The 72,089-nt window shown below is 39.8% G+C and overlaps 1 protein-coding gene across 2 annotated transcripts; it reads right to left on the bottom strand.

Annotated features, from left to right (window-relative positions):
* Window positions 1–21,002: 21,002 nt before the first annotated feature.
* Window positions 21,003–69,903, bottom strand: SH3GLB1 (SH3 domain containing GRB2 like, endophilin B1). 2 transcript variants are annotated; one of them, XM_020988753.2, is made up of 10 exons: window positions 69,761–69,903; window positions 48,291–48,432; window positions 46,027–46,155; window positions 41,310–41,443; window positions 39,982–40,074; window positions 33,926–34,033; window positions 27,507–27,596; window positions 27,021–27,121; window positions 21,881–22,115; window positions 21,003–21,481 (listed from the first exon to the last, which is right to left on the bottom strand). In XM_020988753.2, the coding sequence occupies exons 1-10, from the start codon at window positions 69,821–69,823 to the stop codon at window positions 21,374–21,376; spliced, it is 1,203 nt and encodes a 400-aa protein (XP_020844412.1). In that variant the 5' UTR covers window positions 69,824–69,903; the 3' UTR covers window positions 21,003–21,373. The 2 variants fall into 2 exon arrangements, with proteins under 2 accessions (XP_020844412.1, XP_078012681.1); XM_078156555.1 differs by lacking the exon at window positions 33,926–34,033 and having other exon boundaries at window positions 69,761–69,901.
* Window positions 69,904–72,089: the final 2,186 nt, after the last annotated feature.

Raw genomic sequence — 72,089 nt, 5'->3', positions numbered from 1 at the left:
CTCAACAGAAGAGGATTGCACACCACACGGCTAGTCTCTCTGTCAAGAGTAGTTTACTTCTATGTACTAAGCCCAAGCTTCTCCATTCAAAGTCGTTCTGAGTGCCTGCGCTTTGAAGGTCCCTTCTAGGCCAAAGCTACAACTGTATGGTCTATTCCCCTATTAAGTTTTCTTGTCTCCAGGCTAAACATCCCTATTCTTTCAATTATTGTTGAAAAAGAATGGATCTTCCATTTTTCAGCCTTGGCTAACTCTTTTTAACCCCATTTGGGGTTTTCTTGGCACATATACTACAGTGGTTTGCCATTTTCTTCTGCTCATTTTACAAATGAGGAAACAGGCAAACAGGGTTAAAATGACTTGTCCAGGGTCACACCACTAAGTAAGTATCTGAGGCTAGATTTGAACTCAGAATCTTCAGATTCCAGGCCTAGCAATCTATCCACTTTGCCACCTAACTGCCCTCACAGCAACCCTGGGAGGTGCTGTCATTACCCCCATTTTATAGTTGAGGAAGCTAAGGCAGAGGTTATGTGACTTGTCGAGGGTCACACTGTTAGTGTCTGAAGCTGGGTTTGATCTTAGGTCTTCCTGACTTTAGGTCCAGTACTCTCTCCATTGTAATGGAGGTACCTGAGATTAGAGGGAAGATTTCATGATTCTTGCCCTGGATGCCAAAATGGTTAGAGCTCTCCTTAGAATTATACAAAAAGTAGCTTGGCATAGGGGACAGAGCCCTGGGCTTGGAGTCTGGAAGAGCAAAGTTCAAATCCTGTCTCAGACACCTACTAGCCATGTGACCCTGGGCAAGTCAGCTCCACTCGGTCACACTCAGTTTCCTGATCTCCAAGATGGGGAATGATAAATAGCATCTAGCTCATGGGGTTATTTGTGAGGATGCAATGAGATAACGTCTGTACAGAACTTTGTAAGCTTAAAGTGTTTGACAAATGATACAAGATGAGCTCAAAGGGGCTACGGCCATAGAAAATGAAGAGGAGACATGATGGGTACCCACCCAGACAGGGTAATTCAATTTTCGGGAAAGGACTCTCTCTGGAGCAGAATTGCTAAAGACTGGAAAAAAGCAAGCTGGGTTTGGCGTGTGTGTGTGTGTGTGTGTGTGTGTGTCTGTGTGTGTGTGTGTGTGTGTGTGTGTGTTTTACACAGGGGAATTCGGAAAGGATTTCAATTTATTTTCCAGGCTTTGTTTGGAAGAGATAATGCATTTAGCATTGCTTCCTTGGTGTGGAGCGATTAGATGGCTTTCAAGGCACGTTTCATTAGGGCACCAGAGAAGGCAGAGACGCTCGCGGTCTGCCCTTAACAGGCCCAGACAGGGCTGAGAAGTGTGGCCTCAGCTGGGGCTCCTTGCTCAGAAAATCCTCAGTGACAGGCTCTGGTTACTGAACTGTACCGTCACAGACACACCATCTCCCTTAATTCAAACACCTCCAATTACCCACCTTCAGCATGCACACCAGGCATCACACGGCTGCCTTGAATTCTTAACAAGTTCATGGTCTGAGGAGCACTCAGAAGGTGGAGAATCTATACCATGGATTACATGATTCATGAGAAAATGAAAATTCCATCCCCAAATATGAGACTTCACCTTGTTTTTGGTGAAACATGTCCCTGACTGTTCTGTGCCTTGGCGCTCCTCTTTGTAGATGGTATTTCATCAGAGGCTGGCTCCCCACTATTTATGCTGCACACTGGCTTCTGTGTAACACCCAGCATTCCAAAGGAAGGAAGGGTTCTTTAAGTGCTGATAGGTGGATCATGCCCTGCCTCAGAGAAATATTGCTATGAGACAGGATGGATGTTTGCATGGCCTCATCAGAATAGGCTGACAGGCCACACCACAGAATTTCTGGGGTGCCCCATCTCAAGGCTGGCTTTGTGCATAGACACTATGATTTTAAGGATGTGGCCTAGAAGGTCCTCTGGACAGGAATATTTTGTCCATTGCCCAGGTTATGCCCTTTAGATGAAACTCCCACCATTTGAGATAGTGTCCTGGGTTAATTGCCCATGGAGTGGATGCCCCTGTAGGTATAATTGAATGCACATTCCGTATAACTATGCACATAGCGGGGACTTAACAAATGCTTGCTGAATGGTTGGATGGGCGAGCGATTCTTCGACCAGATCTGTGGTTTCATTGATGGAGGGAACTGCAAGAGAGAAAATGCCCTCTATCCATGCGATCAGCTCAAGCCCTGCATCCTACAGTCTTAGAGAACTACCTCTGAGAGATTAAGGGTCATGGCAGCCAGGGTCACACCATCCCACATGGGTCAGGCACAGGACTCGAACTCAGGTCTTCCTAACTCCAGGGAAGGTTCTCTATCCATTATATCATATTACCTCTCTGTGAACAGTTCTTTTTTGATATGCTATAGACCATCACACCATTGGCCCCCTATTGCTTTTTTTTTTAAAATAAGTTTTTATTGATGTCTTCTGTTTGTTGCATCATCATAATTATTCCACATATTCTCCTATCCCCTTCTCAGAGAGCCATTTCATATAAAAAGTAATATTTTTTGAAAGGGAAAAATAAATCAGCACAACTGACAACTATGTTGAAAAAGTCTGAAAAATATGCAATGTATAGTAACATTTGTGGATTTCCTACCTCCAGGAAGGAGTAGGTTGGGAGGTATCTGCTCATACATCTTTATTCGAGGCTTGCTTGATTTTTAAAATTTTGTTACATTTACCATTGATTTTTTGGTGCATCTTTGCTCTTGCTGTTTACAACACCGTGGTTACTGTGGCATTGTTTTCTTGGTTCTGCTTACTTCACTCTGTATCCGTTCGCATACAACTTTCCATGCTTCTCTGTATCAGTCACATTCATCGTTTCTTACAGCACAGTAACATTCCATTATATTCATGTACCACAATTTGTTTAGCTGTTCCCCACTTGATGAGCATCTATTTTGTTTTCAATTTTTTGCTATCATAAAAATTGTTGCTATAAATATTTTTGTATTTATGAGAACTTTGTTCTTATCAATGTCTTCCTTGGAGTGTGAGCCCCGTAATAGAGTTTCCGGTTCAAAGAGTATGGACATTTTAGTCACTTTATTTGCATAACGCCAAATTGCTTCCCAAAATGTTTGTACCATTCTCATAGCTCCACTGACAATGTATTACTGTGTCTATCATTCCACAGCCCCTCCAATATTAACTACTGACATTTTTTAAAAAGTCATTTTTGCCAGTTTGTAGGGTGGGGAGATACAAACTTGGGTTGTTTTGATTTGCACTTCTTGCATTATTAATGATTTGGCTTTTTCTGTATCTATTGAGATGATCATGTGGTTTGGAAGGTTTTGGTTTTTAATATGATTAATCATGTCGATTGTTTTGCCATTGTTGAATCATCCTTGCTTCCACAGTATAAATCCCACTTGATCATAATAAATGATTTTTTTTTAATATAAATTGCTGTAGTCTGGCGGGATTTTGTTTAAAAATTTGAGTCAATATTCATTAATGATATTGGCCTATAGTTTTCTTTCTGTGTTTTATCTTTCCCTGGTTTAGTTATTAGAACTGTATTTATCTCATAAAAGGATTCTTGTAGGGTGCTTTCTTTCTCAATTCTAAAGAATAATTTGTGTACTAATTGTTCTTTAAAGGTTTGATAGAATTCTCCCATGAAGCCTTCAGGACCAGGAGTTTTTTCTTTGGTAATTTCTTTAGAGCTATGTCAGTTTCCTCTTCTGAGATTTGATTTATTTAAGATCTCTATCTGGTCTTCAGATATTTCATGTATTTTATGTTTTTTAAGATATTTTTCAAATTTTTTTGTTGTGTTCTTTTGTGTTCTCAGTATTATTAGCACGCAACTGTATAATATATTCTTATTCTTTTTATTGTGATTTCACCTTGCTCATTTGCTATTTTATTGATTTTATTTTCTTTTTTAGAATCAGATTGCTAAAAATTTATCAATTTTATTCTTTTCTTTTTAAAATTTATTTATTTTTAGTTTTCAACATTCACTTCCACAAGATTTTTTAGTTCCATATTTTCTCTCCATCTCATCCCTCTCCCCATCCCAAGATAGTATGCATTCTGTATACCCCTTCCCCTAGTCTGCCCTCCCTTCTATCTCTCCCCCCTTCGCTTACCCCCTTCCCGTTCTATTTTCCTGTAGGGCAGGATAGATTTCTATACCCCATTTCCTGTATTTCCTGTAACTCAGGTTCACTGAGGCCTGGTTTCTTACGAGCCCACACTGAACTGCACTCCTCTCCCCACGTGGTGCAATATGCCTTTCCGATCAACCATCCAGGCTGTCTTGGGCTGGAAATTCGTTTCACTCTGTCTTCTTGTGGGTTCTGCTGCTTTAGAATTTGTTTAGAGCCATTTTTACAGGTATTTGGAGGGGTTTGGGGGAGAGCTCAAGCAAGTCACTGCCTCTACTCTGCCACCTTGGCTCTGCCCCAGGTCCTTATCTTATTTAACTCCTTCTATGACCTTTGATGACAGAGTTCTGTGAGGATACTTCCTATATCTTCCTAAAAAAATGAAAATACTTCACCCTCATTTAATCCCTCCCAATTGCTTGATGTTTGCTTTATGTTTGCGTAGCATTGTCCTTTTATTTCTTCCTGTTAAGATGACAAAGATAAATTTTGTTTCATGTTCACTAATATATATTAATCTTTATTATGTGTACTCCACTAGCACCGAATTGGATTTTCTACCTACCCTTTATATAATTACTTCAGTATAAAACAGTGACAAGAGTGCTTTATTTGGACTGAGGACCCGGGTTCAAATCCTGGCTATGCTGTGCACTACTTGTATACTCTTGGAAAAATGACTTCCTTAGGGGCAGCTAGGTGGCGCAGTGGATAGAGCACTGGCCCTGGAGTCAGGAGGACCTGAGTTCAAATCCAGCCTCAGATACATAACACCCACTAGCTGTGTGACTCTGGGCAAGTCACTTAACCCCAATTGCCTCACAAAAAAAAAAATGACTTCCTCCCTGTAACCTTCCACTTCTTCATCTATAAAGATTGGACTAAATGTTCTCTTTCAGCCCTAAATCTCTGACCGTATGTTTGATTGATATGAAGTGAAATGGTTTTACTTTAGAAATGTCATAAAAACAAAATTTCACGTTAAGCTTATATGTCATGCTTATTTCTAATCTCTCAACAGAGTATGGAAACTGTTACTGTTGTTTTAAGAAGACAAGATGCTAAGAGGGATACGGTTATCATTCTGTGAGGGGTTTCTCCCTTTGGAGCCAGGGAGAGTATATGGGTTTATCTTTAATCTAAGAAGAGCTATGAGATAAACTATGGAGAAGACAGAAAGAAGATGAGGAAAAACTTATTTCTTATTAGATTTATCACAACTGGTATTTTATGAAGAAACATTATAAAGGGAATTTTGTGAAGAATGAGAATGGAGAAAGATTGAGAAAATTTGAAGATATTGTTTTCTGATCACTTCTGGAAGGAGATTTGGAGCTATTGTAACTTTTATCTTATAAAGAGCATTCTTTTGATTGGACGTTGTTATCATGAATGAACTAAATGGTGTGGGAGTGTGTTCTCAGAAGTGAAGGGATGTCATCTACAGTTACAGTGAGCATTTAAGGCTGAGATCTTTCTCACAGATAACAGAAGTAACTGTCTATCTTTGTTTTATTACTGATTACATTATTAACACATTGGTTCAGTCAGTAATTTCAATTGACTCTAGAGTATTAAGGGATTTAACATAGAGAGAGGCATGAGTAATTACTATTGGAAGAAGTTTCTTCAGTTTATTGAATAAAAATATTTAATGAACTGGGATAGGGTCTCTGAGCTTAATTTATCATTGAAAAATAGGTTAAAATTATATTCATTAATGAGGAAATATACAAAATTTCCCCTGGGTTACCCTAGAGCTCAGGATAACAAGATATAGGGTCAAGTTGAATAGCAGGCTGACGGATGACCTATAAGTGGGGTTGGCAACCAGTTTAATACTGTTACATATATACAAGTATGTTCATAAACCCTTGTTACACATTTCAGACACACATATGTATATGTGTACATATGTCTGTACATGTATATGTGTGGATATAAATGCATACTTATATATTTACATGGATTATATTTATATATTCCACCCTGATTACAGCATAGACTCCTTGTTTCTTCAGGCTAAAGAAGTTTTTTCATCCTCAGGTCAATCCTGGCTCTTCTTCATTATGGTAGGAGGGGGCTGATCAGAATGTAGAAGGTTGGTAAGACTTGTTTCCTGGAGATAAAATAAAATCTGTAAAGCTGATTTAAACCCCAAAGAAGAATTAATTCAAAAAGGATAATAAAACACCTCTCTCTCTCTCAGGCTTTCCGGAAAATTAGCTAGTCAGTATGCATGGTTTGAGCATGAAGAGAGTAGCTATTGATTTACAAGGAAGTCTCTGTTAAGTCATCAAAAACACTCTTCCGCTAATGTCAACCTGGGCCCGATCAGATCTGAGGCTGAGATTGGGGTCAAGTTTGCCCATCTTTGTTTCAAGACAGAAGGGGATTCCTCCTTTCACCAGTTATCAGTGACCACTGATGACAGAGGCCACAATACTTCCTCTTGCTAGTAGCAGGATGAAATAGGGAGAGCCGGAACTGGAAAAGGTTTTGAGAGAATTTCAGGGTAGATCATAAAACACCACTGAATTCATAAAGTATGGTCCATTAGATTTATTATTAAAAATGTCAAGGAACATCTGCTTTCCCTCCTCTGCTCTTGCTCTGCTCCCCCGCCCCCAGCACATTAGAGACCATCTCAGAATAAATTACAGCCCCTGTCAGGGACTGATTATTCCAAGCCTCAGCTTCACCTCCTTTCTCCTCCTGCTGCCTGTCATTGAGCCATGCCCCTGCTTCTCAGCATTGACACTTTCTGAGCAAAGATGCAGAAAATAAGAGGAAAAAGGCAAACTAATCCCTTTGGCAGTTTGTCAGTGAAAGGTCTGGTAAGGTCTGGTGATGGCACAGGGCAGAACTCTTTACTAAAGTAAGTTTTTTGCTTTTTCTGGGAGGTTCCCAGGACATTTCAGTTGCCCATCTTAACCGGTCTTCTTTCCTGTGGATGATTGAGTGTTAGCTATGTCTCTGTCATCTGAAAAGGAACTGCATGGTATCAAAAGAAGGCAGGAGCGTGTCAATAGCTAAAGCAATGCATTTGGCATCAGTATTAGGAGACCTCCTCAGTGACTTCAGCCATGCTTGGGAATGTCACTGTTAATAATGAATATCTTCTAGCTCTTTGAAGGGGAACCCTCATTTGGTTCCAGCACTGTACAGGAGTGATCTCTACAGCCTAACCAATTGAGGAAATCGCTTTTTGTTTGTGAATGGAGCTGGTCATTTTTTTTTTTAATTAAAAATGAATCCACCCTTGAATGAATGAACAAAGACACATTTATTCAGTGTTTACTATGTTCTGAGCACTAGGGAGATACAAATAGAAAAGCAAGATGGTACCTGATGTGAAGGAGTTTACAGTCTAATTGGGGAATATATATATTCTCAAAGAGGGATATCTATTCAAGGATGGATACACACACACACATATACATATATATATATACACACATACATATATATATAGGAGGGCTTAGTAGCAGGGCAGACTGCAAGGCCCAGGGGTCTTTTGAGTGTACTGGGTTAGTAAAAGGGCAATGCCTGGGGGTCTGGAGGGTATCATAGCAGGGCAGATGGTAAAGTCCAGTGGACTGCATAGCAGTAGAGGACAAGGCTTAGTGGTCCTCCATTTTATAGGAAGGATTGAAGTTGCTGCTTATCCAAGTGATGTGGGGGTGGTGGAGGGCCCCTGCTGATGACTATTGAAAAGTGAGCTGAACAGATGAGATCTTGGCCAAGAGGGCTGAGGTGGAAGAGAAAGGAGAGAAGGAAGGCACTAACGGGAAAGTGTAACTTTGATTTAAAAGTGATTTTTTTTTGAAAAGTGATGTCATGTCCAAAGACATTCTAATCTGGCAGAGCTTGGAACAGAAGTCAGAAATACTTTCCCAAGTATATCTGGGGGAAGAACTGAGAAGCAGGTTTAAATCATAGGAAGAAGAGTAATGATGAGAAGCCTACAACATGCTGAATGGTTCTCCTACCTAACGGCTCTGTCTCTCTCTCTGTCTCTATTTTTGTATGATTGCCTACCTGTCTGCATGTCTGTTTGTCTGTCTCTCTTTGGATTTCTCTCCTGTCTCTTCTCTTTAGGAGTAGGAAACAGAAGTAGGAAACACAGCAGTGCCTACGCTTCTCTGCTGGCAGAGGTGAATAGGAAGTTATTCATCTGGCAAATGGGGGAGTAACTAGAAATATTTTCTTTTCTTTTTTCTTCCCTTTTTCTCTTTTTCTTTTAAAAGTTGGGAAGTCTAAGTGAGTTCAGGTCAAGTCAGGTGTTGCTATGCTTAGGACAGGTGTAGATTGTTAATCACTATCATCTCCTTTTCAGGAATAATTGCACGTCTTGGACTTGTAGGATTATTGTTAAGAGTTCTATTTTCAATATTTAGAAGCCACTTTTGATCAATCTGCATATTTGACTTTGCACAGCTGTGCCTCACTTAAATCCAATTCACTTGCAAATCAAGACGTCACCCTTCTGATGTCATTGCTGTTCGAGAGCAGACACTTTGAGAATGAAGGACGAACAACAATATTTGTACCAAGTTGGAAATTCCCCCAATAGTAAATGTGCTTCGGGTTCTCCTTGGTTCCTCTCTTAAACAAAATTGTTTGAGTCTTCAGGGGCTCTCATGGCCAAAGCCTAGAAGATACTTAGAATACTGACCCCCAACATATTTGGAGTACAATCAGACATGACACCATCCAAAGATCATGGGCTTGATTCCTGATTCTAGCATTACCAGCTATGGTCTGAGTTTACTCATTTGTAAAATGAGGGAACTGGATTTGTTGACCTCTGAGATCCCTTCCTGGCCAAAATCACAGAATCCTTGTACCATGAATTTAGAGCTAAAAAGAACCTTAGCGAAGCATCTAGTACAAATGCCTCATTTTAAAAGAAACAGACCCAGAAAGAACTCTTCTGACTAAAGTTTATCAACAGGGCCCATCCCTGCCCAATATCTGCCAACTAGGTTTGATTTATGTTCACCATGAGATTTGCTTCTAATTCGAATATTTTTTCTTTTTTCAATTCATCAACAATCTGTTACCCCCCACCTAAATCTCAGTTTATAATACTTGTAAACACATCTTTTTGTGATACAAGATTCCAAAGTAAAAGCTTGAGAATAAAACTTTGGCAATGAAAAATAAAAGAAGAAAATAATTCAAATACATTTTCAAGCAATCTTGGCTTTAATAATAGGCAAATAGTAGAAGCTCTTCAAAGATTAGGGCAAAATCTCTCAAAAATGGCATTCTGGAATTTTTACTCACCTCTAAAGTCAATCATACACCTGAATAACCTCTAGGGCACCATTTTCCTTTACATGAGGCACTCCCTCAACTGATCAGACCCTTGACCCAGGGCCTTCTCTTGCCCATCTATATCCTTCCTCCCATGTTGCCATAATAGTGGACCAGCTATTGAAGCCTCTACTCCATTCCTCTTTTCCCTTCCAGGTTTAGGGGAACTCAGAGGTTGGGGCTGAAGGGCCCTATGGGCACTCAAGGCTTTAGATCATTATCAATCCTATATCTGCTCCATTTACGTCAGCTCCATTATAGGTTATGGCAGCTTTTGTGGGCTGGTCTGGGAATCTAACCATTTACAAAATTGTTTTTATGGGAAAATGCCTTATGACTTCTGATTTACAAATGAACTTTTGGAACATAGCCCGTTCAAAATGGGGGATTGCCTGTAATAGACTCAGAGACATTCCATGTGGAAGGCAAAGGGTACATCCAGGTATATGAAGTTGCAGATTATTGGTGGGAAGAACTTTTTTGTTTTTGCTTTGCAAACAAGAACGGAAAATAAATTTTTTTTATCCATTAATACACAAGATAATAGTGTGGGACACATGTATAAAAGGATTAAGGGAAAAGGGGATGTCGTATTTATTCTGCCTAATCCAAATAATAAAACACTGATGAGCATTGCCTTGAAGCTGCATTTTTAAAAAAATTTATTCACTTATTTTACTGATTGGAATAAAAGAATGAAAAAAGCATTTATTAAGTGTTTACTATGTATAAGAATCCTGTTAAGCACTGAAATACAAAAACAAAATTAAGTTCCTGATTATTTTCAAATAAAGAGACTTAGAGTCAGGGAGGGGTATTTGGGTTTAGGGGAGGAGACTGGCCCATTCTTTCCAGGAGTAATAAATAGCAGTATTGATTTGATTACAGTTCCAGAGTTGCTAAGAGGTATATGAAGATGAAAGGATTAAGTTCTCAGGGAGGGAGGAAGGAAGTTTATTAAGCTCCTACTACATGCCAGGCACTTGCTAAGCCCTTTAAAGTATTATCACAATTATACATCTTTATATATCTTCTAACAGCCCTGAGAGGTAGGTGCTGTTATTATCTCCATTTTATAGTTGAGGAAACTGAGGTAAACAGGTTAAATGACTTGCCCAGGACCAACACAACTACTAAGTCTTTGAGGTCACATTTGAACTCAAGTCTTTCCTAATCCAGGCCCAGTATTCTATCCACAACACCATCTAGCTTCCTCTATGATAAATTATTCACCAAAATTCCTATAATAAACATTGTTTTTCCATAGCCAAACTATTTAAAATTTTCTTTCTCTCAATTTATTTTTCTTTAATAGCTATAATTAATATTGGTATTTTCTCCTGATACTATGCACCTTTTTATATCTGCTTTGTACTTAAGAATGTAAGCTTCTTCAAGACAGGGACTATTTCATTCTTGTCTTTTTAATCCCCACAGCTGGCACACAGTAGGTATACAGTAAATGCTTGTGGCATTTACTTGAATAATTCTACATCCTTCTAGTAGTCTGCTGCATGGACACCCCCGGGAGACCTCCACACTAGGCCTCCTCTTCTCACTGGTGATCTCCTCCTTGAGACCATCATTTTGGGAAGGATCTCAGCCATGTTTCACCTCCCTCTTGACTTGTCTGTCAAACCCCACCTCCTTCTCCTCCCTGTTACCCTGGGAAAACTCTGCTCTGGGGCTCTCTCTTCCTCCTTGGTATCTTCCTCTGTGGGCACCCCCCCCAATTTCCAGCTCCCCTCCTTATGTTTCTCTCTCTTCCTTTCCTTCTCCCTCTCCCTCCTTCCTCATAACAACTTTGGGAAGTAGATAGTTAACACATATATATTTTTTTTAATTGATTCTAGACTCCCAGTTCCAAGAGTCTTAAGGAAGAGGTCTGTGGGTTGAAGGTATTAGGTAACAAGATGGGAAATGGATAGAAGACAATGCAAGCATTCTATTGAACCTTCTGACCCAGGTCCCCAAAGTGCACTAAGAGAATTAAAAACAGGTTTATTCAAACTTAAGGCCACGTATGATAGCAAATAAAGAGCTGGCTTTAGCGTCTCCAAGATCTGGGTTCAAATCAGCTTTGGGGACATATTGGCTCTTAGGGCCCCAAGTGACTTTCTTAGACTCTTAAGTTTCAAATCTGCTTTAGTAGAGGCCATTTTCTCACTAGTAACACTACTCTGCTGAAATCACAGGCCCTGACTAATAGGTAGGTAGTTAGGTAGATAGACATCTATATCTCTATAAACACAGATCTCTCTCCGTGGGTGTGTGTGTGTGTTGTATTTTAGGGGCATCCTTAGGCCTAATATGATTTGGGGTGCAAAGATAAGGTTTTGCTTCTAAAATTCTCCCCCCCCCAAGTCTACCTGCTCAATATTTCCCAGAATTTCTTTAACTGGGGGACGATGTTTTTCATGTCATAATTAGAGAAAAGGGACTTAAAATATAATTATGTAAGAGGGTTAATAGATCAGCATGGATGAGCTTTAAGTCAAAGCATAAAAGATATTCAAGATCCTCTCCTGTGTTGTTAGGAGGAAGTTAAAAAGCAGCATGGCTCTAAACATTTTAGGTAGGAAGAATGGGACGGTATCTAGGGGGAAAAGGGAGGCTAGCGGTCTGGAAGACAAACTGATAAAATCACAATTTTGGCCTCCTGGGCCCTATTTATCTCTGTCAACAAACAGAAGCTGTATGCAAAGATGTCACATCCTGCTGAGTAGGTCATGTCCTACACGGGCTGGCTTAGCGGGAATTGTGTATAGAACTGGAAAGGGACAGTAAATGAGAACATCGTTGACCTCAGAGGTCCCCTCCCACTTCAAACTTATAAGCCTATGAACCCATAAAGTGGGGAAGTCGTGAGGAATTGTCTTGGAAAAGAGGTAAACATATATAAAGTGAGCTCCTTTGGGTTTAATCAAGGAATAAATCCCTTCAATCTTCATGCTATTTCCCATCAGACTTGGAGATTTATTGCCAGAGGTCAAAAGTATTTTTGCCTGCCCAATGTGACTCACATTATGTGACTGTTAATTGGTTAGAATGACGCTGAACACGGTCAGTTCCATCAGCATAAATTTCTGCACAATTTAATAGTTGATGGTAATTATTTTGGGACCCTTCCTTTCCCTAACTGAATTTTGTTTCCTTATGCAAATCAGCTTTAAAGTCGTGCCATCAAACCAGAGATTTAGTGACTCAACTGTATACAGTTCATATATTGTTTTCTTACCTGGAAGACAGGAGGTGGCACGTGTAAGGTGGGTCAAAATACCGCTACCACCTTGATCACCAGCTCTGCCTGGACTCCAGTGGAGATAACCCAGGATCTAGAGTCCAGGAACTGGGGAATTAGTGTCATCCCTCCACACCACTGGTTCTGCATTCAGGCTGGCTCGCACAGCCATTATCTAGGAGAACCAACCTAGTGGAGAAAAAGCCCACTATCCCCACTACCAAAACCAACTGTCAATCAATTGCTGTCAACACGTAGAGAAACCCAAGAATCTTGGGAATCACAGTGCCCTTCAGACCACTGACACTGTTACCAGCTTGGGCCCCTCAGCCACCTTCCAGGGGAGCCATCATTTTGGAAATGTGACCCGACAACGGACTCTGTGGATATCTGCCCAGCCTTAATTTCTCTTCTGGTCTTAGTCTCACATCTCCAACTGACTCATGGACATCTTGAACTGACACCTTAAACTCAATTATGTCCGAAACAACTCATTATCACTCTCTTAGACCCTCACCCAATCTGTTGCCAAACCCTGTCAATTCTACCTTCTTAACATCTTTTGTACACACCTCCCTTCTCTCTTCTGACATTGTCATCCTCAGAAGTAGTCCTTCATCACCTCACACCTGGACTGTTACAACACCTACTGGTTAGTCTCTCTGCCTCATCTCTCCCCTCAGGTAACTGATCTTACTAAAAGCACAGGTCCAAGCAGGGCACTGAGAACTTCCCTAGTCAATAAACTCCAGTGACTCTCTCTTGACTCCAGGACAAAATAACACATCCTCGATTTGGTGTCCAAAGCCCTTCTCAGCCTAGCCCTGCTCCTGTCTGTCTAGTCCTCTTACACCTTATTCACCGGCCTCCTTGCTATTCTTTTCACAAGATACTCCATCTCTACGTATTTTCACTGCCTGTCCGCCATGTCTGAAATTCTCTACCTCCTCAATTCCCCAGTTTCCTCTAAGTCTCAGCAAAAATCCCCTCTTCTGCAAGACACCTTTCCTAGGCCTTAACTTTAGCTCCTTCCTTCTGAGATTACATCTGAACTATCCTATCTTTATCTTGTTTGCTCATGGTTGTTTGCATTTTACCTCCTCCCATTAGATTGTGAATTCCTTGTGGGTAGGGACTGTCTCCCGCCTTTCCCCAGTGCTCAGCACAATGCCTGGTACATGATAGTAAATGTTTTTGATTGTTGGCACATAGTAAGCACCTTTTTTCCTTTTCTTTTGGCAATTGGGGTTAAGTGACTTGCCCAGGGTCACACAGCTAGTAAGTGTCAAGCGTTTGGTCCTCCTGACTTCAGGGCCAGTGCTCACCACTGCGCCACCTAGCTGCCCCCGCAGTAAGCACTAAATTAAACACTTGTCAACTGCTGAAGAAAAAGGAAAATGGTGCTCTCACAGAGGATGACTTCATCATGAGTAGGTCTTATCAGATTAACCTTATTTTCTCTTTAACTGATTGGTCAGGGGAATGCCAAAGACACAGTGTACACAGGGGGTGAATGGGACTGGTAACAGACAACAAAAATAAGGTAGAACTACTTGATTCTTACTTTGTGTTTTATTTATGCTAAGGGGAATGACTTATGGACTGGAAAGGGCAAAATGAAATGGATCGTAAGGCAATAATGCCCAATATAAGTAAAAAGATTTTAAGAAAGCACATAGTTACCCTTGATGCATTTACATTCCCTGGTTTCCAGACTGTATCCTTGGGTTTTGAAAGAACTGGCAGACAGACAGATGAAAAATGTCATTGATATTTGAAAAGATGGTGGAAAATGGGAAAGTTTCCACAGTACTGAAGAAGAGCAGATGCCCTGGTTTTCAGATAACAGAACAAAATAGGGAGCTGGGCTGCAAAGCCTTTCCAAACCCTTCTATAAAAGGGCCTCCAAAACAGATGCTTCTCAAGCTCACTGATGACCAAAGCTGTCCTTTCAGGCTTCACCAAGGCATGGAAACCTCTGCAGACAGTTGTACAATCTCTTTACCATGGAAGCTACCTGGTAGTCTAACAGTACTTGCAAATTGGCAGGGGGCAGCTTCTTACCATTCATGGGCTGCCTAGTTAACCATCCCTTTAAGCTTTAAATAGTTATAGCCTTTCCTCCTTATGTCGCTCACAAGGCCTGTTCTCTTAACACTCAGTCCTCTTCAGCTGAGTAATTGAAGTTACAGCCAGCAAGCCAAATGCTAATTTAAGTCTGGGAGAGTTCACCCAAATGATGATTGGTTTGTCCCTGGGGTTTTGTCCCCTATAATTGTGTAGCTGTTGATCCCAAACTCTTGTCATCTGTGAATTCTTCTTAACTCTTTGAAAAAGGGCTTTGTGTAATTTTGAGAGCTTAGGTCACGGTCAATTGTCTATAAAGGTAAAAAATCTTCTCCTGTTTCTCCTTTTAGTTTCCAGCCCTATCCATGTGTCCCCTTCCCAGCTGTCTATGCACCACCATGTTGTCTGTTCATCAGCCACCATCCTTCTTGCCTCCCGCCTGAACCCTGGACTCTACTTGTGTCCTCCAGTCCTGACAGCTGAGCTTGCTTCAGCCCAGGCCACTTCGTGACTTTGTCTTCACCATGTCTCTGTGCATGTAGGTTCTGTCTTCTTGTCTTGGTGCCAGTAACGCTTTAATGAACTCCAGTTTTGGGTTATATATCCCGCAACCATTTATCTTCTTTCCTACTTGAAAGTTGCTGTTGTGTTGTGATTGAGTTCAATACAAATTGATGTTATTGTAGAAACCTATGGGTTACAGCTCTGTTCTGCAGGGAATGGTCAGCAGTACTTCTGGTGTTCTTGTGGACCGACATACTACTCTGCTCACGTGGGCTTGCTCCTGGTTCATTTCCTTACTAATTTCACTGTGCAGTGGGTATGGGCTGAAACACTCTCATCAGCTGTCAAAATTACAAAAACTCTCTAATTGGATGAACACCCAGCCTAGAATAACTGTGAACAATCTCTCCCCATTGGCTAATTTCTCTCTAGGCTTAGAGAGAATCAATAATGGGTCACATAACTTAGGCAAATAGCAAAGAAACATAAACATTTTAAACAAGATATAGGCTTCAATAGGCCCTACTGAAATCACCACCTGTACTTTGGGAAAGCAAAGGAACAGAGCTGCTGAACAGGCTGAAATTCTTCTCACCAACTGCCACCAAGTGCTGTCAAACTTGGTCTCCACTTCTGTCACACACTTGTCTGTCTAGGCTTCTGCTTGTGTATTATTTTGTCTCTTTTGTCTGATTCCCCTAACCTTGGGTAAAAGTCTTCCTCCAAAAACACCAAATCTACAGAATAAGCTGATCTTTCTTTAGGACCTGTCAACAGATCAGCTCCCCTCAGAATGTAGCTTAGGATTCTTTTTTCCTCAGAATATCTATTAACTGTCTTATTGGTTTTTTGGATTCTCTCTCCTCCAAGAAACAGAGATCCCCTTAAAAATTCTAGGATCTCCTTAAAATTAGCATCCAGTCTCTGATCCCAGGTCTTGGCAAACCACCCTCACAATTGTACAATTCTTTTTTTCTCCCTAATGGACTCTATCACACTCTCCAAGGTGACTTCCAAACCTCTTCTCTCTTAAGAGGTTTTCTACATTCCCTCTTCCCCATCAACAGAGGTCCTTAGCTTCTATTTTACTGAAGCCACATGTTCCAAGCTCCCTCTTCTCACTCCACACCTTCAATCCTCTCTGCATCATCCTCCATTCTTTTTTTTTTTTTCCAATCTCAGATGAAGAGATGGGCTTTGTCCTGGCAAAGGCCAATCCCTCCACTTGTGCACTTAATCCCATAAAAAATCAATAAACATTTATTAAGCACCTACTACGTGCTAGGCACTAGGGATACAAATGATGAAACAATTTTTACTCTTTACTTTCTAACTGGATCTTACATCCTTATACCCCGCCCTCTCTAGGCTCCTCGGAAAGCTCATTTCTCTTAATTATTCCCTCTTCCTCCTAGCTCCAGTTTCTCTTTCCATGCCACCTATAAATATGATCAGGTCTCCCCATACTTTAAATACTTTCACTTCCATTTCTCAAGCAACGACTTAGGCCTTCTTTTCACACATTCCTAAAAAGGGTTATCTACATTTTGTTGTTATTTTCAGTCATGTCCAAAATTTTGTGACCCCCCACTTTGAGATTTTCATGACAAAGATCCTGGATTGGTTTACCATTTCCTTCTCCAGTTCATTTTACAGAAGAGAAATTGTCCAGGGTCACACAGCTAGTTAAGTGCCTGGGGGTGGATTTGAACTCAGGTCTTTCTGACTTCAGGACTGATATGCTATTCACTTTGCCACCTTGCTGCCCCCACTATCTACCTGTCTACACTGGCCCCCTTCATTTCCTCACTTCCCACCCCTCAGTTTTGTAATCTGGCTACTAATACCATTACTAGACGACTGCTCTCTTCAAGGTTATTAAAAATCTTTTTGCTGTTGAGTCTATTGGCCACATCTCAAGCCTTGTTATACTTGATGTCTCTATGGCTTTTGCCACTGCGAACACCCCCTTCCTCCTCAGCTTCTATGATACCGCTCCTCATTTCCCATTTGCTAGGCTATTATCCATGTCCCATCCACTAAGTGTAGGTGTACCCCATGGCTCCGTATTGTGCTATTTTCCTTTTATCCTTCCTGGGGAATCTAATCAACTACAATGGGTTTAATTATCATCTCTATGCAAAAGTATCATACCTTGCTATCCTGAGTTCTAGTCCCAGCATAAAACCATCTGCCAACTGGACTTCTCTACCTGAATGTGCCATAGGCAGGCCAAACTCAACATATTTAAATAGAACCCATCCCCCCCCCCCAAACTCCTCTTCCTAACCACTATTTCTGTCAAGGCACAACCACCCAAGTTCACAACTCAGTCACCCTCAACTTTTCCCTTTCCCCTCATCCAATCAGCTTCCAAGTCTTGCTGATTCTAATGCCAAAACAACTTTCATCCTTCCCTTTCTCACCACTCACATGGACACCATTCTAATTCAGTCTGTCATCACCTCACCTGGACTATTTCAATAACCACCTAATAACAGCCACCCTTCCTCCAATCTCTCTCTTCTCCAATCCATCTTTCCACCTAGTTGCCAAAACAGTCTTATTCAAGCCACTGCTTATGCAGTTTGCCCCTATGAAAAACTATAAACTCCTTTCTTTGGCATTCAAACCCATTCACGTCCTGGCATCAGCCTTTTTGTCTACTTGTTTCTCACATGTTCTAGTTCCCCTTCCCCAGACTTTGCACAGGCTGACCCCCTGTGCCTGGAAGTCTTTCCCTCCTTACTGCTGCCTCTTGAAATTCCCAGCTCCTTTCCCAAGGTTCTTATGTGGAAAAGGGATCAGAGTATTTGTTCTGTTTGACCCCAGATGGTGGAAATGGGAGCAGCAGGGTGTGCAATGGGAAAAACGCAGAAAGGTAAATGTACGCCTGGGGTCAGCAAGAACTCCATTATGATGAGAGACGTAGAATGGACTACCACAAGAAGCAGCCGACTCCTCAATGGAGGTTTTTAAGCAGAGGCTGCCCTCTTGCAGGGTGTGCTAGGGCGGCTTCCTTTCCCACACGCTGCAGAAGTCCCATCTATCTTTCCAATTCTACGATTCTGTGAAGGCTCTATCCAAGCATCACCTACACCAGGCCTTTCTTGATATCCCTCCCCTAGTTACCAGCATTCTGTTCTCCCACCCAGAAGATGCTTTGTCCACATTTGGTCTTTATTCATCTGAGCACAGCTCGTTTCCTCCCTAATGAATGTGAACTTCTGGGGGGCACCGCTTGTTCTGTCCCCCACCCCTTGTATCTCCAGTGTGCAGTAGGTCCTTAATACATATTTGTTGAATTGCACTCTCAAGACTCAAGGGTTTTAGGGGCAGCTAGGTGGCACAGTGGATAGAGCACTGGCCCTGAAGTCAGGAGGACCTGAGTTCAAATCCAGCCTCAGACCAAACACTTGACAGTTACTAGCTGTGTGACCTTGAGCAAGTCACTTAACCCCAATTACCCAATTAAAAAAAAAGGCTCAAGGGTTTTAAATTTTATAAGAGCTCCCAATGGGGGACCAATGTGTTGTTGCATGGAGGATAGGATGTTCTGTTTGAACATAAATTCTCAACCTAGTCTAGGTGAACAATCTTGATATGACAACAAGAAGGCTGTGATGTAGACACACCCTGGAAGACACATACCTTGTGAGGTTAGCTAAACACCAGTATAAAAAAAAAATTGGCCAGTCTTGAGTCACAGTTAAGAGTGAACTATAACCCTAACACCTATGTATTTGCTGTAATGGCTTATAATCACCAGGAAAATTTCATCTGGCAATGATGGGTATTTGAGAATGGCTAACACTACCACGATAATACTCATCTGAAAACACTTTACCAGGTGTTACGTTTATTTCTGCCCCATTCCCTCTCCCATAAACAATTTGTGCTAATAATGACATCAGTCTGTGGAAGTCCATAATTCCTGTGACTGAGGAAGCAGTCACTCTTATAAAGATGGAAACAAGAATGCCATTTCAGCAGGAGTCAGAAAAAAGAGCACGTGCTTATGGAAGCCGGAGAGGTAGTGGCAAGAAGTCATTAAGAATGCCCCCACTGTACCAACACATAAGAAATGGGCCACTGAAGGAAGTGAGCTCAGGAGACAAATGTACTGACAACTTGTTAGAACTGCTTTTCTAGGACAAAGTCTGTAAAAATCAAGTTTGGAAAAAGCAGCTAGGCTACTGGATACTGATTTTGGTCCTTGTCAGCAGCATCTAATCTGAATGCCCTCCCTTTCTCTCCTTCCCTCCCCATACCCCACACCAGGAAGGGAGCCTGAAGCCAAAAAGTGAAGCTAGAGAGAAGCAGGGACCGGCTGAAGGAGTCATCTTCCCCTTCATGGATCAGGCAGGGGTGGCTTGTGATGGCTTGAGAACTCCTCCACCCTCCACCTAGGGCCTCTGGCTTCTCTCCTCACTCTGGGGAGTACCCTTTCTGCATTTTGCTGCTTTCATTCCCCCCCTGGGAATCCTCCAGAATTCAAAAGAAGGGCTGAGGAAGCAGTCTGGAGGGCACCTCTTCTACCATCATTTCGGTTTGTCTAAGGTACAGGAGTACGTCCCAGCAACATGCCCCTCATGGTTCAGACACCATATATTGAGCTACTTGTGTCAGCTCCAGCAGCACGAGTACTAAGAGAGACAGGTCTGGGATACGCTGGGAGAGCATATCAAAGAAATGTCTATGGAAACGGCTTCACAGGGGACCAGCCCTACTTGAAGTTGCTCTTCATTTAGGAAATGGGGTCCAAGAAGAAGGGGAGCCCTACTTGGCTCAATGTCCTTGAAGAATCCATCAGAGTAGAGCAGAGAAGAGTTTCTACCACTAGCTCCCCACCCCCACCCCTGGACCTGTCAAAAACACTTCTTGTTCCCATACTTTATGTGATGCCCTGATGGGACAGGGATCTGGAGTGTGAGTGTGAGAGTGTGTGTGTGTGTGTGCGCGCGCGTGCGCATGCACACATGCAAACACAGTGGAGGCTTTTGACAAGCCAGCCTTGAGGTGCTAGGGCTGGGAGGACTAAAGCCCACGTCTTTTTCTACACTGTGTCACCAGTCTTGTAGCATGCCATATATAAATAATGAACAAACTGCCATAAGCTCTTATACCACTACCAAGACTTCTGTTCAGTAAAAGAAAATCTCATTACTCACATTATAGTGATATCTAAGTGACACTAACCAGGCACATCTATTGAATAAAAGGTATCTCAAACAAATCTGGCTAGTTAGTGTACAATCAGGAAATGTGGGTGTGAAACAGTATACACAAAACATAAAAAAAACTTATTCCTATCAAGTTACAAGGGCCTATGCTGACGAAGTTATAGATTCCCATCTGTCAAAAAAAAGAGTAATAACGCTGCAAAGGAGTTGGAAGTTTTCTGTAATTTGAGAGAAGCCAGTGTCCCCAAATGACTTTGTATACACTGTTAGATACACTGTGCTATTTTTAATTGAAACTTAAAATGTTTTTTAGGCTTCTACTGGCTTACTCTGATAATGACAATAAAAATGTGGATTTCTGATCTTTATGGATACTTTTAAATTTGCTTGTACTCTCAGTCAAAAACTATATATCCTTGTAGTTTTTGCTAATAAAAAAATTCTAGCCAGGAAGTTAAACCAATTTTAGGGTTCCTACCAGTATGTAATAATAATAAAAAAAGAGTAAACCTGACATGAATTCACAATAAATTTATTTTACATAAAGGAAGAAGCTTGCCGTTAGTGAAAAATTAAGTAGAAAACAGATCTCCTGCTTTCGATCTAGTTTACTCAAAAGTAGAATCCCCTTGTTAGTGAAAACTTCAGTAGAAACAGAGAATCCTGTAAGAAAACATCCTTGGCATGAAGTAAAAAGCTCTTAACACCAAATCTGAGCAATGAAAAATTTACCATGCAACATTATTGGCAGAAAAGCCTAGTTCTGATGGCTGGTAGTTTCTGAGTCTCTTTAAGACATTAACATGGAAGACACTTAAACCTGCTTTACATAGTTAATCATTTATAAATATCATGTCATAACTGGTAGTCTGGATAGGGGCCTCCACTTAGTTGAGCAGTTCTAAGTAAGTAATTGGCACTTTGCCCTTTTGATTTCCCCTTTCACCCATCAGCCAGTCTGAATCCATACCAACGATACTGTATACTGTGATCACCTAGAATAAAAAAAGTTTGTAGTTATTCATTTTATTAATAAAATACAACAGTGATCATAACTGCTCTTGTGAATCATGTTCTATACAAAAAATAAGAAACACTTCTTCAAAACCTACCTCCAACTAGCTCAAACTCTCAGTTTTTCAAGGGGTTAAACAGTATTACCAAATCTTGTCAAAAGATGCAATGTCTCATAGGGCTACTTTTCCAAATACAGACAAAGCACCATCTTTACCAACTTTCTGACATCTTATTCTGTTATACAAGATTTTAAGTCAAGAAAAGACAGACAATAATATAAACCATCAGAAATCTATGGAGCCATGTCTGTCCCCGAGGGAACATCCCTAAGGTGGTGACCTTAGGACCTTTATACAACAGTAGTTAGTATCCCTTACCTCATCTGCGAGAAGTGATAATTCACTACTGTTTGCAGCATCATAATCATAAAGAACCCTGGCTCTCCTACTTCCACTGGATTCTTTCAAGTCACTGAGGATGGGAGAGACAATTGTGCTACTTGCTGAAGGCAACATAGAGGAGGTAACTGGGGCTGATGAGGAAGCTGAGACAATGTTGGACATGGAAGTTGTGGGAGCCTGATTGTTGTTAGATACGAAGGCAGATGGAAAACTGTTGAAAACAAAAGGACCAAGGGATTATTTCTCTATTTCTTACTTTATTTAAAAAATTAATATACAAATTAGTCGCAAAAGTGTTTACATTTCGGCTCACAACAATGAGCTTCTTTTTAGTTAAAATGAGGGATTCAAATACTCCTCAGAGCAGATAATCACATTTGCAGGACTACTGGTTAAACTCTGAAGGAAAGAATTTTCTCTGAGAAATCAGTCAATAAATATTTTAAGAAGTTTCAGTTGTGAAACAGTCAGCACCATCGGGCCACCACTTGGTGGCACTATTCACTTTCTTATCAGCTTTCATTTTGGGAAAAAAGTTAATGACAAGATCTGCTGTGGCATATCCCCCAGCTCCCATTCACTTCTAAGTCCGCAGAACAATGATGCTGGATAAAGTTCATAAAGCTCCAGGGAGAAATAACTAGAAGTGTGTTACAAAAGCTTTCTCCTAAAAGATCTCTGGAACAAAACACTGCTTTTCACAAAACGTTTCTTCTGTATGAAAGAATTTTCCAGAAAAGTAGAAATTTACATTTGACCTTAAAAATGTTATATGAAGGGGGGAAAGGGGCAGGCAGAGAATGGAGCATTTATTTAAATAGTAATGAAAGAGAAAAATTCCCAGAATTCCCCCTTTAAAAATTCAGATACAGAAATGAAAACTCTTGTCATGGACAGATGGGCACCATTATAATCAGTATTAATCAGTTACCTTTACCTTATAAAAATCCATATTTCAATTTAAATGGTATAACATAAAAGTGGGTTTCTAATTTTACATTCTAGAATTATACTCCCCATTGTTTGGTCATTTTTCAGTTGTACCTAATCCTTCATAACCCCAAATGGGGTTCTCTTGGCAAAGATACTGGAGTGGTTTGCCTTTTCCTTCTCCAGCCCATTTTACAGATGAGGAAACAGAGGTATACAGGATTTGTCAGAGGCCAGATTTGAACTGAGGAACATGAGTGTTACTGACTCCAGACCTGGTGGTCTATCCACTGCACCACCTAGCTGTCCCACATTCTCCATATCCAATAATATTAGATAGTATTTATGTAGAGCTTTAAGGTTTGCAAAATGCTTTACAAATATTCTTTCATCTGATCCTCACAACAACCCTTTGATGTAGGTGCTATTATTACCCTCATTTTACAGATGAGAAAACTGAGGCTGAAAGGTTAAGTGATTTGCCCAGGTTCACACAGATAGGAAATGTCTAAGGCTCAATACTCAATTCTTCTAGACTACAAGTCCAGCACTTTCTCCACTGTGCCATCTAGCTGTCCCCCCAATCTCTCACTTCTAACATCTCTTATATAAGCCCACCACCCTGGGGCAGGCAAGCCCTTTATCACCTCATGGCTGGTCACCCTGCCACCAGTCTCTCCCCTCAGCTGTAAAAGTGGGCTTCCTACAGGGCAGCTCTGGCCATATTCAGTAAACTCTCATTGCCCCCATTACCTCTAGGAGCAAATACAAAATCCTCAATTTGCCTTTTAAAAATTTTTACAACTTGGCCCCTTCCTATTCCCCTCAACGTGCTCCACGATCCAGGGACACTGGTCTCCTTGCTGTTCCTCAAACAAAACGCTTTATGTGCCAGCTCTGGGCATTTTCACTGGCTGCTGCTCTCTATGCCCGGAATTCTTCCCCTCCCTCCTCACTGTTGCCTGCTGACACCCCTGGCTCCTTCAAGTCTCTACTAAAATTCTAAACTCTGTAAGAAGCCTTTCCTGAATCCCCCCTTTAATGCTAGTGCTTTTCCTCTGAGATGACTTTCCATCTATCCTGTCCTATCTTGGGAGTACACAGTTGTTTGCATGTTGTCTCCTCCATTAGACTGTGAGCTCCTGGGGGAGGGGAATGTTTTTGCCCTTCTTTATATGCTTATTACTTAGTATAGTGCCCAGCACAGGGTACTAGCTTAATAAAAGCCTGATGACTTGACAAACAAAATTTTGCAAAGAGGAATTCTCACTAATCTGCTATTCTGGGAAATATCCTGGGGCTATGCTCCCAGCTTTCTTCTAAACACTGCAAGCTACAGCAAAGTTTAATAGAATTTATATTTACCAGAGAACAATGTTTATAAATACTTTAATTTAATGCTATTCTTAACACAGCTGTCCAAATGACAATTTTTTCTATTACTTTCATTGCAATTTTATGCAGTTTCATCTATGCCTCCTAATATTTAGAGAAAAAATAAGGAAGTACTCTTCAAAGTCATTAAAGCTGTGTGCTGAATGAACATTATTAGATTCATGAAAAGAAATTAAAGCCAAATCAGGATTTTTGATTTATAGAATGGCTGCTAATCATATTACATCATATTAAAGAGAAATTAAGTTCAATTCTGGCCTCAGACACTTACTAGCTGTGAGACTTTGGGCAAGTCACTTAACCCTGTTTGCCTCAGTTTCCTCATCTATAAAATGAGCTGGAGAAGGAAATGGCAAACCACTCCAGTATCTTTGCCAAGAAAACCCCAAATGGGGTCACAAAGTCTGAAACTACTGAACAGCAACATAGCCTTTGTTCACTCGAACTTAACTTTTTCCAATTAGGATAAAACAGACATTCTGACATAATGAGCCAAGAGAGCCTGGTCCCCATTCCCTCAACACCCCCTCTTCCCCCAAAAGAGGGAAAAAACAGTCTATACAACCCTATTTAAATTTTGTTAAATACTTTGGTTCAGAACACTGAAAAACAAAGCTCATTTGGTAGAAAAGGGGGTGGGGGTGGGGAAGGTTGCTTCAAAAATACAACTTTGTTTCAAAAGGGAAGTTAAAATAAAAAGCAAATACTTCTGTTAGGTGGTTATGATCAAAACAAATACTACAACTACCAAATTTAGGTTCCACCCTTCAAAAGGTCAATAGTGTTTTCGAAGTATCTCTATCCCACAAAACCCTAATGTACATTTCTTCAGTGATAATTCAGTGTTCCTCCCAAAAGATCGAAGGAGGTAGGAAAGCTCTTATTTCTCTCAGCTCTGTGTTCTTGTCTCAGGCACATAGCACCTATCTGCTTCTCTGCCTGGCTGTCCTACTATTTGGTGTTTCAAGTTGCACCTGACAGAAGTCTTGAAAAGGTAGGGTAGTCTTATGGAAAATTAAGAAGAAAAAAGATGGTTTTTTTTTCCTATTTGAAACTTATGCCCAAACATGCCATTTTAAAAATCAGTATAACTTCTTATACTACCATGCAAATGCCAACTAGGATTCATACAACATAGATTTGTTAAGATTATTGATGTAATATTTTAGAATCCAATTTGATGTTCAAGAATTAAATATTATTTTAAATTCCAATGCCTCAGTTAACTTTATACCCTTCTTAGTGCTATTATTAAAATAGAAGTCTTGAGTAGAAATAAATGTAGGTTTAGAAAAGAAACAAATGAGGTTACCTAAAACCACCCTTTTGCTGGTAACCTGTTTTTTGAGTACAAAAATACCCTATAGGCCCTCAACCAGAGCACAGGAGGTGAAGACCAGTAGAGTGATTCTAGACTAGGACAAATCTTTTGAACTTTAACTCTAATTTCTGATCCTGTTCTCTTAATACCAGATTATTCTAGTGGCTCCATCCAAATTGATGGAACCAGGTCTGTCTCCTCTGCTTTAAGAAGAACAGAGCAAACCCTCCACGGAGACTCCTGTCCTTTGCCTCCCAAAGGCCTTTCTAGACAGCTTCAGCCTTCCCAGAGCTCAGCAAAGTTGGTGAGTCAGGCTGATTCCTTGTCAGGTTCCCTGGCCCTGCCCTGCTTCATATGTGCATGACCCTATCTCCCTGCAGACATGTGCAGATGGCAGACTCAGGATGACTGATGATGACAAGTTCCCAGCCAGTTCAGTGAGACGGCTGCTGGACACTGCCTGTGTGATTCTAGGCAGCAGCTTAACCTCTCTGAGCCAGACCTTTTCTGCAGAACAGGGATAATAATGCCTGCAGCACTGACCTCTCTGGGTTATTAAGAGCATCAAAGGAGAACATGTAAAGAAAACATCCTGCAAAACTCCAAGTACAATATAAACTGTAGCTGTTATGATTCTCTTAAAACCCAGGATGCTTTTACAGATCACTCAGATATTTTAAGGTCTAATGTGGAAGCAAAAATACCTCCAGGAGATAGCTAACTGTACATTTCAACTGGATTCCAAGAAAGAAGTTGTTATGAAACATGGGTTGGGAGGCAGCATGTACAGTTGGGAAGAAAGCTGACTTTGTAAGACTGGGGACTAGGTTCAAACTCTGGCTTTGCTGCTTCCTTGTTTGACCTCGAACTCGTTTGTTGCCCTCTCTGGGCCTCTGTTTCCTGATCTACGAAATGAGGTGGCAGGAGCTCCGTGAGCATGAGATCTATGACCCTGTGATGTCCTTCAGACACGACTGACCCTTCACCTAACTGGTCCACTTAGACAAAGGACTCTCTTCTTTGGGTCTCAATTTCTTCATGGAAAACAAGGTAAGTGGACTGGGCTGCATTGATTTTATGAGGCCCAAGTTATTCCTTTTTTTTTTCCCCCACAGTTCCTTTTGACTCTCTCAACAGGGCTCTTACCTACATACTGAATGTTCAGATACCTAAATGTTTGCAAACAGTAGCAAGCACTTTAATGTATGCAGAGAACAGTAAGAACCAAATTACCATTCTTTTTTTTTTTCTTGTTTGTTTTTTGCTTTTTGGTGAAGCAATCAGTTAAGTGACTTGCCCAGGGTCACACAGCTAGTAAGTGTCCAAATTATCATTCTTAAAAATAAACTGATACTAAATGTTACAGAAACCTTTAACATCTCTCATCTTCATTCCTGTGATCAGTTCACAGGGAAAGCCTCACTCCTGGCTGATCCACAGCTCCAGCTCAGAAAAGACACTCATTCCTACCTCCCAAGTTGTTTCTGCAGGTCCAGCATGTACTGGTAGCACTGAGCATAGTAAGTCATCTGGGCTTCCACAAAGTCGTTCAGGCAGCGAAGATGGTGGGCCTAGGAAAGAAAGTGAAATAGCAGGACCAAGAACTGATGAAGAACGATAAAAATCCACAATTAACTTAGTATGCCACTGCACTACTGAAGGGAGATAATATGAAGGCTGTTTCACTAACGTGATCACATCACAGTATGTGTGTATGGAGGGGGCCATGTGAAAATAAGAGAAGTGGGCCTGAAAATCTGCATGGCCCTACTGGACAAAGTGAGTCAAGGGACAAATTTGTATTTTTCCCACTTGTCATGACATATTCCATACAATTTATACCCCTGTTCGCATCTCCTGGTAAGCACTTTTAATATTTTCATCCCTCTGGAATATACCATCTATACTTATTGCTTGAGTGTTCAATAGTCAAAATGAACTATTTTGAATACTCACATGTGTACTGCTGATCCCTTCCAGAAGGAGTCTGGTAATCTCTGCTTGACGGTCAAATTCACTCTGAATTATTCTTAATTCCTGTTCACACTTAAGACAAAAAAAACCCACATCTATATGCATGTGTATATATGTATACACATATACATACATGCACATACACATATATTTAGAATTCACTGAAAAGAAAAATGTGTTAATTCAGCATTTAGGCTAGTCCTTCAATTATTTTTTCTAAAAATGCTTTTACTTGACAATTAGCTAATTTTAAGTCTTACCATATCACTTATCTACAAGGGAATTCACCGATGCTTGACTAGTATATGTATGAGGGGAATTGCCATACAAAAGAAAGGTAAATATACACAAAATACTGGGGAAAAATGCAAGGAAAGAACACAAGACATTTTAAACAATATTTAGGACTAATTATTTCAGTATCGCAACTATTTTCTTCTTCCATTTCATGAGGTTTGCTTGAAATATACATGTGTTCACACATATTTACATAAGTAAATTCTAAGCATTACTTTCAAAACTGTCTTTCTTGTTTTTGCTTCCTTTTGAGCTTCACTCTGTTCTCTTCTGTGCATTTAAAAAATGTCACAATGGCCCTTTTATTGGCATCACTATTGATAACCCCTGACATCTCCTTCCTCCCCCTAAAAAAACTACGGGAAAAAAAATCTTTGCAACAAATAAGCATCGTCAAGCAAAACAATCAACAATTTTCCAAAGAAGCTGTTCCTTTCCAAGTTACCGCTGATATGTGAAATATCAAATCTGATGATGATCTTTTCTTCCTCTAGGCTTCCTCTTTCTCCTTGGTTCTAGCCCTTAGTTACCAAATGCTGATGAAACCTCTTCACCTTGGATGTCCCAAGACAAAACTCATCTTCGCCCTCCCCTTCCCCATCCTTAACCTGCTTCTGCTGAGGCATCGCCATTCTTCTAGGCACTCAGGGTCACCTCTGCCCTCACTTCCAACATCACCAGGTGCCAAGTGATGTCAATTCTATCTTTCTTCTATACTCACACAGCCGCCATTTAGTCCAGGCCTCCACTTTTCTCTGACCTAGGCTACTGAAGTAGCCTCCTGACGGGCCTGTCTGCAGTCTCTTTCCCCTCTGGTCCATCTTGCACACAGCTGACGAACACAGACTGACAATAACGTGCCTCTGACCAAAATTTCTAGTGGCCCTTGATTAGTCAGGATTTACAGTCTGTCAAGTCTTCCAGGCTTATTTCGCATTATTTCCCCTGATACACTGAACGCTCCAGCCAGACTGGCCTAGCCGCTGTGCCCCTCACTCCAGTGACTCTGTGTGAGTTTCTTCAACGTCTGGGATACACGGCCTTCCTCATCCATACATCTTAAAAACTCTAGCTTCACTGAAAACTCAGATCAAGTGCCGCCTCTCCCTCCCCAGCAGAATGCAAGCTCCTTGGGGGCAGAACACGTTCTATTTCTTTGTCTTTGTATCTCTAGTACCTAATTCATAGTGGCAGGCATTTAACAAAAGGAAGGGAGGTAAAGGAGACATTATGTTAGGTTTCTGAAAATGCAATTTTCAGTAAGTTTCAAGACAGTATTTTAATGATCTTCAATTGTTCCTCTGGGTTTTTACTTCAAATTTAAAAAAAATCTCAAATCAAATAAACAAATCTTGGGGATAAAGCTCTGAGATCCTGCCCTGTTGTACCAGTTACTGCAATGAGGCTGCACAATTTTAAGGCTTCTTGGTAAAAGGACTCCTTTCTCTTAGATTGGGACCTTTCTCCTCTGAGGTGCTCAAAACTAGCAAGTGATAGCTGACGTTTTTTTCCCTCTCCAGCTCCTCAGGGCATCTTTTGCAAAAGGAAAAGCCATCAGCTTTTCTGTGACATTGTGAAGTTACATATTTCTCAAAGTTACAGCCAACCCTGAACTACCCACTGCAAACTGGAGTCGAGACAAAAAAGTTCACTGAAATTCACGATTCACAAGTAATTTTTGCCAATAATTACTGACTTCACCTCAAGTCTTTGCCCAGAATTGCTTGAACAGTCTTGCTAATAAATATCCAAAGAATAACTGCTCAACTCATCCAAACTGACTAGCTCAGTAGAGGTACATCAATGGAAATGGAAACAGGATCATCAACATCTTTTCCGCTCACCACATTCGAGTTGCTTTAAGTCCCATGCAACCAGGCAAGCACAAAGACTGTCTGGGCAGACGCTTTTCTCTTTCTCTCAACCCTTTTCACCCTCTAGGTTAAGGCATCTGAATTAGTGATGAATAGATAAAAAAATCAGGAAAAGGGAAGCATCAGTAAAGCTACTCATAATATAACTGGACAAGCAATTGCCACCTCACTTACCTAAAGGGGAGAAGTAGGTTCACTACCAGGGTCGAGCCTTTGGCAATACATCTGCATTGCTTAACAAATCATGTGATGAAGTCATAAAAATTATTTTTGGTCTCAACCACACGGTACCCTGTGCTTTAGCAGTATGTTCAAGAATATTCACTTAGATGCTAAAAATACAAACCAGATCAAGAAAAGTAAACAAAGATTGTCAAGAAAACCAATAAATTCAAGGTTACTTTTGAATCATGTGCATCTACAGCTGACTGGACAACTGTCAAGGCTTAGGGGAAAAGAACAGAAGAGAGGCAAATTAACATTACAATAAAACTCTGATACAACATGGATACTGTGGCAAATCCAGAAGGGTTAACAAGGGAAGAGAAGAGGAAGGAAGTAACCCTATTTATATAAGGCCTACTATGTGCTAGGCATTTGGGCTAAATGCTTTTATAAATATCTCTTCAGAATCATTCAGTTAAGAGGTCTTAGAGGCCAGCCACACTTGCGCCTTCAGTTGTAAAAACACAACACAATCTGAAGGGTCTGTGATGACAAAATCAGAGACATCCATAAGACAGTAATTTTCCACATTTAGATTAATTTATATGATTTAGCAGAGAACACAGGCCTTGGGAGTCAGGAACATCTTGGTTCAAATATAAAGTCACTTACTCTAGTTTCTTCATCTGTAAAACAGTGATAGTATTTGTAATGCCTTCCCCCTCACAGGGGTATTGTAAAAATCAAGTGAGTATCTTGGCCATAAGGAGCCACAGAAATTTCAACTGGAGTGATTACGGATGTTTAAGTAAAAGAATGCTGCTAAATTTCAAAGGACACCAAAGATAACTTTACTGGCAGCCTGATTTAATATTTAATTCTGTAGGAAAAAATATGTACTTTATCATTTTAGTTCAGTATATGTTGGGAACACAGAAGACTTTGGAGACTGGATTGAATTCCTGCCACTAGGACACAGACCTAACACTTTCTGAAGAAAACAAGAAAAGTTTAAGTTATATTTTATGTATTAAGGCATGTAACATATTTTAGAATGGGTGCTTCAAGAGTTAACCTTCAGCTATACAGAAAAATCACACTACCCCAGCATGCCATATAACTGAGGTACGGTATATGGTAGGAGAAAAAAAGCCTTTTCCTGCCTGCTCTTCTAACTGCTCTAAGGTATAACTTGGAAAAAAGGTACAAGGATGCAAGAGAAGCAAAAGACCAATTCCTCACCAGCTTGCTCAGCCCCAAATACGAATCCAAGAGGACTTGACCCCTCCTGCCCCAGCACCTGGCTGTTCTGATAGGTGGCTGCCTCCCCTGCTTTCTCCTCGGCAGCTAGCTGGCCACCCTTCTTGCCAGTTCAACTCTGCCATTGCCCCCTGAAGAGTGGGTGTCAACCACGGCCTCCAGGGCCTCATTCACCATTCTTGGCCATTCTTCTCCTCTAGGCGCTCCCTTAGAGCTTCTTGAGGACACAGACTGCCTTTTGCCTCTTGTGCCCCCTTGCACTCTGCCTGGCATGTAGCAGGTGCCTAATCAATGTTTACTGACTGACTTAATAAGTGCTCATTCATTCATTCATTCATTCCCACACTAGGGTTGAACATCTTTAGCCTGAAAACAAGTCTCCCGACAACCTGGCAGTAGTGGTCAGACTTCTGGAAAATCCAGCTGTGTGGCTAAATGCATGTGACCTAGCTACATCTTACAATATTCTGACAAGATCTTAAAGATGCTTAGGTAAACAGGTTTCTATCATGTTTATGAAATAGATATCTTTAGGGCAGCTGGTAAAAAAAAAAAAGCCCAAGCCCAAACCCAAGCCCGATCACTGCAGAAAAGAGAGTTTGCTCAGACAATTACCACAGGCCCTTCCCCTACTATAAACTACAAGAACTAACAAAACATGTTTGAGCCAAGATGACAAGTATACTTGAAGGGATGGCTGTTCTATAGTTTTGGGGTCCTATTGTGCTAAAGAGCTGATTATGATGAGGCCCTTAAAATATAACCAACTAATGCCACTGCCAGGTAGAGGCCCATTCATGACTTAGACTAGATTAGGGATTAAATTGGGTTCTGTGAAGTCTTAAAAAATAATTATAACTATATTTTAATATAATTGGTTTCCTTTGTAATCATATGCATTTTATGTATTCAAAAACATTATTTTGAGAGGGGATCCATAGGCTCTGAGTATATGATTATAAATTTTGGCAACACAAAGGGGCCCATGACACACAAAAGGTTAAGAACCCCTGGACTATATAGACAGATTCCTATAATTTTTAACACTAAACTGTGAGAGCCAGCTCCTTTGTGAAACTGATTAAACCCAATTACAACTGTTCCTAAATGCCACATGACCAGTTTGAGTTCATAGAAGCCAATACCTGAAACTATAACTCTTAAAAAGAGTAGTTCAAGATACTCCACACAATTTATATGGCAAGCAAAACTGATCCCAAGTAAATACACACCGTCTTTTCTACTACATGGCAATGATAAACATCTATTTACTATTTTCTCTTAAAATGCCTTTTTGAAAATTATCTTTTCAATAATAAGAAATGTGCAACTCAACATTGCACAAGCAAAATTTAGCAGTTTATTAACCAAAGTTTTTTCCATAATTTTCAGATTTGATCAGTAAACGATTTTAGATTTCAGTAATCAAATCCTTTCTTTCATAAATTCTTGTTTAAAGACTTACTTACTTTTGTCACTTCCTCTGCCCAAATCTAGCCAGCATTAAAAATTAGAGAAAAATCATTGAAGACCATAAAAGAAAATTGTGATTAAACATTTTCTATATCATTGGGTAGACAAATTAAAATACTATTGCAGCACTGTTACTAGGACTATCTTTTTTTTTCTTCCAGTTATTGAAATTTTAGGAGATTTAAACATTTCAACAATTTATTCAGTCTAATTTAGAAAACAATATTAAGTGACAGGTTTATTCAAATAAAAACGATCACTTAAGTAGCTCAATTATAGAAATTACAGCTTATAGAAATCAATTACTATATAGAAAGTAATGAGAATCAGAACTTCATTTTGGGCCAATTTTAAAATATTTCTAGGTCTAAGTTTCCTCATCTATCAGCATGACAAGCAAGATGATTGTCAAAATCCCTTCTGGCTCAAATTATGGATTTATAATTAAATGAGATTAACACTGAGATGGGCTATAAATGGATACTTTACCTTGGTACTATGAATTTTAGAAGAGTAAACCCAAGATTTAACAATAACTTTCTTGTTAAAAAAGTTGGGGTATAGATGTTGGAAACATAATCTGCAGCAAATTCTATAACAATTTTTCAAAAGCCTCTATAGACAGTTTGGAAAGGTTTTTTTTTCTTCTTTTTAACCTAAGGTCTTCAGCTAGATGATCTGACTTTCCTTTTGGCTCTAACATTCTATGAATACTAAAATTTACATACAAATTTTAGTATTATGACAAACATTTTCATACATTCAAATTATCTACTAGATAGGACAATGAAAATTAAGTAAATGTATTCTCTTGCTATTTGAAAAATATGGTGAATTCTTAAGAAGGGCCTCAATAACTGAGGTAGTAGAAGACAGTGAAAATCATCACAAACTGTATACATTTAGTATGTAAATTACAAGCCTGAGTATTATGTGCAGTTTCCTTGCTTCTGGCAAAGCATTGATTTTTTAAAACCGTCATGCCAAAAGTGGTCCTGATGCTACTAGCGACTCTCTACTATTCCCGCTGGAGTAACACATGCCCAGGCCACTGATATCCAATAGTCATGACTGCTCAATAAGTACTTGTTGACTGATGTTGGAACTTTGGGCTGCTTTCAGTTTTTAATACTGTAAGTTGAAATAATTTTCAATAAATATTTTTTAAAAAGTTGTTTCCTCGGTGTCTCAAAAGACTACATAAAATTCTAAGAAGTTAACTTTAAGGTTTAAAAATTTTTTTACCCCCAACTGGGGTCAACATATATACTACAGCAGAAATATGAGCTGTGAAGAAAATAGCAGAAAAAAACAAACTTCTCAACAACTCACTTCTGGCTCCTTTGAAGACCCGCAAGAGAGGAGCTGGGGGTGGGTAGGAGATGGGCAGCTGCTGGCTGAGTGCCTCCTTGTTGAGAGGCAGTGACAATACCCCAAATACTAGGATGGGAGAGAGAATGTTCTTATAACTAAGAAAAGATCAAATTCTGATCAAATATATCAAGGAAAGCAATTTGACCAGTACAGGGTAAAGGTCTAAATTTGTCTTCTTAAAATCCTTTCCCAAAATTTACAATACAATAATTCAAACAAAACAATGTCTTAATTTGTATAAGAAAAAAGGACAGAAAAAAGCCTCTTTTAGTATATGATTATAGATTCTGACAAAAGCTGGCCTATTATAAGCATACTGTTTAAAAGAAGAGTTACTTTGATGACAATTTGTCATAGTTCATTTTTGCATTAATATACAATTCTGAATGTCTAACTTCAGACTTCAAAAAAGGAAGAGATGTTGAATAGCAAGAGAAGACAGTTCACTGAAGATGTAGAAAACATGGTAGGCCAACAAACCTTCAGCCATTTTACATGCAGCAAGTTGAGCATGTAAGATAAATTTACCATAACGTTATCTCCTTCAGGTTGAGTTGAATTTAGTTGCTTAAGTGCACAGATAAAAGACAAAGAGCATATTATAACAATGAACACGGTGAAAGAATTCTCTCTTTTTACAAGCAACATTAACCAAGATGTACAGATAAAATGTCTTTTAGAAAGAGAATAGTCATACTGTGATGCAGTTTGTGCTATTCATAGAATTTTTATTTAGGAGACAAATTTTAAAATCACACCACTGTCTAATGGAGATCTAATACAAATCAGGATAATGTAGAAGAGTCTTGATTACAATCATCACAAGACAGGCAAAAAGGTAGGTTTGGAAATGCAAAACTTACAACAATCAACTTCTAAGTCTGTTCTGCCTGGTCAAAGGTTTTCTATTCAAAGATAATTTTTCCATTATGAATAAATAAAGTACAATGTTATCTTTTAACCAGTTTCAGGCAGTTCTTAACATTCCCTAAAATAATATGAAATGCATGCATACCCTTTCATTTTTATTAAATTAAAATTTTATTAAATGTACTCATGACAGTCTGTGGGAATAGAAGCAGACAGTCTAAACGTTCATTCTATATCTGCCAACTGCATAACAACATAAAGTGCTCAGTTTAGAAATTACAAAATCAGCCCACTTTTTAAAAAAATACAGAAAACAGGATTACAGCTTACTATTAAAGTTGAAGACATTCTTTTCCACATTCATAACTTAGAAACCCAGAAACAATGATGAGCAGCACTGAAACATAACTCAACTAAGAGGGTAAAAAGTTCTAAATTGGAGATACATCCCCCATTAGTTAATGAAGTACAGCAAAGTGGACTCATATGTAAGTGGTAAAGTAAAAAGGTATAATAATTAGTCTTGCCTCTATCATATAATTTTTATCACATAAACCCTCTCCTCCCCAAATTTAGAAAATTGCAATTTGGGACACTTTTAAATTATTATTATTGTTAAATTATTTTCAGAAGTTAGGCTTCTCCTTACTCTTTCTGACCAGTTAACCTTTTAGAAATGACTTAGAAGCTGCCATTTGGGGTAACTTCAATTCCTGAATAAAAGAAGTTGCTGTCACATGAGAGGTCCAACATGTCAATGTTTCTAATAGGTAGAATCAGACATCTAAAACCATATCCTAATAAAGCTTACAAAAATACTTATGCTGTGATATGCTATAAAAAGTAATATGATATCCCCGGGAAGAAATATATTTTAGCTAAAATAGCAGTATTTAATTCATTTTTGGATGGTATTCCAATAAACACAGTTTCTGCTAGGTAATTAAGACACGAAATACATTTTTGGGTCTTTGTGCCAATTGATATTATGAGACGGAGAGAATAGGCCCTTAATAAAACAAGCGGTGTCTGGGTGCCACGCCAAAGTAAAATACATTCTTTATCTTAAAAGATCTAAACTATGGCAACAAAAGGCCCAGCGTTGCTACTTTGATATAAGACTGGTCACTTGGGCTAAAGACTCCATAAATAAGCCTAGTATGTTTATTCAAGGGCATATATGGCTCAGAATATTAATATCTTAGAGCAGCTAGGTGGTGCAGTGGATAGAGCCCTGGCCTTAGAGTCAAGAGGATGTGAGTTCAAATGTGACCTCAGACACTTCATACTTACTAGCTACGTGACCCTGGGCAAGTCACTTAACCCTGACTGCCTCACCAAAAAAAATAAAATTAATCTTTTATTATTTCAATCAAACAACTAATGAGAATGCATAATTGCATAATAGCCTGTTATATATCCTTATATACAGGAACAAGACTGTAGGTACTCAGGCTTATTATAGATTTTGAACTAGGAAGAAACTCAGAGATATAATCCCATCTCTTCATTTAACATATGTGAAAACTGAGGCCCAGAAAGGTAGAAAGTCATTATTCAGTCTTTCAAGGCAGGTAATGACTGGTACAAGTATCAAAGTCATAACAACATCTTAGGACTATCAAAGATGTAGCTACATATGACAACCTGTTACTTTAGGGTCTAAGGTTAGAGAGCTCCAGAGTTACTCATCTGAAAAGGTTCAGAACACAAAGGAGTTCTTGGTTCTTAGGGGGTTTTTTTCCTTCCCTCATTAAAAACTCAGGGACTTGTAGAAGCCCCACTGGTGGCTACCCTCCACCAGAGAGCAGCTGCACTGAAGGCTGCCACTCCGGGCCTTCAGCAGCACCTGGGTTCAGCTCTGGGTTGCTGCTGCTGTGTAACCTCAGGCCAGTTTCTCCCTTCTCCCTCCATTCTCTTGTCTGTAAAATGAAGGCGCTGGGTCTGATCTCTGAAACCCTTTCTAGCCCTAAATTTAGGATCCTAAGAAAGAGGAAAATGCAAAATCCAGGAGAGCTGAGGAGCTCCCATGAGACCCAATCATAGCTCAGGTAGTCTGCCTGTTCTCTCGCTCCATGTAACTCTCTCTAAGGCAGTAGAATGCAGGCCTGCGTTGGGAGAGGCAGTTCCCTCGTTGAGCCGTTCCCTATATTGACAAAAACATAGGTCCAGTCCTTATTCCACAGGGATATATGTCTAGCAAATATCTACTAAATTATTGGCTAAAAACATTAAGGCCTTTGGAGATGTGGGTTCAAGTGTTGGTTCTATCATCAAATAACTTAACCACGGGCAAGCCACTTAATGTCAGCCTCAATTTTCTCAAGCTGAAAATGAGAAGTTGGATTAAATAATCTCTATTCCAACCAATAATTTTTAAAAATCAAATTCTAAAAGGCTGAAATCTCAATATCTCAGATGGCATTTTAAACATTCTGCTGAGATTTCATCAAATACATGGTTTGCACTGTGATCCAAGATTAAAATTGCAGTCAACTTGGATTGCTAGCAACACTGAATTTCCCTACTAGTAAACTTGTTCTGAAAACAGATAGCTATTCTGAAGATCTACAGTTCCATGACACTGTAGAAATCCAAGCACTTGGAGTCAAGATTACATACTTAGAAGTACATAAGGAAAAAAAAATCTTTACTCAGACTGCACTCATGTTTATAATACTGTACCTAAATCTGCACCATGCCACCAGTTCCTAGATTTTGTCTTTCCTGGGGTATCTGTAGAATGAGAATGCTTTTTGGCTTTCCTAGGGTATTTGTAGAATGAGAATGCTTGTAGTAAAAACTTCCTCACAGTCAATTAATTCAAAAACTGACTTTTCAATCTGTGTCTATTTTTCCACAAGTAGTCTGTCCCTTTCCTCTTTTATTAAGTTACAACCTTAAGAGAATGAACTTCCACTTTCTGCTTCCTTTGCAGAATTAGCAAGCTCTGAGCTGTCCAATGTTTTTCAAAGGTGCAAAGTTTCATTTGTTAAGAAAATGCCTGAAGTCATGTGAATATGGAAGAAAAATTGTATTTTGTAGTAAAGTGACAGAAGAAATAAAATACCAAGAATTTTTGTAGTAGGTGTAAATATTAACGAAATTACACAATAATAAGATTAGTCCTAAACAGACCAAAAAAATTTTTTTTAACACCTTTAAAATAGCCACCATTCTATATGGAATCTAGAGAGAGAGAAAACTGTCAAAAAGCCTAGATGCAATAAACTTTTTTGCAAACAAACCCAGAAATGCTCAGTTAGACTTTGTCTCAAGTCTGTAGCTCTGCAGTTGGTAGCTCCTTCTAACAGAGCGCTTCCAAAGGAAGGGAAAACATGAAACATTACAAGAAACTTCTTTTGCTCTCCCTAGAGTGGTATTCTTATGAGTTCTCATCAGAGAGTAATAAATACCATAGTTGAAAATCTTGGTCTACAAGCTCTGCTAGCCAGTCTCAATATTTATAATGATGTAGTAACAACATCTATTCTTCATTGAAAAGTAATATTTGATTGGTTCATCAATTTGTTTAAAAAATGCAGATTTTTAGAAGCTATAAAGTAAGTAATTTAATTTTATTCCCTTAGTTTAGTATTAGTATTCTCAACTATAAAAATGTAAAAAGCCTAAAAATCCTGCTGAGGTAGGTACACGAATTCCTTTGTGAATAGTTAATGTGTACAATCCTTGAATTACTGCATTAATAAACAATTATAACCTAACCCGAATGAAATCTTTTACAAAAAATTTAACATAACTTATAACCTTTAATGAAGTATGTTCTTCAAAATGGGGTCACTTTGGATGAAGTATCATAATAGCTTCCTTACGACACTGCCACTGATCAAAACATTTTGGGGATTCCTTGCTCGGCATTCAAGTTCAATGTGAGTCAGCGCTGTGATATGTCAGACAAAAATGCTAAAGCAATGTTAGGCTACACTAGGAATGGCATCAGGATCACTCAGGCCTAGGACAGTGACAGTTCTGCTCTTTTCTGCCCCAGTCAAACACCTGGAATACTGGGTTCGTTTTGGGGTACTGCACAGGTAAGCTAATGAACATCCACAGAATATAAACAGGGCCGTGAAAGGACTTGGGGCTGTGTCATATAAGAACTTAAGGACCCAGAGAAGAGAAAACCTCAAAGGGACATTAAAGCTGTATTCAAATATTTGAAGGGCTGATATGTGAAAGAGAGACTAAAGTCTTTTCTCAACCCCAGAGAGACGAATTAAGAGTGTGGGCAGAAGCAACTGACAGACACAATTTTAGCTTCATATAAAGAAAAAAGTACCACGACAGCTACCTACAAGTGGATTGGGATGCCTCGGTACCAGTAGGTTTCCCCTTACTCAGGGTTTCTAGATATGGCCAAGATTATATTTGGTTGGACCAGAGGACCTCTGAGGACCCTTCCAACCTTTGGTTCTATGACCTGCCTTTAGAAGGAGCTAATGAACCATGTAAAGAAAAACTTAAGAATGAGCTAATAACCATGTAAGGAAAAACTTAAATGGACTCAGAAGACCCTGGAATGAATTCTGTCTCTGGCCCTTCCTAAATGTTTGACCCTAGGTAAGTCGCTCATTAACTGTTATGGGTTTCAGTTTCTTCACTGATAAAAGGTGAATACAATACCTGTAGTATCTTATGAGGTTGTAGTGAGGATCAAATGAGATGGACAAGAGTTTAAACATACGTAGAGAGAGCTTTGCAAACTTTTAAGCATTACCTACATGTCAGTTATGACGACGTTTCTTTTATACTCTCCCTTGTACTAGTTCTGCATACATTTGTCTTGTCTCTCCTCCTAAGTGGCACACTTCTAAGAAGACAAGGGCTATGTCTTAGTCATATTCCATCTAGCAGGGACATGATATTAAACTGAACGTGATGAGGGCTCCAAAGGCAATGCCAATAATTATCTCCAGAAAGACCAGCGTAACTGGAATACACAGATAGCCTCACTATTTTGAAGAGAACAACAATAATTTGGTGTATAAAATATGGGTGAGTTTGATTTCAAAATCAAAAATAACTTGCTTACAGTCATACTTCATTTGATATATCAGTAACAATTCTGACTCTTTGAGGATAATGGTTTTTTAGCTTAATAAGGAGTCTAAAACACTACTTACTGTGACCTTAGCATCTAAATTTCTTGCCTTCCTCAGTCTGGTCTTTGCTGCATCCAAATCAAGTCTCTTATTTTGCAGTAGTTTCTTTTCTTTCTGTAAATATACAAAAGGGCCCTTCAATGAGCTGAGAATTCAGCATGCAGAAAAAACAGATGATAAATTTTATCTAGGCACTTAGGTGGTGCAACAGCTACAGTATAAGACCGAGAGTGAGGAGACAATGATTAGTAATGTGACCCTGGCCAAATCCCTTGACTTCTCTAAGTCTCAGTTTCCTCATACATAAAATGGGGATCTAGGAATAAAACAGAATAAATACTGTTATGAAGTCTCAGATTGATCCTGGAAAACAGATGAAAAATGGAGCTTCCTCCCATCTTCATAGAGGTTGGGCCCTATGGGCAGGGAATACAGAATATTCTGAGCTGATATGTTGGTTAGTTTTGATGGACTTTTAAAGATAAAGATATCAATAACATTTTTAAAAGGAAAAAACTGACTCAAGCTAAAAAGCTATAGGAAAATCAAATGCTACCAACATTTAATTTTCACACCAACAAACATTTTCTAAAAACAATGTGTTTCCAAAATGTTTTAGAATAAGGGATTTGCAAATTTAGCCAAAAGGAGTCAATACTTGGAATCAAGATGAGAGCTTTTTCCTGCTTGCATTCCAGGGCATATATAAGAGGCTTTAGCCTAGAAGAACACAATGGAGTGGGTCTGCAGGGGGAACAGCAGGAAAGAGAATATTGGGAAGAATTTACTTCTTCCATAAGGCAAGGTTCCACCACACCTCTAAGGAAATTAAGAGGAAATGATGAATAATTTCTGGAAGTCTACATGCTCACTGATTAGGTCCCCCTAAGGCAAATAGGTGGGTGTTTGGGACTCACATCAGCCTCAAGAATCTCCACATACAGCATGACAACTACATGCACAGTGTATTTTTGAAAACTGTCCTATGACTTAAGTGCTACTTGAATGACAGCTCTTTCCCTTTCCTTGAATTTCCAGGAATTGTACTACAGATCTATCCACTGACAGAGAGACAAAGAGTTGTTTAATACTAATACCACTGTCTTAACCACTAAATAAGATTCACACTAGTTCTCTACTTTGGCCCAGCTTTTAACTCCCACTCCAATGGTATGCTGAACAGGGAGCATATCTGGAGAGATTTTAAAAAATGATTTCTGTGCCTGTTACATCCCTATAATTAAGACTTTTAAATCAGTCAATAAGGTGAATATACTTGCCAACACTTATTACAGTGTAAGTACATAAAGATAAACTATTTGACAAAAAAAAAAAGTCTTCCAACTCACAGCAATTGTTTTATAATCTCCTTCTATAAAGTTTCTTAAAGGAGTAAGAAAGTTTATTGCAGATGTATGAATCAGTTCTCTGTCTGCTGTTCCAATTCGTTTTTGTGTTTCTCCACATTTCATGAGGGCATTACCTGTAAAAGAAAATTTTATTTACAATCTTCTGGTAATGCATATAATTACTAAGCTCCTACAATGAGAAGATAAAGCAGCAACCTGCCTATTCAAAAATCAAATAGTTCTTATGAAACTAACAGCTAAAATTACATAACCTCAAAAAGACTCTAGTCCTGGAGTTAGAGGGCCTGGGTTCAAATCCTACTTCTGATGCCTACTTATCTGTGGAAACTTGAGCAAGTCCCCACCTCCCAGGGCCTCAGTTTCTTCATCTACAAGATGAGGGAGCTTGACTAGACGGTCTCTGAAGTCTCTGCCAACTATGTAGCTCTGATCTGATGACTTGAAGTTAGGCTAATTTTTTTTTTTTGATGAGGCAACTGGGGTTATTGCCCAGGGTCACACAGCTAGTAAGTGTTAAGTGTTTGGTCTGAGGCCGTATTTGAACTCAGGTCCTCCTGACTCCAGGGCCAGTGCTCTATCCACTGCACCACCTAGCTGCCCCTAGATTAATTTTTAAATTAAGAAATATTTAAAGTTACAAATATATAATTGCTAGATAGCTTCCTATTAAATAAATGTTAATTGTAATTAATAACAATCTGGCAATTTTTAAGTCATAAAATTAAGTTGACATTAAAATATGTGTGGTGTTAGATTACAGAAAACTTTATAAGATGTGAATGCTCGCAAAATGTTTTATAAAGTATCTATGGAGGGGCAGCTAGATGGCCCAGTGGATAGAGCACTGGCCCTGAAGTCAGGAGGACCTGAGTTCAAATCCGGCCTCAGACCAAACACTTGACATGTACTAGCTGTGTGACCTTGGGCAAGTCACTTAACCCCGACTGCCTCACTAAAAAAAACCCCAAAAAAATAAAATAAAATAAGGTATCTATGGATAACAGGATTGTCTACAGCTGAAAGGTGCCATTCATTCAGTAACAGTACCTACTATGTGCAAAATGCTGTATAAGGTGCCAGGGAGTTGAATATCAAAAATGACAGTCCCTATTCCCAAGAAGTCTACAATCTAAAAGTTGTATTTTTTTGTTGTTCAATCATTTCAGCTGTGTCTGACCCTTCATGACCCCATTTATGGTTTTCTTTGCAAAGATAGTGGTTTTGCCATTTCCTTCTCCAGCTCATTTTACAGATGAGGAAACTGAGGCAAACAGGGTGAAGTGACTTGCCCAGGGTCACACAGTCAGTAAGTATCTGAGGTCAGATTTCAATCTCCAGGCAAGGCGCTCTATCCACTGTGTCACCAAGCTTACGCAAAAGTTGCATTAAGAAGTGCATAATAATGACTAACACAAGTTAGAATGAGGAAGGTCAGAGCTGCATGTGAGATTTGAGAGAGAGAAATCTCTATTAGTTGTAGTGAAGGGAAGATAAGGGAAGGTCTCCTAGCAGAAAGAGAGAGCACCTGAGCAAAACCTCAAGAGAAAATTTGCCCTGGATTACGGATTTAGAGCTGGGAGGGATCTAAGATGCCATTTAGCTCAACTATCTCATTTTATAGATGAAGAAATCACAGCCAGGGGATTAAGCAGAGTAAGCTGTTAAATGTTTAACAACCATATCTTCAAACAACATGCTTTTCAGTTTACTCTGCATTCTAACTCTCTTCTCCAATCCACTTGCCACCCTCCTCTGAACATGTTCCAGTTTGCCTGTGCCAGTAATGTCCACATCTGGTCTGATAGAATGGGACTGCTAATTCCATAGCTGTGGACATGATGTCTCATGCTGCTTCAGATCATGTTAGCTTAGGGGAGAAGGGAGACACTGAATATACCAAGGATAAGGAATGTGTATTTTATCCTAAGGGGAGCCAGCAAAATAATAGCTAGCATTTATATAGCACTTTCAAGTTTTAAACAATGCTTTACATATACTTGTTTGATTCTCACAAGAACCCTGTGAGGTAGGTGCTATTATGATGTCACTTTACAGATAAGGAAACTGAGGAAGGCATCGGTTAAATGACTTGCCCAGGCTCACAGCGCTAGTAAATGCCTGAGGCAAGATCTGAACACAGCCCTTTCTGAGTCCAGGCCCAGCACCTAACAGTTTTTAAGCAGGGGAGTGACACAGATCTGTGAATGAGAAAGATTGTTTTGGCTGTGGTGTAAAGAAAGGAGAAAAGAGAGACTGAAGGCCAAGAGGTCAACTATGAGGGGATAATAGCAGCTCAGGTGAGAGGCAGAGAGCATATGAAAATGAGAGGACGGAGACAGGACACTGCAGAAGTAGAAATGACAGGAAATATGACTCTTGACTGGAATAGGATGCATGAGTACACTTCATATAAAAAGAAACTGATTAAATGAACAGCAATGAGTAGCACAGCAGAGTAAGAACATATACTCATGTGAGGAAATTCATAAACTGAAAGGAAATAAATATTACAATTTTCCAAACAGAAAGAGAATGAACTCTAGGCCAATGAGCTTAATTTCTATTCCTGGAACAAGTTCTAGGATACATTACTAAAGGGATATTTTGTGAGCATTTAGTCAACAAAGCAACAAGTATTTATTACATGCCTATGATGTACCCAGAAACCGTGCTAAGGAGGTCAGTGTCACTGGACTGTAAAATAGTGAAGGTGGGAGGGTGCCAGGTTATGAAAGGCTTTGAATGCCAAACAGTTAATTTTAAATTTGATCCTGGAGGTGACAGGGAACCACTAGAATTAACTAAACAGAAAGATAACATAGTCAGACCTAAACTTTAGGAAGATCAGTTTGACAACCGATGCAGATACTGGAGAACTGACTGGAGTGGTGAGATTACTGAATCAGGGAGACCAACCAGCAGGTTACTACAGTAGTCTAGATAGGAGGTGATATGATCAGGGCCTACATCAGTGACTTGGATAAGGTATACATGGTCTACTTATCAAATCTGCAAGTATCATAAAGGCTGGGTCAGCTTACAAGCTAGATGTCTTAGAATTCATAATAAGGTTAAATGAGAAGTCCTACACTTAGATTCAAAAGCATCAATTATGCAAGAACAGAATGGAGGAGGTATGTCTAGAGAACAAATGGTGTGAAAAATATCTAGAGGTTTTAGAAGACATGAGCCCAAATTTTAATCAGTGTGATACAACAGCTCCCTTAAAGCTAACATGATCTTAAGCAGCATAAACTGAGACATCGCCTCCACAACCAGGAAAGTAACAGTCCCACTGTCTTCTGCTTTGATCAGACCAGATCTGGGCATTGTATACGATGCAGTCCCTGGCAAGGTAGAACATGGCAGTAAGCAGCCTGGAGACTATGTTTTCCAATACAAAACTGAAGGAACTTGGGATGTTTGGTTTGGAAAAGTACATGACACTAGTCCTAAAATGTTTTAGGGGGACTGAACTTATTCTAGTTGGCCCCCAAGGGCAAAACTAGGAACAATGGGTGGGAGTTGCAAATGCAGAGATTGTGATCAAGAGAAGGCAAACTTCCTGGCAATTCAGGCTGTCCCAAAGCTGGCTGGCCTGCCTCAGGAGGCACCGATCATCTTCCACCTCTAGTCTGCAGGTACAGGTTAAAGGATTATTTGTGGGGCTTGTGGAGAGGATGTTCCTGCTTAGGTCTGTTACAGCTTATATTCTCTGACAGGCTTGGCAACTGACTTGGCCACTGGGCGGTGGTGAAAGGGACTGAGAATAATCAAAGCAAGACTGAGGTTTCAAGTCTGGATGATTAGAAGAATAGTGGTACAGACAAGGTACACAGGAAATTTAGAAGAAAGAGTAGTAGGGGCTGAGGAACAAGGCAATAGATAAGTTTAATTTTTAAAATATTAAGTTTGAGGTGTTAGTTGGACATCTATGTGAAGATGTCCGGTGGGCAGTTGAAAATTAAGCAATAAGAACTCTTGGGAGATGCCAGGTCCAGAATCATAGATACAGGAGTTATCCAAATAGAAATGGCGACTAAAGCAGACAGAATATTGTGTGAAGAAAACACAAGGATAGAGACATGAGGTATACTCAAAACCATGGGCGGTAGAAGGGGAAAAAAAGGAAGCCAAAAAGAAAAATCAGTCATAGAAGCCAAAGGAGGAGAAAATAGTAGAAGATTGGGATGGTCAGTATCACATGGTTTCAGAAAAGTCAAGGAAAACAAAGATGGACAAAACGATGTTGATGAACATATATCAGAATCAATGACAACTCTACTAAGAAGTGAAGCAGGAACATCAAGAGATGATAGAAAGTCCATCGGGCATAGAAGAAAAAAGGTCAGCATGCTGGGCCAAACTCTGACACTAACTAGTATGATCTTGAGCAAATCAGTTCAGTTACCAGAGGCTGATTCTTCTTATCTGTAAAATGAAGGAGTTGAATTAGATCATCTTCAAGGTGCCTTTCAAATCTAAAATTTTAGATTTTTTTAGATTTAGATTTTAGGGCAGAGCTTTTACAGAGTTCCATGGATACTGCTGATTTTTTTTTTATTAACTTGTCTTTGCTTCAAGTAACAACTGAACACCCCAAATTTGAAGCTAAAGTGACTTCAAAAAAGATATCTCTAATGAAGATTTAATCCTACTATAAAGCATTTCTTAGCAAATCTTGGCTTTCACTTACCGTAAGCAGTTCCTGGGCCAAACTCATTCCCTGCATCAATCATGAATTGTCCCAAGAGTTCTTGGTGGTTTATACGAGTTGGAGCTTTTCTATCCAACTTCTCATAAACAAACTCTTCTATTCTAGCATCTGGGGAAAAGTTAAGATTACAAAATTAATTTAAAATACTATTTTTAGTTTAGTAAACTACTTTTTGAAACATTTTATTATGAACTATGCCCTCTCTTCAAACAAGTATGAAGGTACCACCACATATTAAAATACAGATCTTACTGATTATGAAAAATAGCAAAACTATCTTATTTGACTATCAAAATACTAATAGACCAATATTCTTCTTCTTTAGGAGTTTATTTACAGGGGCTTTTTTTTTAAATCAGGAATTAAACTTATTAAAATAACTGGACACTAAAATTATTTTAAAAGGTAAAACTTTTCCTAGGTTTATATGAGAGTCCTATGGGATTTCAAGTTCTTAAAAAGTCTGGTAGAAACAGTTACTTTCAAGTATAAAACTCCTTTTTTGCATTTAGATTTTTCTTTCAAATCTACTAAATGTTTGCCTGTATCCTGGATATAGAAAACATAAATACAAGCTATTTCTAAGTTTAGAGGGGATACACTATTAGAAAATGAGAATAACATACAAGTCTCTTCTACCTTAAGCTAAATCTCTGCTAGGCCTAGCTGAAAGTCTCCAGGAGACTTTAATAAAGATTAAATATAGACGTGAGAGTCCATAAATGAGCCAGTTCAGACTGAAGTGACAGTGATCTGATGCTAGCAATATACTGTCATTATGATATACAGCTGTCTGTAAGTTTAATTTGGTTAAGATGAAGAAAATAATTTCACACATCATATCTGCCAGCAAAAACTTTCTTCTGCTGTATGTTAATACTAGAGCAATGATGATTTCTATGGTAGATTTTACTACACAGCAGAAAATGTTTCAGAGATATTTGTAATCTGAGAGAATGGAGAGGTATTTACATTTCAAGTACTGAATTTAGGACTAGTATATTCTTTAAGTTAAATCTGATTAATAGGCTACTGCGGCATATTAATAAAAATTAATTTTAAAATAGTAAGTTAATTGTTACTTGGTTTTACATACAAATAAATGACTATACGATTTTCTTGCTGCGGATTACTAATATATATTAGAAGAAATTCTGTTATCATAAGGGAAGGTACTGAAATAAAAATGTCTGTTCTTTCTTTCCTTCCTTCCAAACTATGGGCTAAGACCCTTAGAGGCCTTAAATGCGTCCCCTTACATGATAGATGAACTACATAAGCATGAAAGACTAAACATTTTTCCAGACAAACTATTCCTCATTTAAAGAAATGTCTGTTAAGAAAAAAAACCAAAAAACCAAAAAACTTTGTAAGCTAAGTAAGAAAAAAATCTAGAACCATCAGTAGTTATTTCTTATAGCTTTTGAACTTGATGTCCACATGGTAGTAATAAATTCTAAGTCTAAAATTTTAAAATCCAGATAAAATATCTAATAATAATTTCATGACATTTTACAGTGCTGTCAATATGTCATGGTGGAAGAGAGGGGGAGAATTATGCAAGAAAAAAATTCACATGGCTCATTCCCATCAACCATTTGTCACTTGTCCTCTTTTTCCTCCCCCAAAAAATGATATGGTGGATTGAGTACTTGATTGGGTGTGAAAAGCCCTGAGTCTTAATTCTGGTTCCACTGCCAATAAACTGAGCAACACTGGACAAGTCTAACCTTTCTGAGACTCAATTTCTTTAACTGTAAAATAGAGATAAAATTACCTGTTCTAAAATTCCATGTTTGGAAAAATATGAAGCAACTCTAATGTATTATATTTTATCTGGAATAATTCAGAAATATTCCTTTCTCTATGCAAACAGAAGGATTTGTTTATCTTTGTAGCCTTTCCAATCATATGTTTTTTGAAATTCATTTAGATCACAGCCTGAGAAGTAATGGAGCTTGATTTTTTTTTACATTTTAGGGTACTGAGCTTAACTTGTATTTTATTCTGATTGTACTCAGTGAAACAAGATTCCAGAAAGTCTTCAAATATTATCATTATATATGAAGGTCTTGTACTACAGAAAAATGTAGAATAATCTATTTCAATCAAAAACAAAAGACAAAAAAATTCCAACTGTTAAAAGACTCATTAAAGCTAATTAGAGGGGGAAAAAAGCCCAACATGTAGCAGCACAAGTAGTAATTGCCGAATAAGACCAAGTAGAAAAGAGGATTCCTTACTAGGATTTGGCTGCAATAGCACCTCAGTTTGCCTCAAAATTTTTTCTGTCCAGTATTTGGTGCAGTCAGCTTTGCTAAGAAGGTTCTCTAAGTGAGTATCCAATTCAGTCTTCTCTGCCTGACCAAGCTTTTCTTCTGTGAACTGTTTTCGATAAAGAAAAGAATAAAGTAATTATCCCTCAAATTGAGTTTAAAAAAATGAGTAATTGCAATACAGGCAGTCCCCAACTCATGAATAAGATGTATTCCAAAAGACTGATCATCTGTAAACTGTTTGAAAATCAGGGTGTATAACACAGAACAATCCCTAATGGCCAGACATCCTGACAACTTAACAGACTGACATTATCACTGAAGGGGGAAGCTAAGTAGAGAGGGAAATTATCAGTGTGGGAAAGAATACTAGGAAAGTAGAGGGCAAAGGTCCTAAATGGGCCTGGCCTATAAGTATTTCACCAGGTCAAAGAAGTATTATATAACACTCTGATGAGCTTTCTTGACCTACTACTCTGTTGCTTTCTAGGCTTCCCTCTGTGTGGAACAAGTGAAAGTTTCTCATATGAAACGGAAGCTATGCCCCAAAATTTAGTTAAGGCTTTAGCATTAGCTGGGCCTATGTTTCGTTTTCCTGTAAATCATGTGATCGGGTCATACATCTGTTGCCCACCCCCTCCCCTGTTCTCTAACCACCACCCCAGCCTCATCTTTGCCAAATAAGGCAATCTTCTAGCTCCCAAGCTTGTTTTGGGTAAAATGTATCTCTTAGTTTCTGGGTAGCATGTAAGGTCTCTTACCTCAACCAATGAGGATAAAGAGATTGAGGCAAACAATTGGGGGGGCGGTTCTTAGAGTTGTTTCTCTAAGGGTATATAACTGCTTTCTTGCTGCTTGTATTCTGACTCCCTACTCCAGTCTGCCCTAGATAGGGGATGCCCAACTCTCACACGAGACTTGCTAGAATAAAACTTCTGTTTTCTACCTGGAGAAACCTCTGAGTTTTTATTTGGGTAAGTGGTCTCTATCCCACTCAATTGGGGAATCGTCAGGAATTTTCTTTGATTAGGGAGGGGGCTTCCCTGCCAAGGTCAAGGCCAAGCGCGCATCTGAGAATCCTCGGAGGTCTTGAGCCCTGGAGGGAAGTTACTGCCCAGTCACTGAAACAATCCCAAAGAGAGGGACTCGGAGAAACAGAAGGTTTGTTAGGGCTCCGATGACTAAAATGACACTAAGAAATTCTGCCAGCTGGTGAGTGAGAGCAGTCACTTAAGTTGTACTCGTGCAAACCAGAGGTAAGCACTCAGGGGTCTGGAGGTAATTGGCATAGGGTGAGGGCCCTTTAGGGGCGGACTCTAGTTTAGACGGAGTCCGGGCCTAGTCAAATTGTGGAATAGATACCTCATCAAAAGGACGCCACTGAGAAAGCTTCATGGGTGCCTGGTGAGGAGTGGACGAGCCTCCTCAGTGATTCGGCTGAGTCTTTAGACTCGGGGAGTTCGGTGACGACTCCCATAAATTCCCTAGGTGAGGGCCTAGGAATGGGAAAGGAACAATCTAAATTTGTGCAGTCGGAGCGCAAAAATGTGAGGTACCTATAGACAGTCCTTTGGGCAACTGATTGCAAAACTGGAATGAACTACCAAAATATAGAGGAAAGGACAGGAAGAAAATGATTAAATATGATTTGATGATTTGAGGATTCTACAGGGCGGAGGGTTATTGTATGTCTATTTTTTTGTGTGTGTGTTTGTATCTGTGCGTGGTATGAGTGAGTGTCAGTGTGGATCTTTTGTAGCCAGACAGCAAAAGGCTGCAGCTGGCCTCCAAAAGTCTCTTTCTTTCTCTCCCCCTCTTCCTCCCTGGTAACAGCAGCCTCAGAGGAACAGGTGGATGGGAGAGGGAAAGAGAGAAAAATACTTTATTATTTAAGTTATATGATTGGTAAAAAGCAAGTTGAGAAGGATTTTTGAAGTGTCAGGTCAGAATTAGAAAGACATAAGATATGTGCAGTTTTAAAGGGACTTTAATCAAAGTCCATTAGAAAGAAAGGCAAGAAAGTTTAAGCATGTAGGAGAGAGGAGTATGTATAGAAAGCTTAAGGAAGGTATAGTTTATTTGCACAGTGTGAACAGAGGTTTTGAAAGTAAGAAGGTTTTGAAACTTTCGGAAAAAAATAATTTCTCTCTCTCTCTCTGCATTCTAATTCTGGCCAAATTTGAGTATGGAGACAAAGAGAGAAAAAGGGAACCTTTTCCCCTCAGATCAAAAAGAGAGGTAGCACTTAAATCTTTTCTGCCTCTCATAAAAAAGTTTTTGTGTACCAGAACATAAACACTAGGTAATTTATGGGCAGTGGGGGGCTGTGCTGAGGGCTGCAGCTTGTTGGGGATGACTGGGTTTGACTGTTGCCAAGACCAAGATGTTTCCCCACAAGTCCCAACTCATTCAGATTGGTAAAAATGTGATGTTTTTAATTTCAGAACTTGTTACAGTGTTTGGCACTAAAGTAAATTGAAAGAAACTAAAGAACAGTGGAAAAATAGTGTAAGACGAGTGAATTGTTTAGAGTGCATAGTAAAGTTGTAAAAGCAGTTTGGGAAGAGAGAGAGGGAGAGCTCTATTCAATTATCTCCCTTCAGAAATGCAAAAAGAAAGCTGTGTAGTAATCTTGGTGAGCGTAATTTGGGTGGGTGGGTGGGGTCTTAAGTTCCCCATGCTGGGAAGATGCCATATTGGTTATTGTGAGTTATGATTATTACTGTTCAATTAATTATTAAGCTCCAGAGGTGCCTACCTGGAGGGAAAGGAAAGAGTGGTTAGAATACCGGCCCAGTACATTTTAAACTGACCTGATTACAATAGGTGATTCCAAACTGTAATATGGACATGAATGGGGAACTGAAATATTAAAGAAATATATGAATTTGTGGATAATATATCCCTTTGTAAAGGGCCAAGGGTATTGAACTTAGAAATGTGTACTTGTATAATTTTAAGAGCACATATTGTTATTTGGCATTAAGAAATTTATTAACTATGTGGCCCCAGGAGACTGTTGAATCTGGTGAAGGGGTCTAGAAAGAAAGATTTTTTATTGAGTCTGTTTTCAATTGTATTAGTTATGTTGCTGGAAGGGCAATTTCTTTTATCTTCTGGAATGTTAAATTAATTGTGTCTTCAGAGAAAAAAGAAAAAGGAATGAATTTGGCTGTTGGGGCATTCTGTGTGATCCTGTTTTGTAACATTTCCTTCCAAGTATTGTAATTTAAGAAAGCATAGAATTTCCAAATTTTGTCTGTATTTAAAGGGAATTTCAGTTAAAATTGTTTTGCTATCATTTATGAAATTCGTGAAATTGTTAATGTTAAAACCCAAAAAGGGTCAATTGACTACTATATCTGTGTGGGCAAGGTCATCTGCCCTGAGAAAAGAACTTGTTAGGATTATGCAGTTCCTAGACAATGATCTTAGCTTACTGAGAATTTGCAAGTGTATAGAAATGATTTCTAATGATTGGCTTTTACACCAGGACAAGTTTAAATTTGAGAAGGAAAGATGTAAAGTGAGATTTCTTATTATGAGTCCTGGTAAATCTGTATTGCTTATTGCAACTCCATAAGAGTAAAATTAACTGTATCTGGCTTTAAGCTGTGATTAGTGAGACTTGCTGTTTGAGGTAAAAGGCTCTTAGGACTATAACAAATTTTGTTTTGAGTTTGAATCTAGGTATAGTTGTCTGCATTAAATCAGTATCTGAAAGAAATGCCACAAGAACAGGTGGAGGTCTACTTAGAGGAAACGTAATTCATTTGGGAAAGCTGAGGGGACAATCTTAGTCTCAATGTAGGATGGGATCCTCCTGGCTCAGTTTTCCCATTATGTTCCTTTGGAAAGGAATATTCGTTCCCCACTTAACTATTCCTGAGTTTGGCTAGGAGGAGAAACAGATACTGCATGATGGGAGAACTGCAACTCTATCTGAATTTAAACAAAGCTAAGGATGTTTTATCCTGTCACGTTTGATACGTCACCTGTCCCTGCTTTTTCCTTCTATGGTAAGTTTCTATGATCAGAGCAAGTAGTCAGCATGAGACGTAAAAAAAGGATTAGATTATAGTCATATCTTAAACTGATTGTTGGAACTTGCTGGGACTAATGACTGACTGTTTCTTAGTCTAACTCCAAGTGTCCTTAACTGAAACCTGGAGGGCTTTAAGTCTGGCTCAATGCAGTTTACAGTTCAACATAACACTCTCTCTGGAGTTGACAGGAAGTTGAGGGAAATACTGTTCCCTTATTCTAATCTCTTAATGGCTAGTTTCTTTAATCAGAAGGTTTTATAAGTAAACACATTTACCAAAATAATTGATTATGGAACATCTTAGGTTATTATAGAACTGGGACTGTGTTCCAGTATGAGTTAGGGTCTTTTTAATTCTTGGTAATGGTATGGAGATAATCAAGAGCTTGTGGGAATGTTATTTTGTTATTTGGATAATATCATATTTGTCTAAAGTTTTGTTACCATTGATTAATAAAGCTAAAAGAAGAATGGCTTGTGGTTTATGTTGTAAATGCCATCAAAGAAACAAGGCATGACTAAAATTTTGTACTGTGTTAAAAATTGATATGTATGTACTGGAGCCTGTGATTAATTCCATAGTGAAGTCTCATCCCCCTGGTGAGGAAATTAATAATGGATTAATGTAAAGTATAAGACACTGGGTTCTGATATGAATTTCTTAAACACGACAATTGGCCATGATTTTAATTTTAAGTTTGTAAAAATGATCAGGGTTATAAGGACTAGAAATAGTGATTTAAAATTGTGCTAAGATCACTTCTGTAGGAGAATGGACAGAAGGCTGGTTCCTAAAAGAAGAAAAAGAAGAAGAGGAAGATGCTGAGATGCTGTGCTGGAGATGACAGGAGCAAATACCAAGGACAAGAGGAATTCACTGATGATGTTCCATGCCAGACAGCTGTATAAGAAAAGAATTATTTGTGATTCTTAAAGGGACAACTGCATTATTGTTTTCTTTTGGGTCTCGGTATCTACATTTATGAAGGGGCTGCCCCTTTGATTTGTCAATGCTTAGATTAATCCTTCCCATATTTACTTAAAGGGGTGGTCCTGGTTTGGGAGAACTGGGTGGAAGCAGGTTTTATGGTTCTTATTGATAGCAGTGAGTGGAGTCATACTACTCCCAGTGTGTGTCCCTTGCATGACTACTACTGTACAGGGGACACTCTCTAGGATGATTACATTAAAAGAGCCTGTTAGTGACTCCATAAGATTAATGATATCAGGGAATCAAGGGTGGATGCCAGTCAGTCAGGAAGAAGAGGAAAGGCCAAACCCTGATGAAACAGCAAACAGGGGGGGCTGCTTGGCGTGAGAAACTTTCAACTATGAAATGAGAGGGTGGACTGTGTGGGACAAGTGAAAGTTTCTCATATGAAATGGAAGCTATGCCCCAAAATTTAGTTAAGGCTTTAGCATTAGCAGGGCCTATGTTTTGTTTTCCTGTAAATCATGTGATCGGGTCATACATCTGTTGCCCACCCCCTCCCTTGTTTTGTAACCACCACCCCAGCCTTATCTTTGCCAAATAAGGCAATCTTCTAGCTCCCAAGCTTGTTTTGGGTAAAATGTATCTCTTAGTTTCTGGGTAGAATGTAAGGTCTCTTACCTCAACTAATGAGGATAAAGAGATTGAGGTAAACAAATGTGTGTGTGTGGGGTTTTCCTACAGTTGTTTGTCTAAGGGTATATAACTGCTTTCTTGCTGCTTGTATCCTGCCTCCCTACTCCAGTCCGCCCTGGGTAGGTGATGCCCAATTCTCACACGAGACTTGCTAGAATAAAACTTGTTTTCTACCTGGAGAAACCTCTGAGTTTTTATTTGGGTAAGTGGTCTCTATCCCACTCACCTCAATAGGAACCCACAACTTACACCCCTGAGTGGTTTTATAAACAGTTTATAATTTATAAACAGCTACAAGCTGTTTAGCCCATAAGCATTAAGCTGCACTTTGTACAGTGTCCCAAAGGTGTGAAGACTAAGTCACCTGGGACACCCTATAAGAGGGTGCTATACTGGAAAGCAGCAGCCAGGAAACCTGCTGTATTGGGGGGCTAAGTGCTATTTACTGATTCATAACAACAAAATCACACATATTTAGTGCTTCACAGTTTATAAGTATTCACAGCCACCATGCAGGTAGGTAGTATACTTACTGTCATGCCCACTGCACAGTGAGGAAAAATTTAATCACAATCACATAACCCCAAGCACACATGGCTCATTTCATCAGTGAGTGTGGGTGCATCCAGAAATTTTATTTTATCTTTATGGCAAACAATGATCACAAAAGACACTTTTATTCAAACAAACTAAAGAAAGCAGAACTTAAATACTTTTTAAATAAATAAACTTTATTTAAAACGAGAAAATACTATTTTTGGAGACATTTGGATATAGCGAGGCTCAAAACCACTATCCTGGGCGCCATTAAGGGTATGCCTTACACCTTGTATGCAATCCTTTGCACCTATCTACTGTCAGAGCTTAGAATCTTCTAACTCTGTATTTGGTGTATTTTCCATTATACCATGTTGGGACCCTTCTTGATTCCTGCTACCATCTAAGTCATGGAAAGGATTAGGGCAAAGTGGGGTGACCTTTCCCCCAGAGTAGGCACAATCCTGGACCACTGGCCAGTGCTGGCAACTTAAGACTACTGCAGCTCCCTCCCACTTCTAGGATTAACCTGAAAGGTTATATTCTTTTAGAAATTATATTAAGCTTAATAACTAAATTCCTGGTTATTAGGGTTTGGTACAGAAATAGTGATATTTGCTTAACTAGAAATGACCACTAATAGTTTTTATTTTAAATTATCCTTAAATTCAAAAGCCATTGGATTCATAAGTCAAGGTTAAGTTTTCTTTGTGAAAATACTTTAAAGCCCAAGAAATTTGAGAATTCAATATTTAAGGAAGTAATTTTTTTTTCTCACTTCATGAACTTTGTCAACATGGATAGGGAAATTAACTTACCTAATTACTCTACACTTGATTTTCAAGAAGGCACTGAGTTTTCCTTCATTATATGCTTAATCACTTAGTGGGGGAAAAGAATATATGAGGAGAAAAAGATTACATCCGCCTGGATTAAAGGAGGTTAGCTGATTCCAATACTGGACTTCACACAGATCCTCTACAAGTCAGAAGACTTGGGTCAGGTTCCTGTTCTGACACTACTTTACTTGCATGACCTTGTTCATGTAATTTAATCCCCTTTCAGTTTTAGTTTCCTCACTGGTAAAACAAGAATAACATACCTACTCAGACAATAAAAATACTATGAAGATTAAATGAAACAATTCACATGAAAGCACTGTGTAAATAGAAAAGAGCTATATGAGTTATTATTACTATTATTAGACTGAGAATCTAAGAGAGAAAACCTAAAAAGCAAATAAAACAAAAACAGAAACTGATTGGATTTATACTCTCCTGCGTAATTTCCCTCTAAACAAGAAAGCACCACAAAAAGTCACAATAAGAACCTAGACAGCAAACAGGCATTTAAGAAAAGAATAATTAATTGAAACATTATGGGATTGAATCTGCCAATGATATTTACCCCAATTTTTATAACTGCTAGTGGTAATTTCCTACAAGATATTCTACTCTGTGACTTTAGGAGTTGTGTAGTCAAAAGTAAAACAAGATTCCCATGAGGACAAAAAAAAGGGGGAGCTACTTTAAAAGACAGATGGATGGATCCATCCTAAGTGGATGGACAAAGATCTCACTGATTAACTACTTAGCTTTGTAGGAGGAAAAATGCCCACACATAAGATAGAAATAAGGAAAGGTAATAAAAATGAATTTCATTCCAAAGACCAAAAGCTACAAGAAAGCCAAGGCTGATAAGAGACCTGGGGCTAGGGCAACTGGGCTTGAATCATGGAGTAGTTCTGGGTGTCACTTAATCTTTCAATTTCCTCATCTGTTAAAAAAAAAAAGAGAGGGAGGGAAGTGCAGTTGAAGGAAAAATCACTTAGAGAATCAAGGATCAGAAAAGGGGGTGAGTTGTACAGTGAAAGAGAGGGGTGACAGGTGACAGGTCATCAGCCTGAGAGCCTCACTGACCTCATTTGGGTTTAAAAAAATCCTTGAACACTCAAGGATTTGTGGGAGAATGTGGATGAGAATGTGTGGAAGGACTGCAATCTGATAAAGGGGAATCGACATCAAGGAGATCACATATTCATCAAGTAGAGATAGTACACGCCCTCTCTCCTCTGACACTGCTACCACGTTGGTGCAGACCCTCATCATCCCACACCTAGACTACTGCAAAAGCTGCTGGGGAGTCTGTCTTCCTCAAGCCTCTCTCCAGTCCACTCCATCTTCCATTCAGCTGCCAAAGTGATTTCTCTAAAGCACAGGTCTTACCATGTCACTCCCTACTCAATAGATTCCAGTGGCTCCCTACTATCTCCAGGATAAACAGAAAATCCTCTGTTTGTATTTAAAGTCCTGCATAACTTAGCCCCCACCTCCACTCCAGTCTTCTTACATCTCCCTGCCATGTACTTTTCCATCCAGTGATGCGGGCCTCTTGGCTGTCTCACAAACAAGACAGTCCCATCTCTCTGGCTGTCCTCCATTCCCATAATGATCTCCTTCCTCATTTTAACCTCCTGGCTTCCCTGTTTTTCTTTAAGTAAGTTCCAACTAAAATCCCACCTTTTATAGGAAGCCTTTTCCAGCCCCTCTAACTTCTAGCTAGGTGGTGCCATCAGATAGAGTGCCAGGCCTGGAGTCAGGAAAACCTGAGTTTAAAACGAGCCTCAATCACTTACTAGCTGTGTGACCCTGGGCAAGTCACTTAACCTCCTTTGCCTCAGTTTCCTCATCTGTTAAATAGGGATAATAACAGCACTTACCTCCCAGGGTTGTGGTGAGGACCAAATAAGATAATAATTATAAACTGCTTAGCACAGTGCTTGGCTAAGTGCTATATACATATTAGCTATTATTATTTTAGTGTCTTTTCTCATTAATTCTTTCTTATTTATCCTGTATAGGGCTTGTCTGTACATATGTGTTTACCTGTTGTCCCTCCATCAGATTTTGAGTTCTTTGAGGACAGGGACTGTCTTTTGCCTCTCTTTGTATGCCTGGAACATAGTAAAGCTGCTTAGTAAATGTTTATTGCCTGACAAGTCACTGGTCACATGAGTCATTGGTCATATATATCTTGCTATATCCCAAAATATACCCACATGCTTTCCTATTTCCACATTTTTGCTTATGTTATCCCCTCTGTTGTTTAGTCGTTTCAGGTGAGCCCGACTCTCTGCGACCCCTTTTGGGTTTTTCTTGGCAAAGACACTGCAGCGGTTTGCCATTTCCTTCTGTAGCTTATTTGACAGATGAGGAAACTGAAACAAATAAGTGACTTGCTCAAGGTCACACAGCTAGTGTCTGAGGCCAAATTCCAACTCAAGAAAATAAGCCTTCCTGACTCCAGGCCAGGCGCTCCATTCACCTTGGGGCCCTCTACCTGGAATATAAACATACATCACCCTCTCTCTCTTATCCCCACCATCTTCAGTTGTCAAAATTATAGCCATTTTTTAAGTCACAGCTTCAACATCCCTTATCCACAAAACCCAATCTAATACCACATTGCCAAGAATCTGTTGGAAGTCCTTAACTTTTCCCAAAATGGGCTTATCTTAACTGTCTGATATTCTCTTCCTCCCAACTTCCCTATTTCTGTTTAGGGAATTCCTATCCAAATAACCCTGTCTTAAAACATCGGAGTGATCTTAGATTCTTCCTGTCTCTAACTAATTGCCAAGTCTCATTAGTTCTGTCCCTATAGTACCACCTGCATCCCTCTAGCCTCATGGCTCTCCTTGCTATTGCCCAGGCCATTCAGGCTTAGGTTTCTGCAGTAAAGTTCTCCATAGTCTTCCTACCTTCAGCTCTCTCTTCTACAACCTATTCTTCACGTAGCTACCAAAACAATGGTCCTTTTATACAAGAACTGATGGTGAGGTTCACTCCAAGGGTAAGAGAGAACGCATGGTGGTCGTGGCAAGGCTTTGACCCATCACAAAGAAATGAGAGGAAGCAGAGGAGAAAGGAGGTCCAAGTTACTTCTCATTAGGAAATATCAGATGATCACATGGTGGAGCAGAGGATAAGCAGTGGCCCATTCAAGCTCCCCTGGGAGCCTTGCAACGTCAAGAAAATTTGAGGAAGGCATTCAGCATGTCGGATGGACATCCAATGCTGACATTATAGGGAGGAGGGCAAAGATGAGCGCCATAGTGTTGGCAGGCACGGACAAGTTATAATCAGTATTACTGGAGGCAATATCCACATGAATAAAAAAATCCAATGGAGTACTAGACTGGAGCACACAGGTCTGATCATGCAGCCTGCTCTTCAAAAGCTTTTAGTGGAATGGAATAGAACAGAAAGGAAAAGCATTATTAAGCATTTAGTACTGTCAAACACTTGGGATACAAATAAAAGAATGAGACTTTTAAGGAGCTCACCTTCTAGTTGAGAGAGGACATTAGGGAATGGCTCCTCAATGACTTGAGACTAAAATACAAACTTATCTCTGTATTTCAAGGCCCTCTACAATATCTCCAATCTACCTTACCAGTTGTATTTGCGCCTTTTTTTTCCCCCATCTGATCAAAATGTTCATTGGTTGCTCCGCAGACTCATTTTTTACAAAAATTAATTGGTAGGAAAACAGGCTTTGATAAAGAAACTACTGTAGTCATGATTTATATTGTTTTCCTGGTTCTACATCAGTTTATACAAGTCTTCTCACATGCCTCTAAATCCCTCATATTTGTTATCTTACAGCACACTAACATTCCATTATTCATATATCCTATGTATTCATCCACAGGGAGGTAATGTGGTACAGTGGAAAGAGGGGGTGGATTTGAAGTCAGGATTCTGGTCTGCATTCTTGTTTTGACCTGTGGTACCTGAGTGATATTGGGAAAATTGTTAATCCTCTCTGGGTTACAGAGGTGGACTAGATGACCTCTAAGGTCCCTTCCATCTCTAAACCTGTGATTGTGTCATCCACTCCCAATTTATGGGCATCCACCTCTTTTCCCCTACCACAAAAGTGTTGCTATGAATATTTTCTTATATATGGGACTACATCCAAATCTTTTAAATTTGTATATGTAAAAATCATTTTAGAAATAAACATTTTGAAATCAAAACAACTCATCTTTATTATGATGTATACAATCTCTTCTATAGACTGTATGTGTTTAGGAAATGAAAGTATCCTGTTAAGTCAAAAAATATGTGGTTGATTTTAAATGGTTATATTCAGGAAGGGCTAACAGTTTAACCCAGCAATCTCATTTTCTTGAACTGAATAGGAAACTGAACTAGATGACCTTTAAGGTGCCTTTCTAGCTGGGAGAATCTATGATTTTAAATTGTTTTCTTTTTTTAAATAAACTGAAGCCTATTTTAAATGTCCTGGGGGAGGTCACTACTTAAAAGGATTCCATGGTGACCCCTTCTGTAAAGTAATCACCTGCCCTCCTATCTCTGCCAATTTATCTTTTGTGTTCAACTAAATTCATATATCATGTCTGTCTAGCATTCTTGTTTTAATATACAATGATACTAAATTAAATCAAGGTCATAAAAAAACCAATCCAACATTCTCTAAATGGCAAACTTTGACAAAAACAAAACAAAAACCTCTTGCTTTAACAACTGTTTTGGGCCACAGAAAACAAGAGGATTTTCCATTAATCAGTTCAATTTTTTTCCCCAAGTCATTAAACCTCCTTTTAATGACTGCAGAAAATACAAGATCCCGCTATTTGGCTATCAAAAAGTATTTGATTTAGTAGAGCAAAATACAGTCTTATAGCTCTTTTCCAACAAGGTATTTTCTACACGTACTATAAAATCATAAAGGATTCCTTAACAGATACAGAGATAATACTGTGGAGTGATTCATCAATTACTTGTATCATATGGGGCATAAAACAAGTGAGATATTTATCTAAGGTGCTTGTCACTGCCAGGAAGGCTTTCCAATGCAGAGCCCATAAGAGGCATTCCTTATAGAAAGTAAAGTCCTCCAGATGCTTGTTTATAAATATTTCATTGACTGCAAGTTCTGAAACAGTCCAGAGCCTCCTAAATGACATTTAGAATCACTAAGAAGTGGCCTAACTATCCAAACAGTACATACCTAGTGGATGATAAAGTCTCTTGCCCAGAATATGATATTTAACTGCATGAACAGCCCACAGAGGTTGTCTATCAATTGTTTTGTCATTCATTTTTGTACAGGGCCAGTGATCACAGGGTGATGTCTTGACTTGTGCCTGAAATAGACTTAAGCGAGGCAGAGTTGCACAAACTTGTCAGCCTCACTCTCTCTTCCAGTCATAAAAGAAAATGGCAAGACAAAAGTCAAGAGGACGAATGATGACCCAGGATGCAATGGATGACCTTGGTAACCTCAATGTCCCAACAAATTCTAAGCACCCCACAGCCCCTGCTTCAGCCACCTGCATGGCCCCTGGAACAAACTGTTCTCATTTACCCATTCCACCACATCTTCACATAGATATCCCCCTAACTCACTGATGGGTTTGAGGCTGGTCAATTACCCTAAACCTGGTTTAACCATCTGCCAAAATGGTTTACTGGGTGTGGCTGCTGTGCATATTAAAGCTTCTTGGATCCACAGGTGAGAGCTGAGTGCCAAGTACACACAGGGATGAGCAGCTCTGAAAAGTGCTCGGCAAGTCCATGTACTAGAGGTGCTAGTCTGTCAGTACATGTTACCTTGAATAAAGATGGACTATAAGTTGGGTCCAATGAACTGGGCCCAGAATTGAGTACAAATAAGAAAATGACTTCAACTGCAGCACTGTCAATGATTCCAAGCTTCTTCCCGAAACAAACTCCCATTTTTTTCAAACCAATTTTTTGGTACAGTTATATGGCTATGAATCAGGGAGATTACATTATTCAAAGGTTCACATAATTATGATCACTGAAAGGGCAATGGAAAGTGACACTGTAGCCATAAATAGACTATTGAGTACTCTAAAACAGGAACAATACACCTATGCAGTCTAAGTCAAAGAAAAGGAGGCAGTCTGGTCATGGAATGAGAAGCAACAGGTGTACACCCCACACAAACTGCAATTAAGTTAAAACGTCCCAGCACATTGGGTACCTGAAGACTTGGACATGAGCAGCACAGGATGAAGACAAGTAGAAGTACTACAATTTACTGTTTGCAGGGAGCAAGTAGCCCACATGGTGAGATCAAAGAACTAATGAAGTGAAAAAGAAAGTTGAACTTTTGTTCAATCAGTGTGGGTTTGTGGAAAACATTACAAACTCTGCAGTCAGAAGTGTTGTATTGTGAAAAGTGATCCTGGGGTGGGGCTCTGGTTCTGCCACTTCCTGGATGGCTCTGGGCAACTACTTCACCTCCTTGGTTCTGTTTCCTCCTCTATAAAGTCAATAAGTAGACTAGATAAACCCCACCATCTCTTCCGTATCTAAAACAGTCTCATCTTATTTCAATTCAATTACAGACTCAGCTTTTGGTGTATATTTAGTGCCTGATATCTAAACTAAATGTAAGTAACACAAGATTTATTCAACACGCCACCTGCCTTAGCTGCATTTCACCCTAATCTACTCATTCTGAAAAAAAAAACCCACTCTTCTGATTACTTAAAGATTTTCTTCCTGTGAGGCTATAAAGCAAAGATATATGAAATCTCTTAAGAATTAAAAGTTATGGGGACCCAAAGGCAATGGAAAGACACAGAGCTGGCCCAAGGAGATTGCAGCACATTACCAACTACGACTTGCATTACCAATAATGACCAGAAGTGACATTCAAGGCATCAACAACAGGTATGAAGAGAAAAGGAGGTAACTTGGTCATGTCGTTCTCTTCACACAACAAAAATGAGAGGTGGACAGCCCAACTGCTACAATGTGAGCCCAGAAACATCCCAGGAGCCAGGTAAAGGCCCTCAGAGAGTTAGGTGGATTATCTATAAAATAATGTGAAAGACACAGGTGAAAGAATGGCATTAAAGCAAACAGAAAGCACTTAATGAATGTTTACTGACTGACTGCACTGGTGGAATGAACTACCACACTTACAAAAACATGAATATAAAAGTACCAAGAATTAAACTGAAATTTATGTTTCCTGTTGTTATTTCACGACTATAGTGAAAGAGGATAAAGTGATTAGGTAAAAGCAGCATTCTGATTTATTCCTCCACACAAACTGTTCTAAATGAAATGTTGCTTTAGCAGTATACCAACTACAATGGCTAGAAAGAGTAGAAAAAGAAGGAAAAGGGAATGAAGAGACTTTTTCAGAGCACAGGAAAAGTCAGATAGAGATGTTCTTTTTAAAATTTAAACACATCATAAAGATAAAAAGCACCTAAAATTTTTTGGTCCTGGCCAACCATATATAGTGTGTGGCCCACTAGATAGACCATGAGACTGAATACACTTATCCTACTCCCTGCTTCACACAGGGCCATGAGAAAATAAAATATATAACTTCAGCGAGAAATACAGTTAATGAAGGAGGGAACACTAACTACCCATTCCATGAGGGAAAAGCAATCTTTTGAAAGAATTCAAGTTTGTTAGAGGATGGGTACTATGAAAATTCTGATATCACTTACTATTAGAGAATCAGAAAGATTTCTAATCTCATAATTAGGCAGGTATTAAACATATATGATTCTCTATGTTACTTTTCTTTTAGCCCAGGCCTGCACAACCTGCAGCCCACCAAAGGATTTCAGGTAGCCTGCAAAAAACAGAGGATGTTTTCCTCTACATTTTTCATGGACTGCCCAAAATCTTTTGGCATGTCACAAGCGAGCCACAGGCCGCAGGTTGTATAGGCCGGTTATAGCCCATCTTGGCAACCCAGGTCTTTATCTTCATATTATCTAGATTTCTGTTTTCCTATTCAAATAACTTGATACATTAATTTTTAAACTAACAAATCAGTGTTTAAGCAACATATAAATAGTTGAACTGGAATGGAAGTTTCATAATTTCCAGCACATTTTTTATTGTGGATACAGTATAAAGTAGTATTTAAAATGACAATTAGAAATTTGTTTATTTCATGTGGTGTTTAGGCCACACTCACTTCACTTCAGCTCCAGGGCTCCTCTCCTCACCCTCTCTATATCTCAACTTCCTATCCAGTAGCTCCTTTTCACAGGCCCATCCAACCACTCCCAGGTAGACCATAAACTCCTTCAGGGTGGGAACTGCCTTGTTTGATTAGCACGTTGTACCCTAGCACACAGCATAAGCATTTAATAAATCCTCTATTCCTGTCACCACTTTAAAGCACATTAAGGGATGGCTTAATGAATAAAGATGGGCCTGCACATGGAAGACTTACAGGAAGAACTAGATACAAGTTCTCACTGATACGTACTAATTTGATAATAATACTGGGCAAATCATTTAACCTGCCAGTGCCCCAGGGAACTCGGTAAAATTAGAAAATGAAGATCTGCACCAGTAGAGGGCTTTCCCTATTCTTCCCCATTCCCTATTCAGTAGATTGGAAATTCCCTATTCTAAGGAAAGTACAGTTGCAGAACAAAAATTGGGTAAGAAATTTTCTCTCTGGACTTTTTCTAATTACTTTGGTATAAAATATCAAGATTAAGCATAATAAAAAAAACCATGAGGCTTTCAGAAGGCAAATGTAAGAAGCAAGATTCTTATACACGTTAATTCTGGTCCTTTTAAGAAATTAGCAGAAAATTAAGTATCTTGTGTTAATTAAGGAACAACCACATACAAAACTGGAAGCATATAGTATGATATTGAGCCTATATGACTTTGCCCAATCAGTAATTAACTCCAGATATCCCAACACAAAAATATGTGAAACACTAAACAGGTTAAGTGTTATTTATACCGTATGTATTTTATCCATGATGTGCTTTATATATAAGAATGGGAAGGGAATGGAAAAGTTGCTAATATTATAATCTCTAAAAGAAGGGTCCTCAAGGAGGCTTGAAAGAGGAAAGGGAAAGTACTTGGCAAAAGGAGAGAAGAAATAAAGTCATTCTAAACAGACCAACAGAGAATCAAAACTCACATTAAATACCAAGATCATGCTTCTTAAATTCTTGATCATGGAAAGCCCTATTTCTTTCAAAGGGAATTTGTACATAAAGTTGTTTGACTCCAGAATGTAGTGTGTAGTAGAGATCTAACAAATATTTTTAATTAATTAATTAATTTTTAGTTTTCACCATTCACTTCCACAAGCTTTTGAGCTTTAAATTTTCTCCTCCTCCTTCCCCAAGACAGCATGCAATCTGATATAGGCTCTACATATACATTCCTATTAAATATAATTTCACATTAGTCATATTGTAAAAAGAATTAGAACCAATAAGAGGAATCACAAGAATGACAAAACAAAACAAAAACAGAAGAAAAAAAAGAGCAAATAGTATGCTTCAATCTGCTTTCAGACTCCATAGTTCTTTCTCTGGATGTGGGCAGCATTTTCCATTATGAGACTTTTGGAAATGTCTTAGATCCTTGCATTGCTGAGAAGAGTTAAGTCTTTCAAAGTTAGTCACTGCACAATGTGGCTGTTACTGTGTACAATGTTCTCCTGGTTCTGCTCCCTTCACAGAGCATCAGTCCATACAAGTCTTTCCAGGTTTTTCTGAAGTCTGCCTGCTCATCATTTCTTATGGGACAGTAGTATTCCATTACATTCATATACCACAACTTGTTCAGCCATTCCCCAATTGATGGGCATCCCCTCAATTTCCAATTCTTTGCCACCACAGAAAAAGCTGCTATAAATATTTTTGCATATGTGGGTCCTTTTCCAATTTTTATGATCTTTTGGTACACAGTCCTAGAAGTGCTAGTACAGGGTTAAAGGGTAAACACATTTTTATAACCTTTTGGGCATAGTTCCAAATTGCTCTCCAAAACGGTTGGATCAGTTCACAATGCACAACAATTTTTTTTCTGAAATACTGCACACAAGTAAATCAATCAACATTAACTGCCTACCGTATATCAAGCCCTAGGAATAAAGACAAAAATGAAATGATACCCATCCTCAAGGAGCTTACATTCTAATGAGGGAGACAAGATGTACATAGAAGTATATAAAGAATATATAAAAATGAATGCAAAGTGTTTTCTTTTGCAACATAGTTAATATACGAAATGTTCTGTACGATTACACATGTACAATCTATATAAAATTGTTTGCTCGCTCAAGGAACAGAGGGAGAATTTGGAAATCAAAATAAAAAAAGAATGTTAAAAAATTTTGTTTATATGTAATTGAGAGAAAATAAAATAAAAATCAAATTTAAAAAATGAATACAAGGTAGTTTGAGGAGAGAGGGCACTGACGAGCAGGGGAGAGAAAGAGGAAAATCAGGAAAGGGTTCATATAGAAGGTGGTATGAGTGAAATCTTGAAGGCAATCAGTCCAAGAAATGAGGGTGCAGAACACAGATCCTTTTGCTATCCTGCCTTTTTTGTGGTGGTGGGAAGGTTGGGAAACTAGGTTTTCTAATCTTGCCCAGACTGGAAGCAGAGGAGCCTTCTCACTGCTGATAAGCACACAAGCTTTGACCTGCTTGTTTTCTTGTCCAGGCTGCCTAGTGCTGACACCTGATCAGTTTAATCCTACTACAACTCAGACCCCCAATCTTAAGTGATCCCCTCGCCTCAGCCTTCCCAGTAGCATGAGCCACCACATCTGGCCTCCTGATATAGTTTTAAAATGAAAATTCTGACAACGAATGACTATTACAAGGCATTCTTCTCAGTATTATAGCAGAAACAAAGAAAGACAAGACCCATTTTTGATATTAATCTTATAAGAGCTTTAACTGATAGTTCAAGATGACAGAAAAGATTTCAAGTTTGCATCAATAAACTGATGATATGAATAATAATGTTCACAGGAAGGATAGAGTACTTCGGCCTAGTGTGGTCAGGAACAAATTTATGGAAGAGATGGTACTTTTCGTTTTTGTGAGGCAATTGGGGTTGAGTGACTTGCCCTGAGTCACATAGCTAGTCAGCGTTGAACTCGGGTCCTCCTGATTCCAAGCCCAGTGTTCTATCCACTGTGCCACCTAGCTGCCAGATTTTTTTTCTAGGACTTAAAAACACATACCAGATAGTGGGAGAAATAAGGAATTTGGGCTCCTTACAAATTCTGGTTTGTTGCTTATTCTTACCAATACTAAGAGATATTATTTGACTTTAATGGAAAATTCTTAATATTTAGATAGATGGAGATTTGTTTTCCTTACTACTGTTTTTATAATTTATCTAGCCTGATACAGTTTTCAAGCTTTAATTGCAACTCATTAGACTTTGTACATCATTACAGGCTAGATGAACTCTAAGGTCCAATACGACTCCAAATCTATGATTCTATGACTTGCTGTGATTATTGATGTCAATAAAGTGTAGAATGAGATCTCAGTTACTAAGCGCTGTAACTGAAATAAGCTTCACAAAGCACTGTTTTGTCTAAACAATCAAGCACAGTATTCTCAGTCTTACATGAGGTATGGTCCCAAGATCTTTTAACTCCGGAAAGTGCTAAGTTTTATTCTTAAAAGAATGGATCCAGTTATATTAAAAGTTTTTGAACTCTTTATATTGATGTAGTATAATACTTTAAAAATTATTCCTAAAAACGTAAATCCAAGTTATTGTTATAGAATGGTATCAGTGACAGGTAAAATAAACTTGAGTATATATAAATAAAGCTTACAAAAGCTCTTTTCCTACTTTCTTTAGAATCACTACTTCTTTAAAGGCATTCTGTCAAAATTTCTAGACTTTTTACTAAGTCTGTCTTCTGAAGTTAGGATATTAAATTCCAGTTGTGTCTCCTTAGGCTAGCACTCTATGCAAACATATCAAACCAAGTCACTCCAACTGGAACTGAGTATATGGAGAAAGACACTGTTAAATATAGACAGAGATCAAAACTGCATTTGGCAGTTAGAGGTTTGGCCAATGTACAAATTGACCTAGTGGGCACTTGGAATTCTGGTTTATTGAAGAAAGCTTCCAGTTAGTCAAACCTTTTTAATACCTAAAATACAGCCTGAAACTCTCCTTGATTCTTGCCTGCCTGTGGAAAAGTATTCCTTTTCTTCTCTAATTTTCTTGCATGTTGAGGCCATGTATTCTTACAAGGAAAAGTGTCAGAAGACTTAGGTCTTTGCCAGTTACTTCCTTTATGTCTTTGGGCAAGGCATTTAACCTCTGCTGGGCTCCTTTCTGATCTGTAAAATAAGGAGGTAGGACCACATATCCAACTGTCTATTCTAGCTCCACTCTTCCATCCCAAGATCTGGTTCCTTACCCGACTTTATCTATAATCATTATGTACGCACCAGTCACATCTTTCAAACCAGTAGAATATAAAGTTTCTTGAGGATAAAACCTGTCTTTTTTACCCTTTATATCTCCAGTGACTACCACATAATCAATGCTTAATTAACATTTGCTGATTTGAATGAAGAATAAATTTGACTAGTCACTGACCTATTATCAGGTAAACTTCCAAGAAACAATGAGTAAAATTCCAACTGAAATTTGATGGGTCAGAAGAAGTCTCCTGCTTTTAACAGACGTACAGTTATTATAGGCAACATTTTAGTGGCCTAAATAGAAAATGTGAATTTCTCAGTTAAATTATAAGGTTCTAATCCCAGAAAGACTAATTAAATAACTCAAATCAGACAACATAAACAAATGTATAAATAATTCTATTGGCATCCTGTTTTAGGAACATAAGAATACACGTTGGAAGAACTAGACTATTATCAAGTATCCTCTAAAGAAGGGGAATTATAGCTATTACACAAGATCAAAACAAAACATGATCAAGGAAATCAGTTCACTGGTTCATAAAATGGCCAGCACTAAGAAGAATTAAGAGAAAATGATCAAGCACCATAAATTTAAATTTATTTACTCCAAGTCCTCAATCACTTCTGGTTGTAAACATGAACACAGAAAATTTACGCAACCAAAAAAACTCAATCTCAAATTGTGACCTGTTAAACTGTGGCTAATTTTTAAAAAGAAGCTACTGTCACTAAAACTCAAGGTGATATGGTTTTAAAATATTGTCAAGAATCACAACATAAATCTGATGGCAATAAAAAAATTTTTTTAAGGTATTTAAGGGAGCAATTATGGCAGCTGCCCCGGTAGGCTTTGGAACCTAGAGTGTACTCATTTTTTAAGTGTAATTTTTTCACACAGTGGTAGATCTTTAAAACTTTGGTGTTACATGGTTTCCAAGAACGTTCCAGCTCGACACTTCTTCAACAGCACAGTATAAGAGAAAGAGCAAAGGTTTTCTAAGTGAATCCCGACTCCGCGGCTAATACCAGCTGTGAGACCTGGTCGGTTTCCCCGTCGGCAAAACGAGGGCGTTGGCCTGGATGGCCTCTAGGGCCCCCTCCAGCTCTAAGTCTAGGATCCGGATAAAGAAGTTAGCTCACTCCTCCTGCTTGTGACACCTCTCCCGCTGGCTAGCCCACTTCACCTATTCCCTGTTTAAAAAAAACGTTCCGGCGAAAAACTTTGAAACAGGGCTGGGGTCTTTTAGTCGTGGACCCCTCTTCTGAAAAATGTTTTGGTTTTTTTTTTTAAATGCAGAAAAAGACATGCAGCATAACAAAGGAGACCAGTTATACTGAAAGAGCCCTAAGACAGATCTTCTCAGAAGTTCAAGGACCTTAAGTTGGGATCCCTCTGCAAAGAGAAAAGAATCCCTCCCAGGTAAGTACCGGCCGAGCCCCAGGACTGGAGGCGGGCCAGTCAGGTCCTAGGGAGCTGGGGGGGGGCGCGGTGCTGGGGGAGGGGGGCAGCGCCCGGTGGGGGGCACGGAGCCAGCCCCGGGGCACACCCCCTAGCTCGTCTCCAGCTCGGCGCCCGGAGAAGTGACGAGTTGGGGACGCGCGGTCACAAGCCACGGGCCGGTCCCCGGGGTCCTCGGGGGGCGCACCCCAAGGGGGCCGCCTCAGCCCGGAGGCTCCGGGTCCGGGACCCGCCCGTCTCACGCGCCTCCTGGCGGGGGCCTCCGTGGGCCAGGGAGGTCAGGGGGTCAGGCCCCGGCTCGGGCCTCGCTCCTCCCCGGCTCCCGCGGCCCGCGGGGAGAGGAAGAGGGCGAGGCCGCGGCTCCTTCCGTTACCGTCCCACCCCGGCGCGGCCGGGCCCGGCTGTCAGCGGCGGGAGGCGGGGCCTCGGGGAACGGGCCGCCGCGGGCCTCGGCCTTCGTCCCGCCCGTCCGCCCGCCCCGGCCCAGCCCGTGCTCTACCTGCACCGCGCGGCTGAGGAAGGTGCCCGCGTCCGCCGCCAGCTTCTTCACGTTGAAGTCCATGATGCTGGAGCCGGAGCCGGAGCCGGGCAGAGCTGCCGCTGCCGCCGCCGCCGCCTCTGAGGAAACGGGATGAGGAGCCCGGGAGGAGGGGGCGGGGCCCGGCCGGGACAGCAGAGTAGAGGAGGGAGGGGAGAGGAGAGGAGAGGAGAGGGCGGGGCGGCCGGGGGCGGGGCCTAGCTTGAGGAGGAGGGGAGGGGCCAGAAGGGGAGGAGGAGGGAGCGAAAGGAGAGAAGGCGGAAGGAGCAGTGGCGGGGGCGAGGCCTAGCCTGCTGAGGAGGAGAAAAGGAAGGAGGGGGGGAGGGAGAGAGGAAGGAGGAGAGGAAAAGGCGGGGCTTAGCCCGCAAAGGGAAGAAAAGGAGGGAAGCGGAGGGGAGAGAGAAGGGAGGGAGGAGCGGTGGACGGGGCGGGGCCTAGCTTGGGGATGTGGGGAGGGGAAGTGAGGAAAGAGAGGGAAGGACTTGGAGAGAGACTGGGAAAGAGCACCGGAGGCTGGCGGGGGCGGCAAGGAAGCGAGGGGTGGGGAGAGGAGGGGGCGGGGCCTAGCTCTCTGAGGGAGAGAGAAGGAGGGGAAAGAGGGAAGAAGGGGAGGGGAGGGGTGGAAGAGGAAAGGGAAGAAAGAGAAGGGGAAGGAGAGGGTAAGGATTGGGAGAGGAGGAGGGGACGGGGGGGAAAAAGGGGAAGGGAGGAGAGGGGAGCGGACGGGGGCAGGGAGTAGAGGAGGGGGCGGAACCTAGTCTACGGAGAGCGGAGGGAAGGAGGAGCTAAGGTTGTGGGCGGGGCGGGGCCCGGGAGGGCTCGGAGGCGGAGGAGGAACGTGGCTCTTTGTGGGGGAGGGCTGGGGTGAGGGATTTGGAGGCTGACGCTCTCCCCTGTGCCCACATGTCCCGCTCCCGGGGGGCCGATGACTCGGGGGTGGGGTGGGCTCCCCTCACCATCCCATAGACACCCCCATAGATGACTGTGGGGTTGTACTAGCCTGAGACACGAGGCCAGCTAGGCTAGGAGCCCCGCGGGCAGTGACTAATTAGGTTAAACTGAGAGATGTGGAAGCCAGATTTGGAAAGGACGCCCTAGAGACTGGGAACCACCGGCAGCCGCCGTGTGTGAATGGGGGAGCGAAATGATTAGACCTAGACTTTCCAGATGGAACCAGCCGAGACTACTGGAGTACAATTGGGAAACTACTGCAGCAGAGTGCGCCAGGCTGACGGGGGCCTGAATTAGGGTGGTGGTAGCGTGGATGGAAAAGGCATTTGGGAGGTCCGATTGACAAGACTTGGCAGCTCATTGAAAATGGTGGGAGGGAGGGAAGAGGGTCCGAAACGACTAAGGGTTTGAACCTGGGTGGGAGGATGGTGGTGCCTCAGCAGAAATAGGGGAGTCAGAAAGGGGTCAATTTAAGAGGAAACATGGAGTTGTGTGTTGAACTTGAGATGTCCAGCAGACAGTTGGAGATGCAGGACTGGTGCTTCAGAGGGAAATGGAGGATGCTTTTTAGATTTTGTAGTTATCTGTGTAGAGATACGGTAGCTGGACCCAATCATAACTGAAGAGGTGCCCAAATCAGAATGTGTAGAAAGAGAGAAGAGGCCTCAGGACACAAGTGGTCACCTTTGTTTGAAGATTTCTAGCAAAAGAGAACAGATTGCCTCCCTAGTCAGCACATTCTACTTTTGGATCATTTCTAATTGCTATTAAATTTTTCTTTCAATTTATGCTAGATCAGCCTTTCTACTATTTCAGTCCATTCCATCTAGTTCTGCCATCTAGGGCAGAATGAGTCTAATTCTAAGTATTTAAAGACAGGACTATCATGTACCCCTCCAGGCTAATCATCTCCAGTTCTCTGACTTGAACCTTATGGGGCATGAACTTGGGCCTTTCACTTTCCTCTTCCTGCCTCCAGAGGTTCTGGAGTTTATCATTGTACTTAAAACATGGCATCCCAAACTGACCCAGGGATGGTCTGACCAGGGCAAAGAACAGTGGGACTATCATCCTTCTTAGTTCTGGCCTCCCAATTCGTCCTAAAACCACAAACTCCAGCCTCCAGTACTTACTGGTTATTTCAGTAGGAGCAAATCAATGAATTGTAGTTTCCTTATCTCTAAAATTGGTATTCCTAAAGTAACCATCCCACGATGTTGTTGTGAGGCTGAAATGACATAATGTATGAAAAATAGTTTGCAAAGCTTAAAGTGTAGTCAAGACGTCAGCTATTTCTTTCTTTCTTTTTTTTAAAGTAACTGTCATATCCCAATAATGA

This window comes from Phascolarctos cinereus, unplaced genomic scaffold, assembly GCF_003287225.1.
Source record: "Phascolarctos cinereus isolate Bilbo 61053 unplaced genomic scaffold, phaCin_HiC Scaffold_5;HRSCAF=322, whole genome shotgun sequence".
Lineage (NCBI taxonomy): Eukaryota > Metazoa > Chordata > Mammalia > Diprotodontia > Phascolarctidae > Phascolarctos > Phascolarctos cinereus.
The sequence above is the reverse complement of the archived record's forward strand: the minus strand, read 5'-3'. Positions and strand labels throughout refer to the sequence as shown.

Excerpts from the sequence above, each read along its gene's own strand:
- SH3GLB1 (XM_020988753.2), bottom strand. The coding sequence starts at position 69,823 with ATGGACTTCAACGTGAAGAAGCTGGCGGCGGACGCGGGCACCTTCCTC. Across the intron at positions 41,444-46,026 it reads TGGCCCAGGAACTGCTTACG|GTAATGCCCTCATGAAATGT; the intron begins GTAAGTGAAAGC and ends TTTCTTTTACAG. Across the intron at positions 22,116-27,020 it reads CTGCAGAAACAACTTGGGAG|TTTTCCATCTGCCTTCGTAT; the intron begins GTAGGAATGAGT and ends TGTTTTCAACAG.